Source organism: Geotrypetes seraphini, chromosome 3, assembly GCF_902459505.1.
Source record: "Geotrypetes seraphini chromosome 3, aGeoSer1.1, whole genome shotgun sequence".
NCBI classification, from domain to species: domain Eukaryota; kingdom Metazoa; phylum Chordata; class Amphibia; order Gymnophiona; family Dermophiidae; genus Geotrypetes; species Geotrypetes seraphini.
The window spans coordinates 287,843,004-287,915,092 of record NC_047086.1 but is presented as its reverse complement, the minus strand read 5'-3'; the positions used below and the strand labels follow the sequence as shown (position 1 = coordinate 287,915,092).

Below are 72,089 nucleotides of genomic sequence, written 5' to 3'. Positions count from 1 at the left end.
ACCAGCATATTTTTCTGCTCCAGCTAACAAGCATATTTGCATTAAGAGGGAGAACTTCCCCTGCCTCGTTTCCCAGCTGGAATACATGTTGTGCCCTTGAATATTATATCACAGTTGTATAAGACATAAGGTATAGCTTTAGTGCTCAGTAAGCCCAGCAATCTGCTATAAACAAGTTTTTATTTGTTTTTTTACATTTGTCTATTTCTGCTGGGCTAGAAAGCACAGTTACTTACCGTAACAGGTGTTATCCAGGGACAGCAGGCAGATATTCTCATTGATGGGTGACGGCACCGACGGAGCCCCGGTACGGACACTTTAGAGTGAATTGCACTCTAAGAACTTAGAAAGTTCTGGCTAGCCTGCACCGCGCATGCGCCAAGTGCCTTCCCGCTTGACATAGGCACGCAGTCCCTCAGTTAAGATAAGCCAGCTAAGAAGCCAACCCAGGGAAGTGGGTGGTTGTGAGAATATCTGCCTGCTGTCCCTGGATAACACCTGTTAAAGTAAGTAACTGTGCTCTATCCCAGAACAAGCAGGCAGCATATTCTCACCAAACTAACAGAGATGGGATAGTGGGAGTATTGGCCAAAGAAAATATAATGTGAAATACAAAATGGCTGAAGTGCCCATCCCGTATGGAGAAAAAAAATCCAGACAGTAGTGAGAAGGTATGAACTGAGGACCAAGTGGCAGCTTAGAGTTCCTCAAGGATGTAGTTAAAAGGAAAAACAACAAAAACTGCCAGAACTCGAACTCAGGGGACCGGGACATGATATCCCTGTGCCAGTCCGGTCTGAGTATAGCAGAACGAAAGGCAGGCAATCAGCCAGGTGAAAATCGTTCTCATTAATATAGGATACCCGAACTGGGTTAAATCAAAAGAAAAGTTAGGGAAAAAAAAAAAAATCGCTGTGGCTTTGACTGGTGAATTGAGGACAAAAAACCGATTACATTCCAAAGTATACAAAGCAAGAGCTTCCTTAGGAGAACGAGGTGCAGGAGAACACACAGACAAGAACTGACTGAGTGAGATGAACACTGTAGAAGAGAATTTGGACATGTACACAGAACCACCTTGTCATGATGAAAAAACTGTTAAGAATGAATCTGCTAGTAATGCCTGAAACTCACCGACCCTCCTGACAGAGGTGAGAGACATAAGAAAAAACCACTTTCCAGGTGAGAAACTCAAGTTGAGCTGATGCCATTGTTATAAATGGTAGTATCAACAAACAGGAAAGAACTACAGGAAGTGCTCAGATGACATGAGGAGACTGTAGAGATGGTTTCACAGGGGAAAAAAATTCCATTATAAACCTGGAAACCCAGTAGAAAAGGCTATAGCCCAAATGACAGAAGGTATGAGGTGTGGTTATACACATTAAAAAATCCCTGTTATGAATAGAAACCATCAGGATAAGCAGAAGTGGGTGATCCTTGACTGACAAAGGGGAAAAAATGCAATAGCATGGAAAAGATATAGACTCGAGACTAGAATCAAACAAAAGGAGAAATAAGGTAAGATAGATTCCACCGGCTAGGAAGGTGGAACATGCAGACAAAAAAAGACACCAGGAAAAAACCAAAACCACTTTTGATAGTAACATGGTTGAGTGGCTGGTGTCCTGGAGACATCCAGAAATAACAAACGGGCTGAGAAAGATGCAAATGAAATGGATGAAGCCCGAGGAAAAACCAATGGAGATTGGAATAAATCAAAAATTCCTGAGTCAGACTGAACCAAGTAGGAAAATTAGAATAAGAAAGGGCTCCCTAAAACTGAGTTTAAGAAGAAAGGAGAACCTATGTTGCCTGGGCCACCATGAAGGAAAGAGAAGCATGGTGGCTACTTCTCTCTCGAGCTTAGATAAAATGCTCAACAGGAGAAGAAGTGGAGGGAATGCATATAGAAACATGCCCGTCCAATCCAGGAGAAAAATAGCTGTTGGCAGACGAAGAAGGGAGTAAAGTCTGGAGCAAAAAACCTGGGGCAACTGGTGATTGTGAGGCGTTGCCCACAAGTGCACTGGAAGAGCGCCCCCTTGAGCAAAAATGGACTAGAGTTGTAAAATGGAAAGTCCATGCAGGAGATTCAAGAATCCTGCTGAGATTGTCTGCCAGGAAATTCAGCTCCCCATATATAGTAGCAAGAGCAGATAGCAAGTTGCCTCAAGTCCATAAAAATAGGGCCTCCTGACATAACAGGAGAGAGCCTTAGCCTTAGCTCAATTATATGTAGTGTATAACCACTGGATTGACTGTGCAATAGAGGAAGACTTGAGGACAGAGATGATGAAAAACCATGAGGGTCTAAAAACATCACTCAAAAAATTAGGAAATGGATGGTAAATTTCCGTTGCTTGAGAGTCGAAAGGCATTGAGGCTGCAGATTACCCATATGAACCCCCCATGCAGAAAAAGATGCACCAGGCATGATGTGCAAGGAGGGACAAATAAAAAAAAGGGAATCTCCGTAGAGAGTAGAGGAGAGCAGCCCCAATTGAAGCAACTGCAGATATACATGCTTTGAGAGATGAGCCCTGCCTGATACCACTGGAAAAGAAAAGACCACTGAGGAGTACAAAAAGGTAGTCCGACCCATGGGATAACAGAAAACGGAGAAGCCCTGTTGCTCAAAAGAACCATCATGTGTCCGGCAGGAAAGGATTGAAACAACTGCGGACCCAGACGAATGAGAGATTGAAAGCAATCTTAAAGAAGAAGCACTCTCACCAGAGTGGTTTCAAGAAGTACCCCAATGAAACACAGACATGAATTCAGGTATGTAAACTCAAAAACGAAAGAAAATGAGATCATTTGAGAAGGTGTCTGAACCATTTCCCAAGAAAAAAACAGCCGGGGAAAAATCAGATGTTTAAAAAAAGGAAAAAACTGAGAAGGCCCTGTAATCGAACAGATGTGGCCAGCACCATGAGACACCTCCTGAAGAATCTTGGAGCAAATGCAAGTCAAAAAGAAAAAACCTATACTAGGAAGAACAGCTGAGTAGAACTGAAAAGCACAGTTTGAAAGCCGTATGAATTGGAGCATATGGCGAATGTCTTGAAAACCAGAAAGAAGAGCCATGAGGTCTGAAGGAGAAACTAGTCCTGAAGAACTTTCTCAACTAGAAAAAAAAAAATAAAAGAGTTCTGAGATCCAGAACACCCCCCCCCCCCCCCGTCTCCTTGAAAATCAAATGAAAAAGGGATGAGAATTCTGCAAGAAAAATCAGCAGGAGAAAAAGGAAGGACTGCATAAGATCCCACATAGACTCTCAAGTTTCAAGTTTCTTAGGATTTTATATACCGCCTATCAAGGTTATCTAAGCGGTTTTTACAATCAGGTTCTCAAGCATTTTTCCTATCTGTCCCAGTGGGCTCACAATCTATCTAACGTACCTGGGGCTATGGAGGACTGAGTGATTTGCCCAGGGTCACAAGGAGCAGCGCGGGGTTTGAACCCACAACCCCAGGGTGCTGAGGCTGTAGATCCAACCACTGCGCCACATGCTCCTCTCAAGAGAAAACAGAATCTGAGCAGGGTGAAAACATTAAGTGGATAAAACCTGCCATATGAATAAAACTGAGGTGACCAGAGAAACTGACCTGGTCGTTTGTGCAGAGGAAACATGGCCCAGACAGTCCTGGGAACATCAAAAAATGTTCCCCAAATCAGACATATACAATAACCTGCCTTGGTGAGTGATGATTAAAACAGATATTCAATTGCAGACCAGATCAGGAAAAAAACAGATCTGCAAGAACAGGTACTGAAAACATAGGCACCGTATGTGAAAGTAAAGAAATTGAAAAGCGGCTACATGGAATGTGTGAACAAATGTATGCCAAGGAAAAGCATTCAGGTAGTATAGGAAGCTAATAAGCCCATTTGGGGCTAACCGGTCCCTAGCCTTGTCCACTCTGCCCAGAAAGACAGAGGCCTACACACTAGCCGGTAGAATGAACAGCACCAGGAAGGAAACAATGACACATGCTGACTGTTTCGAAAGGTGTGTCAAAAAGTTCCCGCAAATATCACAGAAGGGAAGCAAACAAACCTTGAGTAGATAACTACAAATCAAGGAAAAGAAAATCCTTAGGGAAGGAAATAACTGACTGTATAGAGTCAACTTCCAAAGGAATGCTTTTACAATGATGAAGAAGCACCCACTGCTTCAAAGAGAGATGGGTTGTAGTTCCAAAAGACACTGCTACCCTCTCAGAAAGTCAATCCCAATACAGTCAGGGAGTCGATGTCGAAGGCCGAATACAGCGTAATGACTGCAAAGCCTTCCCATACCAGAGCAATACCAACACCGGTAACTTTAATGACAACTGGCGATGCGTTATAGGAGTTGTCAAAAATAAAGGAGACTCCAGTGGAAAAGCTACCGGTATTAACAACTCAACTGGATCAGCACCAGAAGAGACGGTGTCGACATGGCTGATGACCCCAACGGGAAACGCAGTTGAACATGGCGATGTGGAGAAAGAAGGTCCGACATATCGACATGGGTGTCGATGTGGACTTCGGCATGGATCAGAGATGTCGATATCGACATGGGCGCCGAAATCAATCAGAAAAGTCGACACTAATCATAGACGTTGTCACCCTCATAGAGATTGACATCGACACAGGAGTCGACAGGTACAGTGAAAACATGCCAATACTGACCAAAGTCGTGGACATGAAAGAAACACTGCTGAAAAGAAAGCATCGGTACCAATGGATGCAGTACCGGTATCATCGTGCTACATTCCAGAGATGAAAATGCCAGTATCAAGGCACACATCACTAAAGGAGCAGAAAGAAAATGACACCGGCACCCTTGGTCCATGGACCAGTACCATTGGTGTCGCTCCGGAGTAGAAAGAAAAGAACACCAGTACCCTTGGACCATGACCAGTACCTTCGGTGCTGCTCCACGCTTCCAAGATGAACATGCCCATATCAAGGCAGCCATCGACATCGAAGCGGAGCCAAAAAGGGGGCTAAAAGAGGTCGACAGGACTGAACTCACTGCTACAGTGACCAAAAGCCCAAGGAAGAAATAGCACCAACTTACCCAGAGGAGGATCGGGCCTGCAAAGTCGGTGCGGACTGGAGGAGCAGTGCTGGGAGTACGCTGGGCACCTCACTGACACCAGCTGGTGCCGGATTCTTGTCGGCACCGACAGGAAACTACTGCTGAAGAATCCACATGAAAATGCGCTGAAGCAGAAAAAAGCAAGGGGGGAAAAAAACCGGCAAGGTCGATGTCCTGACAACACCAAAATCACAGAAGGATGTCTGTGAAGACAGGTTCCACAACAAAACAACCGCGTGGAAGAAAATTGAGCAGGAAAAACCTGCACGGAACAAGAGCCATGAAGTGGGGAGAAAACAAAATGGCAATCCATAAGGCCCCAAGCCAAACCAATAATGGTAAAGAAAAAAGGAATAAACTATAAAAGTTTAGAGTTTTTTTTTTTTACTAATGATAAACGAAAAGAAGAAACTGACTAAAAAGACCGAAAACCGCGAGAACAGAAGGCAGAGAAAAGAAAAAAACATTTTCAACAGACGTTGAAATGCGACTTCTTAGCTTCGCGGAAACTAAGAAACTGAGGGACCGTGCGCATGTGCGGTGCAGGCTAGCCAGAACTTTCTAAGTTATTAGAGTGCAATTCACTCTAAAGTGTCCATACTGGGGCTCCGTCGGTGCCATCACCCATCAGTGAGAATATGCTGCCTTCATGTCCTGGGATAAACCACCCACCTCCTGAGGCACTAAATTCTATTAGAAAATCAAGTCACGGGAACTGTTCACCAGGACTTCACTTTAGCAACTCTTATCATAGGCTGTCTGCAATAAAGTATTCAGGAACTGGTAGAACTTTTCTGACACCAGCCCCGAGTGCATGTGCAGACTGACTATAGACCTGGTCTATAATATACCTTGCTCCAAGATTACCCAGAACAGATAGCTGAAGAGCCCTCCTCTGTTTTCTGCTACTCCTACTAGTTAGGACTTATTATTTGGGTGTCACCAGTTGAGATACCTATAAAGCAGCTGTATCCACTTATGCTTATTCCTGACTTACCTGAGTACCTAGGTATGTGGATTACCATCTGCTGCTAAGAAAGGTAGATAAAGCAGTTTAACAGGTGTTATCAAGGGCCAACAGGTAGATATTCTTAGATGGGTGATGTTTTCCCCAGAGCCCAGGTATAGACAGTACAAAACTGAAATATCACTTTAAAAACAAAAGGTCATACTGCCCATACCACACATATGCAGGTGCCTTCCTGCTTGCCACCAGCTTGCAGGACCACAAGCTCAGTAACAAAGCTAAGAAGCCAACTAGGGAAGGACGACAGGTTATAAGAATATCTGCCCGCTGTTTCTATATAACATCTGTTACAGGTAAGTAACTATGCTTTATCCCAGGACAAGCAGGCAGCATAGTCTTACAGATAGGACTCCTTAGCTGCCAGGATCATGCCTCTGCAAGGAGAATTTTTATTATTACCATAAGCCTGGTGATACCAAAATGGTAAATATAGAATAAATTTAGAATAAATTTTAAATATAGAATAAATTTTGTAGAACTGTTTGGTCAAAATGGCTGTCCCTTCTAGAAAGATTTTTCAAACAGTAATGGGACATAAAGGTGTGGACTGAGGACCAAGTGGCTGCTTTACAGATATCCTTAATGGGAATGGAATGCACATGGGTTCTGAAGTTGCCATTGCTCACACCTTATGTGCGGTAACATGATCTCCTAGCATCAACACAGTTCCAGCATAGCAGAAAGAGATAGTTTGCTAGCCATGTAGAGATGGTTCTCTTGGAGACAGGAAATTTCAGCCTGTTAGGATCAAATGGCAGGATCAATCAAGTAGATGATCTGTGAGGTTTAGTTCTTTCTAGAAAATAAGCAAGAGCACATTTATAGTCTAAAGTATGGAGGGCAGCCTCAACACCTTTTGAAAGAGAACTGGAAGAATTATGGACTGGTTGAGTTAATGCTGAGACAACTTTTGGAAGGAATTTAGGATGAGTGCGAAAAACTACTTTGTTGTAGAATATTATAGGAGGATCTGCAACAAGTGCTTGGAGTTCGCTGACTCAGCATGCAGATGTGAAAGCAATGAGGTACACCACTTTCAGGTAAGATTTTTAAGAGATGAAGCCAAAAATCATTCAAATGGAGGTTTCATTAGTGTGGAAAGCAACATTGCAGTCCAAAGCCACAGGAGGAGGTTTGAGAGGTGGTCTGGTATGATAAAGTCCTTTCATGAATCTGGTCACTAGAGGATGTAGACATTGGTTTCTCATCTAGTGATGCCTAAAAAAACAGAAATTGAACTGATATGAACTCTATGTAGCTTTAAGGCCAGAGTTGGAGAGATGCAGAAGATAATCCAGTATGGATGAGAGAGAACAGTTTACTGGATCAAGCAAGTTATTACACCAAATGGTAAAATGAGTTCATTTGAAGCAGTAACATCACTGTGTGGAAGGCTTTCTGGAAGCTACAATGATGGCCGACACAGGTGCATATAGCGAAAAGGTAAACTACTGGCTGGGAGAGAGATACCATACTATGAGGGACAATAAATGCATATTGGGATGCAGACGAGCCCTTGTTCTGTGTAGTAATGTGGGAAAGATTTGAAGTGGGATGGATTCCTGTTTGCTGAAATGTAGAACTAGAAGGGACCAAGGCTTATGTGGCCACCGATGAGCTGTTAGTAATATGGTGACTGGCTCTTGGCAAAGTATGAGTAGAGATTTCTGATTAAAGGAACTGGAGTGAAAGCATATAGGAATGTTTCACCAGTTGAATAGAATAGCATCTGACTCCAAGCGATTGGAGTGTAGAGCCTGGAACAGTACAGATGAAGCTTGTGATTGTGGAGTGGAGCAAATAGGTCTATCTTTGGTGTCCCCCAATATGCAAAGATGCAGAGTCGCTGTGTTGAGTGGCTGGAGAAATCTGCTCAATTTGTCCGACCAGATATTATGTTTTCCTTCTAAGAAAACTGTAATCAGAAAAATATTGTGAGAACCAGTTTTGAATGGCAGTTTTGAATGGCTTCCTGGCATAGAGACCAAGAGCATGGCTACTTAAGTTGTCTGTGTGAATCAGTACTACTTGAGTGAGACGGTTCTGGGAAGTGCAAAGAGCATTGCGAGCTGTGTCTCTGCAGGACTCCAAGAGCCCTGAGTGTGGAATTCATCAAGGTGAACTCCCCATTCAACCAGAGAGGCACTAGTTGTTAATACTTTCTGGTGCAGTAAGGTCTGGAAGAGAAGTCCCCTAGAGAGATGAATTTGAGACATCCCTTGAGACATCCACCACTGAAGTGACTGTCATAGTTGTAAGGTCACCTTGATTTGTGAGATAGAAGACCTGTTGTCTGATGTCATTGAGATAAGTGTCCAGGAGACGGGCAAATGGAGTTACATCACCTGTTAAGGCCAAATGACCAAGCAGTCATAGCATTTGCCATGCAGAAATGTGACAAGAGGAGATCTCCTGGCAAAGTTGAAGTATCATATCTAGTCTTTGCTGAGGTAGTAAGGCCCAAGTTTGAGTTGTGTCTAAAAGGGCCCCAATGAACTCCAGTGCTTTGAGTGGGCTCTAGACGGGATTTCTGGTAACTGACTTTGAATCCCAGGAGCTTTGTTAGACAAAATGTTGCATTCAAGGCATGTTGAGCCAGTTGAGACATGGAGTCTGAACAACCAATTGTATAGGTAAGGGAACACCTGGAAACTGAGCGGAGAAGTACCGCAACCACTATTAAAAACTGTGTGAAAACTCTGGGTGCAGAGGCCAGTCCAAAGAAAAGCACCTTGTATTGGCAGTGTGTTCCAAGATAAAAGTGGATATATTTTCTGTGAGATGGTAGGATGGATATACAAGTGTACGCTTGAGATCTAGAGAGCAGAGCCATTTGTTTCTCTCCAACAGTGATAAAAGGGCTCCCCAGAGATCATACAAAATTTCTCCTTCACGCATTTGAGAGCTCAGAGGTCTAGTATTGGATAGATGCCTCTAGTTTATTTTGGTTTAAGGAAATACTTGGAGTAGAATCCTTGGCCTCTCTCCTGCAGAGGAATTTGTCCTATTGCACTGAATAGGAAGGAGTAGGGCTGAGAGCTCTTGGAGGGTCTTTTGTTGGAAAATGAAATGAGATTTGGAGGTCTGCTTTGCAAATAAAAGGCACAGCACCGACTCACAACCTGAAATACCCACTGATCTGATGTAATCAGGGTCCAACACTGATAACAGGTGTCTCTGTAGGAAGAGTCAGAGGTGATAACTGAGGTGACTAGGATCTCTAGAATGAAGTAAAAAAGACTGCTGTTTAGATTGAGTTGGTGCACATGACTTCTGCTGCCTTTGTCTTGGTCTTCTCCGAGACAGTGGTTGAGAAGCTGTAGGAGGTTGACAATATTTACATCTAGAATAATAAGATGTACACCTGGACATGTTGGAAAATCTGAATTGATGAGACTAGTCTTGCAGTCCTGCAGTCAGCAAGTATTCTGAATTTTTTAATAGCCTCCTCTATATAGTCTCCAAATAAATCATCTCCCATACAGGGCATATTGGAGAGACAGTCATGGATATTGGTATAAAGATCTGAAATTCTGAGCCAGGCCAGTCTGCGCATAGCAATAGATCCTGGAGAGGCTCGATAAGTAATGTCAAAAGCATAAAATGTGGCACATACCAAGGTCATGTTCAAGATGCTACACAGGGAGATGCTCAGATGGAATAGAGATATCTTCTGTATAAGAGACATCATGCACAGTAGAATGTCATAAAAATTGTAGTTTATAATTCTTGTTGGCAAGCAGAGTTTTGAAAACTTCTAAGGCCAAACTTATCTAAAGTACTGCCCTCTCTTCCAGGGGGTTAACTGGCATAATTCTTAAAATTGCTATTTCTCTTCAAGACAGATTCTACAATCAGAGATTGGTTCTGTAACTGTGGTGTGTCAAAGCCAGAAGACTAAATCTTGTAAAGATTGTCTAATTTCTTTGGGGCAACTGAAACACAAAGTGGAGATTCCCAATTTCTTAATAAGGTTTCCTTCATGAGCTCATGCAGGGAAAGTTTTAAATGTTTTTTTGGATAACTCCATATAGTTAGTTATTTATTGGAATACATATAATCTAGAGCAGGGGTGTCCAACCTGAGGCCCTGGTCAAGGGCGATGCAGTATTTTCCTCTGCTGCCCCCAGATGTTTACCATCTTGCTGGCTCCCTCCTCTGTCTTGCTGCAGCGTTTGCACATTTGTGCGGCCCCAGAAAATTTTTTTTTGGCCAATGCAGCCCAGGGAAGACAAAAGGTTGGACACCCCTGATCTAGAGCATCTTGAGCATTGCATTTGGCTCTGTGGTAGACTCCATTTTAATACACACTTGCACCATGTCTTTGATGAACTTTGTACAAATGTCTCTGGGGGCAGTTTGTGCTGGCAGAGTTGGAGATGAACCCAAAATTGCACCCTGAGAATCATCTACTGAGTGTAGAGAAGAGTCATTCTGCTCAATGTGGGTCCCCGAAGCCTGAAAACGTTGATGAGAGGGACTAGTATACATCACAGAACATCTAGAGCTTGCATCAAGAGCATCGAAAGTGATGAAATAGTGCACTTTTGAAGCAGTGCACTTGCATGCACATCTAATCAACGCATGTGTTAGGAGCAGATGATGTGCACTCAGGAGTCTAAAAATAAAGCCTTGCTAGAGTCAATGGGCAATGCTTGGACTGGGTCAAGGCCACAGGCATCAGTACCAATATCTGTACAGAGTGTGACTGTAGCACCGCTAAGCCATGTAGCAATAGCATGTAACAGCCATGTAACATGCATGTTACATGTAAAACCATGTAACATGCATGTTTATGCATTGATGGTGCTGATACGGTAGTTGGTGATGATGGCACAATGGGTGGTACTTGTACTGCAATAGATATATATGGCACAAAGGACTGTCCTGCAGCAGTGCTGTGGCAATTGCAGGGTTAAGCACCCACGTTTCAGCACTGATTTGAAGGGAGGTGTGGGGAAGCATTTGCAGCTTCTACCGGCAGCGCCGGAACTCGGGCCTGTCACCCTTGCCTAAGTGTTTCCCAGCACCTGCCTGCACTCAAATACAGCAGCAGGGCCGTCAACGAAGGGAGCACAAAACATGGCAGAAATTGAGAGCAGCTTCGAAGATTCCTCTTGCTTCTCGCCTCAGAGTCCAGGCTCCCAGTTGACAACGAAAAGGCAGAGCAAGGAGACCATGATCACTCTAAGTGAAAACCAAGTGTAAATTTTGGCCATTAGCAAGCAGGGTTGCCATGGAAACCCAGCTGGCAGAACAGAAATGATGCAGTCACAAAGGTCAGTGAAAGGGGAGCAGGAGCGACATGCACAGCCACTTGCAGCAGGAGCTTAGAGGGCAAGAGAGCTGCAGTTGGAGAGACCGAGGAAGGGAATGTTCAGAGAAAGAAGAGCTGAGACTGAAGGAAAAAAAAAAAAAAAAAAGGAAGAGACACCTACAGGGAAACACAGGATCAGGAGCATACAGAGAAAACAGGAGAGCTTAGAGGTTTGCAGGAATCAGGAACATATAGAGAAAGGAGAGCAGAGACCCCTGCAAGAAGAGAAAAGCAGAGACTGGGGATGAGAAAGAGAGCAGAGATGCTTGCAGGGAGAAAAAGCGAGGCAGTAATGTTACAGCTGGAGAGCGCAGAGTGAGGAAGAAAGCAGAGACAGCGCTGCACAGGGAAATGGAGGGGGAGGGACAGAAAGAAAAACAGACATATTCTAGCACCTGTTAATGTAACGGGCTTAACAACTAGTATATATACAGTACTTGTCTATAAGATAAGAAAATTTTTTTTTTTTTTGGGGGGGGGGGGGCGGGAGTTCCTCAGAAAACTAGTGGTCCTGGGAGCTGGCGGTAGCTGGGAAGGTACCTGCACAGTATAGATGATCTTAGACCTTTTGGCTTAATAATGATATTTCACTTTTGTACTGTCCTTACCTGGGCTCCATGGGAGACATCACCTACCTGTAAGAATATGCTGCCTGCTTGTCCTGGGGTAAGATTAACATTCCTTGGGGTGACTGAGTGAAAATTATTTGCTCAGCACATATGAGGAAGGCAAAAGAACCCTTAGTTGTGGTCCTCTCTAGCTTGTTTGGGACCTCAGCAGTTATCAGCATATTGCACAAAGCAATATAGCTTTTCACATAATCTTGAAGAAGTTCATTAGTAAAGAGTACCTTATATCCTATTTATGTGAGCAAGGCAGGTCACAAATCATAAAAGAAATCTTACCCGAAATGCACAGATTTTACCTGAAAAGTAGAAGTGTGGTCATATACCTTGAGGATAATGGTACATGAACAAGGGCTGGAGGGTTTAAACTGCTGACAATAATAACCTTTGACTGGAGAGGGCTATGAGGCTGAAGCTGGGCCCACAGGAGCCTTACCGGTGTTCTAAAGGCAGAGGCAGGCCTCGGATTTGCCTCAGATATTGGCGTCATGCTGGCTGGTGGATACAGTGTGCAGCATATCTGGCTGCTTCCTTTGGTTGCAGTTCCTGGAGTTGTCCTGAGGTTTCTGCCACTTGTCCCCAGTTCTGAAAATACTGGGGAGTGGTGGTTTACCTCTCCCAATGGTGCATAACCAGGGTCCAGGGTGGTAAAGAGGTCTTTATGCTGGGTTTTCCTTTTAAAAAAGCTGCTTTAAGTACTTTAGATGATATTCTTCTAAGAGGGTTTTTTTTCCCCAAGTTCTCTGTGAGGGTTCTTATTTTCAAGTTCTTTGTGAGGGTTCTTTTTTGTGTATGTGTGAGTAAGGAGAAAGCTGCAACCTGTCAGAAGCAGCTGAAGAAAAACTGAGCTGGAAAGTGGCAAAGCCACTGAAGGCAACCCTGCAGATGCCCAGTAAGCCAAAATCTTACTATTGCTAGAGGAGAGCACTACTTACAGGATCAAACTGAAGACTTCAGCAAGTGTGTCTGCATTAATCTGTTCATCTCTGACTAGCCTCTTTCACTTCACCTTTTAAATCATGCCAGCAGTCATTTGACCTTCCTTTCCACCTTTTCTAATTGTGGAATACAATTCCCAAATGGTATTTTGAACGCACCCGATACATTCATTTGACCTTTGCAACCACTCCATTTAGGGTTTAATTTTAGTCTGTTGCTTCATTTTACTGTAGTCTTTCTTTTTGAAAATTATATGGGAGCACAGTAAATTTCTAGTGTCCTTCCTCTAGTTAAGAGAAATTTGATCATGTTATGCTAACTTCTCTAATATGCCAAATCTTGTGTTTCACCAAGGACTAAGTAGGTCTAAAATAGCACACCCCTCTACTCATTTGTCAGTTCCTGAACCAGCTGGCTCCATGAAGCTTAGTTTGTCTAAGAACTTCATCTTCCTAAATTCATATTTTCTGGGCTCCAGAAATCATTTCTGAACTGGTTCCTTGTGACTGGTTAAGGAAGATTAAGTTCTTACTTCAGTAATTTTCTGTTAGAAGACATAGGATTCTGTACTGAAGCTGTTGTCCTCCTATAGTCTGAAATTTTGCAGCAGGGTGCCACTCATCTTTCAACTCCTCCCCTTCACCAGTGGACAGTAGCTCCCTCTTCAGTTAGTACCAAAGCAATCAAACACCACTGAAACAAAAGAGGAGGGGCATGGGCAACTTCTCCAATACAAACTACATTTCTGTTCTGCAAATTATTACAAAAGAATAATTAACAATAAATAATATGAACTCAGATTTGGGAGTATCTAGGAACCAACCTATGTGCAATTATCATTATCAGTTAAACCCCTCAAAGATTAAGAATAGTGTTATCCATACTCCTGTGGCTTCGGCTTTTCTTCTTTTTACTCATCCAAATGACAGAAGAAATCCATGACAGACACCAGCAACCGTTCGCAGAGAAACACCAGATTCTGTAAACCTGAGGAAAGGTTCTCTGCAGAAGAGCATTAATTCTGAGATTCACCTCGCTGAGAATGGCCACCAGAAATAAGCCTTAACTGTAAGGTCTACAACAGATATATTTTGCAAAGGCTCATATGGAGTCTGAGAAAGGCCCTTCAGAATGACATTAAGGTCCCATGACAGCAGGGCCGGATTAACGGATAGGCCCAAGAGGCATGTGCCTAGAGCCTGAAATTGTGAGGGGGGCCCACTCACTATCACCTTTCCAATTATTTTTTTAATGGCCATGACAGCACAATTGGGCCTCCCCCACCCCCACTCCAATGACAGTAAGTTCAGGCCCCCTCCCCCGATGACAGCAAGATTGGGCCCCATCATGGCATCGACATCAAGATCAGCCACAGCACCTGCAAGCGGTGCTCAGCCCAAAGTTCCCCTCTGAGGCAGCTTCCTGTTTCCGCCTGAGCAGTTCGCACCAGAGGGGAAACGGGCTGAGCACCGCTTTCAGGTGCTGTGGCTGATCTTGCTACCCGCTGGCATTCTTTGCTGCGTCTATGGGATGTATGCGGGAACCTATGCAGCAGGTGAGCGCTGTGGGAGGGGTGGTTCTGGGATGCGTGAAGAGGGAGTTCCAGTGGTGGGGTGTTTGCTGCAGGTGTTGGGCACAGTGGGGAAGGAAGAAGAGTAGTAGCTGGTGGCGCCAAGGGTACTACAAACTGCAGTTCCTCTAAGAAGTCCGTAGAGGAGGTGCAGGGCCTGGATGCAGTGGGGAAGGAGCTGGAGAGGAGTGCGGGCTGCAAGCACCCCGAGTAGCTGAAGGGGAGAAGTGGAGAAGCAGAGGTCGGAAACCCTTAGAAGAACAGAAGGTGGTGGGGAGGGTTACAGGCCGCAAACCCTCCGAAGAATAATGAATAGTGGTGACCCGCTCGAAGATGAGGGGAAGGGAGGGAGAAGGGCCTGGGGTGGAGGTTCAGAGTGAGGGAGAGAGAGAGAGACAGAGAGAAAGGGGCAGTTGGGCAGATGATGGAAGTGGAGAGAAGGGAGAGAGAGAAGAGGGCAGATGGATGTCGGTTGAGAGGGGAGAGCAGATGCTGAATGGAAGTGGAGAAAGAACACATACTGGATGGAAGGAGGGGAGTAAGAAAAAGGCTTATGCTGGATGGGGGGAAGAAGAGAGTTAGTGAGATATTGGAGGGGTGAAGGAAAGGGGTGGAAATCTGTGGGTAGGCACAGTGAAAAGAGAGAAACTGAGAACTGAATAGTAAGAGAATTGAATTTAGATAGAAGAAGAAAATAGAGAAGAGGGAGATGCCAGAGCATGGGGGGAAAGGGGAAAGGAGACAGAAATATCAGATCAGAGTGGAGGAAATGAGAGAGGGAAATGGAAAACTTAAGGGCTTCCTTTTTAAAGAAGCAAACTTAAGGGCTTCCTTTTTAAAGACGCTTTTAGTGATTAACTGAATTCTTTTCGTTTTTAATATTTTATATTAAATTTCTTCCCCTTTTCCCAATGTTATTTTACCTTAATTGTTTCTTTTATATTTAATTGTATTTCTCCCTATAACTTTCCCTTTATTTGATCATGTATGTTAAACAGTCTTGTTAGATATGTTTAGTCATGTTATTTTATGTTATGTATTTTTACAATATTTTAATATGTTTAATATTAATTAGTCATGTATGTTTCCCCTAACTTTGTAATTTTTAGCTGTACATCGCTTAGAATCTGGAATAGGCGATTAATCAAATCTTATAATAAACTTGGAAAGAAATGCCAGGGTAACAGAGGGAAGAAGATGGATGCCAGACCAAGGGGGCAGGAGGAGAAATGGAAAGATGGAAGGGGGTTGGGCAGACAGTTTCTGGAAGGGGCAGACAGTGGATGGAAGGAAGGAAGAAAATGACAAGATGAGGAAAGCAGAAACTGGGAGACAAAGGTTAAGTGCCATCAACGCGTGCTCGAGTCCTAGTCCATTGTTAGATGAATATTGGAGAAGAGCAAAGAACACCAAAACCCTAGTCTATACCTTTGCTTCATTAACTACAGCAAAGGTATTGACTGTGTGGATTACAATAAACTATGGAGAACTCTAGTGCAAATGGGAATACCCAAACACATAATTCAGCTGATAGAGAGCCTATATGAAAATCAAGACAAAGACAAGAAAAAAAAATTCTATTTTTTAATTTTTTTGTTATAGGATAAAGTAGTAGTATAGCTGTGTTGATAAATGTTTATAAACAGAAAATGGAAATACGATGAGCGTTTTATTGGACTAATTTTAATATATTTTTGACTAACTTTTTGAGGACAAATTCTCCTTCCTCAGGTCAGGACAGGATACTGTAACAGCAGTATACTTTACTGACCTAAAGAAAGAGGGTTTGACCTCTGAAACCTAATTTAAAAATGTATTAGTCCAATAAAATGATATCTTATTTTCCATTTTTTGTTTTATTTGTTAATTTGTAAAGTGATTTGAATCTCCTGATCTTTTGTTCCATGTTGGATTCTTTGGTGGACCGCTTGCCTTGTTGTTTTGTTACAGATTAGCATACATGGAATGGAATGTACCAGAGGAGTTACAGATTTAGTTGTTTATACATATGGGTTAAAGTTGGATGACAGAGTGAGGCAGTTGAGACGAGTTGCAAACTTGGTTATTAATATAGACTTGTGTTTTGGATAGTATTACTGCTTTACAATGCATTTGAACACTTATATACGTATGGAAAGGGTTCAAAGTTAAAGTCCTGGGCAAATAGGTGGGAAGGGAAGGAAGGGGGGATTTGTTCAGAGATGTTTGGGGCTTGCATAGAACTAAAACTGTACATTGGCACTGGCATGAAAATCTTTGTTGTTTGTTTTGAATTTTATAATAAAAGAAAAAAAAGAAATGTGAGTGGAAATAAAGAAGTAAATAATAAAACAGGTAAATAAATGGGGGTGGGATGTGGGCAGGGCACGGGTGTGGGCAGAGCAGAGCTGGGGGGCCCAGTGTACTTGTGTGCCTAGGGGCCCTTGAAGAATTAATCCTGCCCTGCATGACAGGAAAGGCCGATACAATGGAGGACACAATCTGAGCGCCCCCCTCAACCATCGAGTGATGTCTGGATGAGACACCAGTGACTACTTACCTCCTCAAGCCCGAAAGCATGAGAGGCCTGCCACCTGTACTTTGAGAGATTCAACTGCTAAGTTTTTTTCAAGTCCGGTTTGCAAATTGGTGCCTGACAAAACTCTACCTGCTCCTTAGCACACCAGAGCTGGAAAGCCTTCCAGGTTTTAGCGTTAAGCCACGAACATTGAAGGCATTTTTGCTCTAAGAAGAATTACAATGACTACCTATGAGTAATTCATATGAGTATGGGCCAAGCACTCAAGAGCCATGCCGTTAGATCAAAGCACTCTGGATTCTCTGTGGGAACAGGGCCCTGAGTCCTGGATGAATCAGCAGCTTGAGACACCTGCCTCTATGCAGTCGCGCCAGATCTGCATACCAAGGCCGACGAGGCTAGTCCAGAGCAACTAGTATTATCAGTCCCTGGTGGCTCACAACTCTGTGGATGATCCGGCCCACCACAGCCTATGGTGGGAACACAGAGTAGCTTCTCTGTAGGCCAGGGCTAAACCAGGGCATCCAGCCCTGCACTTCCCTGTTCAACTGACATCCATTTTCACATTCTTGCCTGATGTCATGAGATCCATCTCTAGTCTTCCCCAGCACTGACGAGGCTTGATGTTCTTCTGGGACCGGGACCACTCCCCTGGATCCAGAGTATGCCTGCTTGGACAATCTCTATTCCCGTCACATGGGCTGCTGAGAGTGCCTGTGAGCAGCATCCACCCACTTGAACATCTGTGACTCGAAGAGTAATAGGGAGCTTCTGGTCCCTCCCTATAAGCTACTGTGGTGACATTGTTGGAGAATACTTTGACCGCTTTGCCTGTCAGGAAAGTCTCCAGTGCTTTCAACACCAAATGAATAGCTCTCAGTTCCAGATGATTTAAGGACCACTTGCTTTCTGATGGCATCCACTGGCCGTGGAGCAGGTAACCATAGCAGTAAGGCTCCCAAGCTGCTCAGGCTAGCATTGGTTGTATCACCCATGTGGTGATTCTGAGGGGCATACCCTTCGACAAGGCATCCTCCTGGAGCCACCAATGTTAAGTTGTCCCTTGTCCTCCCAAGACCAAGAAAGCTGCATCTGTAGAGAATGCTGCTGGGGGGGGGGGGGGACACCTGGAGAGAAGGGAATCCTGGAACGGATGAATATGCACTCTCACCCAGGGGACGACCTTTAGGGTGACCAACATCAAGCCTAATACCCAGGCTGTGGGGGCTTAGCAACGCTAAGCCCTCTGTGATCTGCTTCCTGAGCTTGTGTGGCTCAGGAATGAAGATGCAACCTCTTGCTGTGTTGAAGCAGACTCCCAGATATTCCAAGTACTGAGCCAGCTGTAGGTGACTCTTTCTTAAATTAACTATCCAACCGAGTCTCTGGAGGAGATCCACCACCTGCTGTACTGCATGCACACTTTCATGCCTTGAGGAAGCTCTGATGAGCCAATCATCCAGGTATGAGTGAACCTGAAAACTCATCCTATGAAGGTGAGAAGGTGCCATGGCCAATCCAAAAGGTAGCACCACAAACTGGAAGTGCCTCTGGAGAACATGGAAGCTCAGATATCTTCTGTGATCTGGAAAAATGGGAATGTCAAGATATGCCTTCATTAAATCCAGTGAGGCCAGGAAATCCCAAGGAACCTCCACACAATCACTAACCGGACCGTCTCCACGTGGAAGCATGGTACTCTCAGTGCCTCGTTTACTGACTTTAGTCCAGGATAGGCCTCCAATCTTCTGTGCTTTTCTTGGGCACTATGAAGTATCTGCCAGAGCCCGATTTGTCACTGGGAACTAATTCTACGGCATTAATGTCCAAGAGTATTATTTATTCAATTTTCTATACTGTCCTCCCGGGAAAGCTAAGAATGGTTTACATGAGATTATTCAGGTACTAAAGCATTTTCCCTGTCTGTCCTGGTGGGCTCACAATCTATCTAATATACCTGGGGCAATGGGGGGATTAAGGGCTAGATTCACTAAGCAAACCGATCGTGTACCGCTCAGTTTACGCTCACTTTCCTATTACGGCTCGATTCACTAACCTTCCTCTAGACCCCATCCACACCCTATCCGATCTACGCATGCAAATGAGTAAAAAGGCATGTAAATTTCTTAAGGCATCAATTCATGAAACCATTTCGTCCAAACCGACTGGCCTTTCCGTTCCAAAAAGTTACAACTGCTGAGGACCAGTCGCTTTACATCCTCACCGACTATTCCTGCCTTGCAACTGCCGCGTGCATGTTAAGAGCCCCATTAAAAATATATCTCTACCCTGCAAAAAATCCAAAATATATCTAAACTTTAAATATATGTAAACTTTCATGTACATAAGTGTTACAAAAAGTTTTTTGGAATGTGCATAGCGAGAGTGGGAGTGAATCTCTGATTTAAAAATCAAAAATAACTTTTAAGGGCCAGCTATCCCTCCTCCCTTCCTTCCAGCTAGATTGTCGCGTGCATCTGACATCACAGGGTCGCCTTTTGTTGCTTCGTGCTTCATGGCAGAAAGAGCCACACAGCCTCCTGGGATTCGTAGACTGTATATAACAGCATGTGATCCCAGCGCATTCAACTGCTTTTAACTGTTGTGCCTTATAGCAACTTAACAGTTCTTTTCCTGAGAGAAATGGACGGCGCTTGTCGGCTACGCTATCTGCTTCTTTTGGAACATGAGTATGCCGAGGAGAGGTTGGTAAAAACTAGTTCTTATATTGCATTTTTTACAATGCTTTGCGGTAGGCGCATTCGTAGCCCGCCAATGACGTCCATGATTAAACCCCACCCCATTTCTATGTAGTGAAGTCCTAAAGAGCTAGCGCATGCGGTCCAGATCTTGAAGTGTAATCGGGCCCTACGTGAGCAACCTCCGATGGCAAGGAAGACGCAGACCTCTCTCCGAGCTCAACCTCACATGGTCTGCATACCAAGGTCTTCTGGGCCAGTCTGGAGCCACAAGGATCACCGGACCCCTTTGAGAGGACACCCGGCGCAGCACTCGCCCAATCATGGGTCGGGGGGAAAGACGTACAGATGTTCCCCTTCGGGCCAAGGTTGAAACAGAGCATTGAGTCCTTCGCTGCTGACCTCCTGTCTGCAGCTGAAGAATCTGCCTGCCTTCCTGTTCTTTGATGATGCCATCAGATTGAAGGTGGGACAATCCCAGCGGTGCACTATGGCCTCGAACACCAGCCCAGACAGGGACCATTCTCCCTGGTCCAGAGTCTGACAACTGAGAAAGGCTGCCTGAACGTTGTCTACCCTGGCCACATGAGCCACAAAGCCAAGAGATGACGCTCTGCCCAAGCAAGGAGCATCCGCGCTTCCAAGCCCAGCAAGGGACTCCTCGTACCCCCTTGACGGTTGACATAGGCAACAGCTGTCACATTGTCTGAGAACACAACAGCCTTCCGGTGGAGACTTCCTTGAAATCTTATCAGAGCTAACCAGATCGCTCACAGCTCCAGTCGATTGATCGACCATCTGCTCTCCCTTGCTGTCCAGCGGCCCTGGACTGGGACAGACATGCAAACTGCTCTCATCCGGAGAGACTCGCATCCGTAGTCAGGGTCACTCAGTCCAAGACCTGCAGAGGGAGCCCTTTGTTCAGAGTGACTGGGTTCAACCACATCATTCTGCTGCGCCACTGCCAACCAAGGCAGCTGCACCCCCAGCACATATCTTTCGGGATTCCACATCAGAAGGGATAACTGAAGAGGACGGAGGTGAGGTCTCGCCCATGGAATCACATCTATGGTCGCCACTGTGAGACCCAACACCTGCAGGTACTGCCAGGCCATCAGTGCTGGGACTGCTAACATGTCCTGAATTTGATTTTTCTAGATTCTGGAAGAAATACCTGGTTCAGTCCCATGTGGAACCAAGTCCTGGGTCGGCTCGAGTTGACTCTTCTTCAGATTGATCACCCATCTGAGATTTTCCAGCAGCCACCACTTGGCAAACCACTAAGTGGCTCTGCACCCTTGAGGGAGCTCTGATCAGCCAGTCGTTGACGAACGGGTGAACGAGCACACCCAGTGATTGCAGATGAGCAGCCACCACCACCGCCATGACCTTGGTGAAAGATTTGGGTGCTGATGCCAAACCGAAAGGAAGCGCCGCAAACTGGAAATGCCTCCCAAGAACATGAAACCTCAGGAACCTCCGATGATCTGGAAATATCAGGATGTGGAGGTGTGCTTCCGTGAGATCCAAGGAAACCCCAAACTCCCCAGGCGCCACTGCTGCTATTACAGAACACACTTTTTCCATCCGGAAATGTGGAACGTGCAGGAATGCGTTCACTGCTTTCAGGTCCAGAATTGGTCTGCAATCTTCAGAGTCTTTCTTTGGCACGATGAAGTAAATCAAGTATCTCCCGGAGCCCAAGTCGTCCCTTGGGACCAGCTCCATGGCTGCCAGATCCAGTAACCGGCGCACCTTGCTGGCCTTGTACGGATTTTCCTCGGGAGAGGACAGGAAGTCTGCTGGCAGCTGAAAGAACTGTAGTCGAAGGCCGTCCCCGAGTACCTCTAGGACCCACTGGTCCAAGTTTATCTTGAGCCATTTTGGAAGGAAGGCCGAAAGCCGCCCCTCGATTTGGGGGGGGGGGGCAGGCCTCATCAGAGACCTGGCATCATAATTTTCTCTTGAGTGGGATAGAAGGTTGAAAGTTGGAAGACTGTTGGTGCGCTGCATCTCCAAAGTGACGCCTGGAGGACGCTCCAAAACGCTGTCCCGCCACAGTGGGTGTGGTGTATTGTGTAGCTCTCTGGAAGTGATGAAAATTTGGCCATCCTGTCCCCCTGGTTGGGCGAGGTCTAGAGCCAGGAAGCACCTTAGGCTTATGGTCTTGCACACTTGTCATAAGGTCATCCAAACCCTGGCCAAACAAGAGTGAACCTTTGAAAGGCAACTTGCTCAGCGTAGCCTTAGATGAAGAATCACCCAACCACTGGCGAATCCATAACATTCTCCTTCTAGAAACCGAATAAGCTCCCAGCTTAGCAAAAGCTTTCAAGATGCCTGGGACACAAAGGAAGTGGCTGCTGCAGCTCGCACTCCTGCCACAGTGGAATAAAAAAGATGTTTCATGACAAAATCCACTCTTCTGTCCTGGACATCCTTCAGGACAACCCCTCCATCCGAGGGCAAAGAGGTACGTTTAGTGATCTGAGCCACTGCAGAATCCACCTTCGGCAGGACTAAGTGCTTGGAAAATTTCAATGTCATGGGATACAATTTAGCCATGGCCCTAGAGCACTTCAGGAGACCCTCCGGGGCCTCACAAACCTCCACGAGAATTTCCGCCAAGTCCGCATGATCCGAAAATGCAGCAGAAAGTGAGCGCTTAGAAGTCATGACGGAACACTCTGCTTGAACTGCTGAGTCTGAATCACGTTTCCATGTCCGCAGTGACTCAGATAAGATCAGGAAGGCGGCTGGACTTAAAGAGCCTGTGCATCGTCTGATCCTCTCCCAGATCATGGAAATCAGTGTTCTAAGAATCCCCGAGATCCGCTAAGCTAGCCACATCAGCGGACCTTGCTGAAGAGCCATGTGACAGCAACGGCAAATAAATTGACGCAGGCACTGAGGCAATGGTGGGGAGCTGTTGCTTACTTTCAGGTGGATCAGCAAGGGAGCAAATGGACATGCTGAAATCCAAAGGCTGAACAGACTGCTGCACCGGAGTCTGAAAGGGAGATACAGGCATAGCTCTCTTTCTCATGAAAACCTGATACATCATATCCACAAATTCCGGCGGAAAATAGTCCCCGGCGGCTAGAGAGGGACTCCGATTTGGTATGTTTAGAAGACTTATGAGACTTTTCCCCGGAACTGCGCTTGCGTTTCACGGAAGCGCCCTCCTCACCCAAATTTGGCATCCCGGATGCCTGAATCATGTCTCCGGCAGAATCGGAGGAAAGCAGGGCCTCTCAGAGGATAGTGCAGGATCCACGCTCCTCGCGGGTCATGTGATATAAGGCTGTGAATCCGTCAGCCATCTGCCACATTTACGGCATGAACCACGCTATCCTGTCCTGAGGTGACCATCTTTGAAGTGTGGAGCATAAACGAAGCTTCTAAGTCCAAAAAATATACTTTAAAATACTTTGAAGATAGCCCAAGATGGCCGCTGTGGGTGCCGATTCTGCATTAAAAACGCCTGGGAAAAAAGCAGGAAAACACGAAAAACATCAATTTTACAGGTGGGGGGGGGGGGGGGGGGGGGGAGGAAGGGAGACCAGGGCATGCAGGGAAACCACCCAAAACCCAGATTTCAGCACCCCCCAAAATTGGTAAACTCTGTGACTCACAGACACCTGTGCTGCAATGAAAGTCTATGGCAGTCTGCAAAACATAGTACAAGTAAAGATATCAGTACCTCAGGAGCTGATTAAACTGGATTTTTCAGGTCTTCTGACCGCCTCACCTTACCTGTCACCTCAGATCACAACCACCAGGACCCCTCAGGGAAATTAGGGAAGACACGCGGTCTGGTTCTGAACCTGGCGTACCTCCACGGAACTGCAGCAGCTTGCGCTCTACCCCTTTGTGGACGAACCAGGGGAGAAATGGCTCCCAATCCCGGAAACCCAATCTGCAGGCTGTCTAGAAGGCTTACTGCAGTTTAGGCTCACAGAGCACCCTTCAGAAGCAGATAAAATTTAAAATGTCTGTGATCTCCTGCCGAAGGATTACTCCCACAGAGTTGATTTGCAGCACTTGGGCAAACCCGTGAAACAAATCAAATAAAGACTAGGAATTGAAAACAAATCACGAGCAAAAGAAACCGATTTTACCCATGTAGTGAGACTGCAGGAACAAACTGAGCATGACAGGAAGCTCCCAGGCAGGTAGCCTGAAGGGGAGGAAACAAATTAGCCCTACAGCTAAGGCTACAAAGGATGCAATTTACCCACGAGTTCAGCCTCCGGAGGGATTGTTCATGAATTTGCTATTGTTCTCTGTCTATTTCTTGAGATGCTGTATATAATTGCAAAACTTCAGTAAAATGTTAAACCAAAAACAAGGATCTCCTCCTCTGCCGGCAGTCAAGCCTTCTGTCCTGGCGTGGAGAGGCCTAGCGCAGAGGATGGCGTGCTCAAGGCGGCTTCCCAACAAAACACATGTGGTTGCATACACACTAGCGGCAGCCGCGAGACATGCTGCGTGGGATGGGTGCCAGTTCTGCTGCAAGTTCCAACCCCAGTAAAAGCAGTAAATCAATATTACTCAAACACCCAGTGTGACTGAGGAACCTACTCACTGTGGGTAGCTGAGAGTGCAGATGCTCTCTTCACTGTAGTTAACCGAGACTGCTGGTGTTCTTTTGAAATACCTCCCATCCTAGCACTCCTTTTGAGTTTAATCAGTTAGGGGTTTGTTTTGTTTTTTAAGTGAGGAGGGAAATAAGAACATAAGAATAGCCTTACTGGGTCAGACCAATGGTCCATCAAGCCCAGTAGCCCGTTCTCACGGTGGCCAATCCAGGTCATTAGTACCTGGCCAAAACCCAAGGTGTAGCAATATTCCATGCTACCAATCCAGATGAGTGCAGAACTACCGGATAAATGGGGGTCCAGGGGATGGGAAGGAAAGGGCACCTCCAGCTATACCTATAGGCACCCTAATCCCCATGCTCAATGGAGACGGGAAAGCTGCAACAGGAGCCAAGCTAGGATGGATTGAGCAACCGCTGCCATTCCATACAAAAGATGAAACCAGGAGAAGAGACCATCCAGCCGCCTGCAAAGATAGAGAATATTGAAGTACAGTGAGCAAACCATAGCATATATGGCAGAGCTCAACTTTGTGTTCTCTATCTCCGCCTGGTCATAACCCACTCATCTACATTCAACTGCAGCTGATGACAAGGAATATAAAACTAGGCATTAACATCACACCACCCTGTGCTTATCCCACATTCTCTTAAATTCCAACACCTTTTTTCTTCTTTGCCACCTTTGATTTGTTGTCTCAAGCGGTCACAACTTCTAAAATCAAACCTTTATGTAACTTCAATACAAATGAAGATCTTTCAATTATCAAAGTTCTTTTTTAAAAATAAAATAGTTTGCTAAACTTTTATTGCGTGCAATAATTTACCATTTGTCTTATTTTAACCTCAGTCAGCTGTCCATGTTTCTTTGCCAAACTTCCCTCCAAGTTGCATATGTTCCTTCTTCAGTCTGCTCACCCCAACCAATCTCAGTCTTTCCTTCTCATCCTCTCCTATCAACTATGACTTGAACCCTCCTACACAAAATTCAAATCCTTTCTCAAATATTGCTTTTTACCAAGATCTTTGGTATGGCAACGTGAACACTCTCTCTCATCTGTCCCCAATTCTCTCCTTCCTTGACTATCTTCCTTCCCTTCTGATATTGTTTTTCTTTCTAAATTTGACTACCTAGAAGCTATCTCCAGCCTTTCATGGTATATCAAGTCATGCATACTGACAGGTTGCTCCCCCACACCACCAAATGCTCCCTTCTTTGTGACCTTCATCTATAGTTAGGTGCCTGAAATGTTTTCTATACCACTCTGCATGCCTTCAATGATGCTGGCCATTAGGCTGGGGAAAAGGACAGTAACAGGAGAAATGGTAGCTGAAAACACAAACTGCAACCGTTACAGAGTCAAAAAGGATGACTGCAGAGGAACCACTGGCAGCCAGAAGCTTGCTAATTAGCGGTGGCCAATGTTTTCCATACAAGAAGCAAATTCTGAAGATGCCATATCATGTACAACTGTAGATTCTGGTAATCAAGCTACTGAAAGATTTCTTTCAAAACAATATAGGATACATCTCCATATCCCTCCTACCACCAGCCAGTCTAAGGATGTGATATTCCACCTGTGGCTCTTGAACAGCAAAAAGCTTTTAAATTCAGTTCACTGTTAAAAGTAACCAGTAATAAAAAATATATCTATATATCTCAAGTAGAAGTAAATAAACTGGCCTGAGTAAAAGGGTAAATAAACTGGCCTGAGTAAAAGGGTAAATACAGTAGCCTCGTCTTTCAAAAATCTCAAAGTAGATGGTAGAAAATACATGCTGCCTGAAATAACTTGGCTTTTTGGAAATCGATTTGGGGCCAAATAAATTGTTTGTTGGAAAATCCTGTGGCTCTATCCTATGATACTATATTATTTGGAATGTCAATGAGGAAGAAAAGTCAAATTTCTGCAAAGAATAATAAGCTATTCCTTATTATGACAGGAGTTGCCATTCAGCAGATTACATTTAATTGGAAAAATTGGAATAGATTAAATTATAGTTTTTGGTGGAATTCATTATGTCATGTACAAGATGGAAAGAATGTTAGCCTTGCAGAAAGGTAATTTTAATAACTTTCAGGAGGTTTGGAGGCCATTAATAGAATATTGTAATGAGCAGTTATTGGATTATCATTTTTCCCTAATAGGTATAATTGCAAAATATGGGGGGGGGGGGAAATTTCTGATTTGATATTAAATGATTAGATTAATAGGACAGAATATATAATATGATATATGTACTAGATATTAATTAGTAGGGTTGGGAGGGAGGGTTTAAATATTATGATTTAAGTTAAATTGATAGAGAATCAAGTGATATTGTATAAGTTCAAATTTTATTTTATGATACACTTGTTGTAAGATGTAAAATGAATAAAGAATTAAAAAAAAAAAAGAAGAAATAACTTGCTAACAAAAATGAACCTGACAACCTAGCATTCTATCCTAATTGATGGAGGAAGGGGGAAGGACAAGACCATCTTTATGTAAGAATACTGTATGCTGTTAGTTGTTTGGGAGGACAGAACTATAAACAGCTTAAGGTAAGAAAATATAACAATGTTGATGCAGAGCGGTGCCTGAAATACAGTTTTGTTTGCTCTGCTACCTAAGACTAAGGATAAATCATTAAAGCTTCTTGGTCAGTAATAGTTCTGATAGTCTACAAACTTTATTGAACAATTTAGGGAATTCCATATTGCAATAGTTTTATGCTGGGACCACATTCCCATAGCAAGAAATTGTATTAACCACTTAAGCAACAGGAGCTCCAGACCATCAGCATATTAAGCTTTTTTATCTGACAATACTACAAGACCTAAAAATGCAGTTTAATATACTTAAAAAAGCATTCTCTTACAGCGTGCTTAGAACCTTGAAGCAGACTTGGATGGGATACAAGGAGCTATGAAAAAGTTTAACGGGAAGTGAAAAAAGAAAAAAATAAGGCTTCAAAAGGTATTAAGTTTGAATTTCAAATCTACATTTTAAATATTAAAGTATCAGACTCAGGATGGTGCATGTCTTCTGCTCACATCTGAAGTATGCAATCCAAATTACCCAAACATAACCGGAACATCTTTTAATTTTAAAAGCACTCTTGTTTTCCTTCCGAGCAGTTATCCTGGCTTCTAATTAGAAAAGTCATTTAGACTACACTTCTCCCCCCAGTGACTTTATACACTGCCATTTCCAGATAGTGCTGCTTGGATATTACACACTGCTTGTTATAATTTTCACCTTTATATTAAATGTTTATCTATTGCAGGATTAAACGTGCTGCAACTTTTATTCACACTGAGGAGAATGTGACATTTGTGCTATTCCTGGATAATGAACCCTACTGAAGATAGCTTCACTTGATTAGTTATCCAGAGATGGCCAATGATAGATTAAATGTAAGATCTTAGAAGAAAACCACAAATGGGTCTGACTTTTAGGATATCCAGAATGATTATTTGTTGGAAGTAGCTTCATACAATGGTCCAAAAACAAGGCTAGCCTGCATTGATTGCTTACCCTGAAAACAAGCCCTTTTTAAAGCCTTTGAGTACAAAAACTGAAAACCTCAAAACTAGCAATCCTGAACTGAGTATTGAAAGCGTCATGCGTGAGAATAGATATTACTAAGAATTTTGTTCCTGGAATTAAAAACAATTCCAGATCCAGCAGTGTATAAGACTGCCATTACATATAAGCTGTATGGCCCTTAAAATTCTGATACAGCCATGGAAATGTAAACAAGTAATTTTCATGATTCCTACATTCTAGGATTTTTTTTTTGGGGGGGGCAGGCAGGTGGCCTTCATTAAGTTGTTAAAAAAAAAAAAAATCTGTTCCCATCATCATTCACTAGAAAACATCTGTTCCCATTGTTTACTGTTTTGTTGTTTGTTTTTCTAAATTAATTTTGTTTTTATTTGCTCTATTCAAAACACTTCTGGAGTATTATGCACCAGTATTCAAGATCTGAAAATCAGAATTTGTTGTTCCTTTTTAAGCAAGTTGGTAGATAAAGGCAAATTGGAATGCAAACAGGGAAATTCCATTTTATGCAGTTACCAATGGGAGGTGAATGAGTAAAGGAAATAAGAGGACAAAATGAAAGAATTTAAGATCATCCACTGATTTCATAAATTTCCAACTTTCTTCTTATGCTTGCTATAGGCTTCATGGCTTTCAGTTTAGGAAAGTTTGCCTCACATGCTCACATGAAACTCACAGCATGTACAAAGTGACTTGTTAAGTTGTATTTTCTACAGTATACTTCACAACAATTTTCTGCTCTCTTCCTTAAGTATGAGTTATTATGAACAGGGGAAAAAGTGGCTCACTGGTATCTAAAAAGAAAAATGTCAACCTATCTGCCAGAGTAGACAGACCTTTCAGATGGTAAAAGAAAGATGACCCTACTTAAGTATCACATTTACTATTCCTTTTAAAAGGAAAGGGTAGGTGGGAATCACTCAAATTCCAGAAAATCTTGTACCATATCTATTTTAATTCCTGTGAAAGTTTTTTAAGCTTTTCACAAGATACAGAAATCAAGATAAAGAAGCCAGGACAACTACAATGGAAAGAAATATGGCTTTTTTCAGATAGGTAACAGCTAAATCAACTTAAATGCCCAATCTAAGAGCCAAAAGTATCAAATGTACATGTCTGCATTTGTCAAACTTTATACATCAACATATTTCTCACTGCTGAAGTTTGTGCAGTCCAATAAACTAAGATTTTAACAGTAGTAACTTTCAGACAGGTTACAGATTCCCTTCCTTTCATCTTAACTTTGAGGGATTTTGCATCATGCTAAGAATCCCAGAACGCAGAATAAAATGAAATGTTTATTGCCACTGAAGGTCTAAGCTTAATCTCCACTCACCTCCTCCTAAAATCAGCAGGCAAAGGAGATATCTATTCAAGAACAGACATGATTTAAAAAAAATACTAGATAAGAAATGGGTCACTCACAATATTAGTTTGCAAAGATGGTAGAGCACACTAGGTATATGCTATTTTCTTTTAGAGGGAATGGGGATTACATACACACACAGAGCTAACTTCATATAGATCCCATTAAACAACTGGATTTACAACAATTTTTTTCCCCTAATAAGAAACAGGCCAAGTCAGCCTTTTTCTTTTCAGAATCAAATGCATAACAAATGGAGAGAATTATGGTGTTGCAACCTTCACAAGTTTCAGTATCCACAGATTAACCCAACCAAGATGCTATATTTTTGAAGACCCCTTTTATGTGGCTCTAGAAAGATCAATTTACATCTCCACTCCTATCCTAGAATTCTGAAAGCCCCCCTCCCCCCACTTGTTATTGCCAGGCTCTGCTAGGCTCCCAAGAACTATGTAGGAAGGATAGTGGGATCATGCAAGCAATACAAACTCCAGAAATTCTAAGATATCCACGATCATTCCAGAGCTGACTGCCAACATGATTACCATTATTGTTAACAGGGACTATTTTGTATTGTGAACTTGAGGGGAGTAAAATCCCTTAATAAAAAGGACACCAAATACAAAGCAATATCATTTACTTTTAGTTATGGTAAGAAAGGGGAAAAGAGAAAGATCACATTTTACAGATAAAAGGTAGAACCCTGAAATACTGACATTCTCTTATCGTTCATGATGCCGAGGTTCTCTTACGATTTCATTTTAAAACTGCAATTAAAAATGTACAAAAAAAAGAAAACTCAAAATCAACCCACAGTATCTAAAACAAATGAAACAAAACCAGAAATGGGGGTGGGGGAACCTGCAGGCACTTCCTCTTGTGGAATGTTTTAAAAAGTTAGCCTACTAAAGAAAACAGTCGACTTCTTGTGAAGGTTTTGAAGAGAAATATGTATCAGTTCATTTATATTTGAGTATTTCAGTAATAGCCTTGGTGATACTGCTGGTTCCATGGCTTCTGACCCCAAAATTGCTGTGAATGAAAAACAAAAAAGGAGAAAAAATCAGATTAAAATTCTGGATAAATTTAACCTCAATTTTCTGGAAGAAAAAGCATCACCTAACCCATGGTCAAATGAAACTTGCTCCTCCTGCTAAATAAACATTAATACCACCTTGTTAAGAAATACAAAGCTAGTTATGAATAAGCTTCTCATTAGAAAATGCAATGATACTTATGTAATGTAATGTAATGTAATTTATTTCTTATATACCGCTACATCCGTTAGGTTCTAAGCGGTTTACAGAAAATATACATTAAGATTAGAAATAAGAAAGGTACTTGAAAAATTCCCTTACTGTCCCGAAGGCTCACAATCTAACTAAAGTACCTGGAGGGTAATAGAGAAGTGAAAAGTAGAGTTAGAGGAAAAATAAAAATAAAATAAACATTTTAACAAGACAGCATTGATCTAAATACTTTGGAAGGTAGAAGAGAGGAGAGAAAGGAATAGAAGCATGATGAAGTGATGAAGTGGAGCAAGTAAGTTTAGGAGGAGCGATTGACGTTTCCAGAAAGGGCTTCTTCAGGGAAGAGACTTGGCCGACAGTCCCAGGATGCCTATGTCTCCTCCCCTGAGATGTTCTCCCATCCATGCATTCCCTCCCAGACACACTGCCTGTGCCCCAGCCGTTCCAAGGATGCTGCCCCAGATGAGGCCCACGGTGAATGCAGGATTCTCTCCTCTGCGGGAAAGCCGCCCGGAGCCGACAGTCGATCTTCTTAGTGGATTGCAGGGGGGGGAGAGTTCACACTCTTGGTAGTATCGGGTCTGTGTGCTCTCGGTGGTTGTGGCTGGTCTCGTTGCTGCTTAGGTGTAAAAGCAGTTGATCTCCACTGCTGCTGATATTTAAAAGCAGGCAGATTGATCTCTCCAATGGACTGCAGGGGGAGGAGTTCACACTCCTGGCAGGATCGGGTCTGTGGGCTCTTGGTGGTTGCGGTAGGTCTCGCTGCTGCTTGTATGTAAAAGCAGTTGTTTTTCTACTGCTGCTGATATTTAAAGCAGGTAGATTGATCTCTTAAACGGGATATAGGGGGAGGAGCTCACATGCCTGGCTGGATCGGGGCAAGGGCTCCTATTATAGGCAGCTGGTCTTGCTGCTACTTAGGTGTTAAAGCAGTTGATCTTCCTAGCGGAGTTCTCCAAGGACAACAGGCATATATTCTCATGTGTGTGACGTTATCCATGGAACCTGGTATGGATATTGCCAAGTGCACTTTAACCAGTGCCCATACCGTGACTTCCTGCCCGACGCCAGCTCATAGGACAATGAGTTCAGTAACAAAGCTAAGAAGCCAACATCTGCTTCAGTCAAACTGAGGGGTTTTTGAGGCAGAATTTAAAGTTAGAAAAAAAGATCAATTTTAAAATCCAAGATGGCCACCATCATGAATTCACACCATAAAAATGGCAAAAATAACAAACATCTGAAAATTTTTTTAAAAAAATAGTGATTTGGGGTCTTGGGAGAATTACAGATTTTAAAACGTCTTCCAAGCCACCCTGAAGTTCCCATAGGAAACAATGGCGTTACTCACAGACTCTGTAATGCCTTCTGCTCATCAGCAGCTGAATGAATAAAAGGCTTTTCTGCCTCAGAACAGCTCTAAATGCCCAGGAATGGAGATCTTCAGACTGCCAGCTGGCCAGAGACCGACCTCAACCTCCACACCCACAGATCCTCTGCCATGCGGTCGAGTGGTAAAGGCAACCTGTGCCCTGAAACCCGAGTGGGTTTCTATCCAGACGCACTCAGCTTGCGCAAGAAACCTGTGACTGTGGGGTCACCGGCCTGTAAACTCCATGGGAGGGACCCCAGGTATTTCCAGAAGGTGGCACACAGCAGGCTGGCTTCACAGTGCCACCAGAGTTTCTCTGTGAAGCTGCAGTCTGGCTCCGCAGGACTGCGCCTTTTTTTCTGACAGCAGACCATTGAGGAGGGGTTTCAAGGCACTGAAGTCACCGAGAACAAAGTGAACTTTAAGCAAAAAAATAAGGAACAGAAGCAGAGTAACAGTAAAAGACTTCTGCCCAGACTGCTTGCAGAAGTTGAAACTGTTTCTACCACTAGAGGGTGTGCAGCATGTGCTCTGAAAAGATGTGAATTTTGCAAAACACAGACTGCAGGTTGGGATTGAACACTAGAATATGGAATCCAGAAGGGACGTAACAGAACTATGTTTGACATTCCCCACTCAGAGAAAATCGGATGCAAGACTTATGTGAAAGACCATTGCGAGGTTGGAAAGTCTATTTAACCTGTCTGCCATTCTGATTTCCCACCAAATAAAACTTCTTTGAGAAGCATCCTGTGAGCAGTGGCCCAATTCCAAATTTCGACTGCCTCCATACAAAGGGAATAAAAGCAAGTGCCTCCTTGTTTAAATAAAACATGACAACCTGGTTGTCTGTATGGACAAGTACTAAGACGAGGTGCTGAAAGGTTCTCAGCCTAACTACAAAGAGAATGATGTGGAGCCATAGATAGATGCTGCACCATGCAAGTTCAAAACAAGATGACCATCCAGAAAGACTTTTGGACTACTGCAACATCCTCTACCTGCCGTGCCCTGCAAACATGATAAAACAATTACAGACAACACAAAACACAGCCCTCAGACTGATCTATTCACTAAGCAAATATGACCACATCACCACCACATACCTAGACTTATACTGGCTACCTATACAAGCGTGAATACTATTCAAATTCTACTGACTATTATTCAAAGTAATGAATGGCACTGCCCACACATCTAATCAATTGCCTAAACCGGAACAAATCAACCAGACAAATGAGAACTTAGACCCCATTTACCCACCCCCCAATCAAAGGTACAAAGCACAAGAAGATGTATGAGAACCTACTAGCAACACAAGCAGCAAAACTTGATCACCTCCTCTCCAACATGCTGACAATGACCAACTTCAAATCATTTCGAATAAAACCCTGCTATTCAAAAAATTTATCAAGAAATCATAACACATCTCCATGACTATCCCTACTCTTGTAAATTTCCCATCAAAGTCTCAGCCATGTAAACAGCACCCTAATTTGTAATTTTCCTGGAAATGTCCAGTTACCTTCTTTTGTAATCCACCTAGAACTGCAAGGTATTGGCAGAATAGAAGTAACTAATGTAATTAATCTTACAAGTTATTCCACATATTCACCCCTAAGTTCAACACACCTGGCACATTGTGTCTGAAGTTTCTGTAACCCTTCTAAAAAACATTCCGATATCTGATAAAATCGCCTCTGAATCACTCGCAAACTGTCACCCTTTCAAATTCTTTTTAAGGTTTGGAAACGGAAAAATAGAGCAAGATCTAGTGAGTAGATGCATTGTCTTGCAAAAAGAACTCCTTTCAAGTTCCCCCTCTTCTTTTTTTCTTTCAATGCCTCATTTAATCAGCACAGCAAGTTACAGTAACTGATTGGCTTCTTGTAAGATATTTATTAAATTTTCTATACCGTTCTCCCCAGGGAGCTCAGAATGGTTTACATGAATTTATTCATGTACTCAAACATTTTTCCCTGTCTATCCCGGTGGGTTCACAATCTATGTAATGTACATGGGGCAATGGGGGTATTAAGTGATTTGCCCATTGTCTTAAGGAGTAGTATGGATTTGAATCCACCACCTCTGGGTGCCAAGGCTGTAGCTTTAACCACTACACCACCTTCCTGGGTCTTGAATTTCTTTGGCCTTGGAGAACTTGAGTGCTGCCACTGTATGGACTGTTTTGTCTCAGATCATAGTGGTATAATGCTTCAACAACAGTAACTTGCTGTTCCAAAAGTTTGACACCAGCTCACTGAAAATGCTGCAAATCAACTTCGAAGTATCCACTCGACCTCATTTCTCATCTCACTTGGCTGACAGCTTCTGCATACACAGCTGATCATGGATTATACACCCACCAGGTTCCCTGGATATCTGTAGTCTCAGCAATTGTTTTAGCTGATATTTGCCGATCTACCAAAATCAGGTCACGGACGTAGTCAACAATTTTAGGAGTTGAAACTCTTGAGGCCTCCCAACCTTGCTGCATCTTCGGTATCAAAATCTCCACACTGAAAGTTTGCACACCAACTTCTTCACTGTGGAGTATGATGGGCATTTGCCATTCAATGTTTACATCATACATTCATGGATTTCCTTTGGAGTTTTCTTCTACAGGAAAAGGAACTTCATGACGACTCAGAGTTCCACACTTGAAAAATTCCACACTTTTTTGTTGACATGGTTCAATCAATGATCTGAAACAATGTCAAAACATAGCATTAATGATTCTACAAATTGGCACTCTGCAAAATAAAACACCTTTTTCAGCTACAGTGGCAAAATAACGCTCAGAATTTAGGAAGTTGGTTGAGCTGAGAACTTTTCAGCACCCCCTTGTATTTCCTGAAGGAGGTAGTCCTGGAATGTTTTGAAAACATTCCTTATTGCTCATAACTCTAGGAGATTGATATGGAGGGTCAGTCCATGGTGAGACCACACTCCCCAAGTATAGAGACTGTCTAGATGAGCTCCGTAACCCAGTATCAAAAGTGTCCATGGTCATAAGTTTTTGGAGGGAAAGTGGCTGGAATGGGAGACCAGATTGTGGGCTACTATTCACCATTGGAGAGAGTGCTGGAGATCTGGGATAAGTTGTACTGGAGTAGATAGGGATCCCGTGGCTTGGGACCAGTGGGCTGATAAGGTCTGTTGCAGAATCCTCAACTGAAGATGTGCGAATGGGGTCTTGCCATATGAAAAAGGCGGCATAACATCTGGCGGGCAGAAGTGCTCTTGAAGATAAAGACTGACACAGGCAAATGAGATTCTTGACCCTCTGCTCTGAACTGTGTTCAAGAGTGCTCCTAGTAAGAACACACATGAAACTCTATGAGTGAAAGGCTGCTGCAGCTACACTAGGCATTTCATAAAGACATAAGGAGTAAACGCTCATCCAAAGGGCAAAGCCTTGTATTGGAAGTGCCTGAGACTTATGAAGAAGTAGACACTTCTTGTGAGCAGGTAGAATGGATATGCGAGTGTAAGCTTCTTTGAGATCTAGAAAGTAAAGTCAATCTCCTTTTTCTCCTCAGAAAGTTGTTGTTTTTTTTTTTTAGCTATGCATTTCTAGTTTACTGATGTACTATATGCAACAAAATATTTTTATATTATTCCAAAATACTGTATAATGAATGAGAGAGAACTCAGAGGTATTAAACCAGCATATTAAACCATTTCTAAATTATGCATGTCGGGATAATTGAATAAATGTATTACACATACTGTAGAGAAGGCTGTTTTACATGCAAAAAAGGGCTTTTAAAAACATGTGCCTTCATTTGCACATAAAAAGTATGTGAACAGAAAGTGCATACCTTTCTTTTATGCAGTCTACAGAAGGATGTTGCTGTGTTGATTTTGGTTGGCGTAAAAGAGGAGTTGTGATGTTGAATGAGGCAACCATTGGGAGAGGAGACACCAGAGATCGTTCCTGCCCCCCTTAACTAGACCCCAGGTGATCAAGTTCAGTCCAGGTCCGGCGCTGTGGCGGGAATGTCTATGCTGAGCATGGAGCTCAGCTCGTAGGCTCAACATGTAGGCAATGAGCTCAGCATTATGCACAAAGAGTCCCCTCCCCCGGATGATGCGTGCATACGTGGCTCAGCTCACTGCCTATGTGCTCAGCATAGACGTTCCCGCTGCGGCACCGGACTGAATTTGAAATTAGGTAGGCTCCCCATGGGAGCCCCGTAGACTGGGGGATCCCCACGGGACCCGGGGGATTCCCGCGATCCCCGGTCCCATGCAGACCTCTAATTTAGAGGGGATGGAGGGAAGGTAAGTGTATGCAGTGGCTATGGGAGCTTGTGTCAGTCATGCTGCCAAGAGAGAGAAGCTGCGCTGCAGCTTTGCTGTCAGGTGAGAGCAGCTTGGTCCTAGTGTCCGCATCACTGCTGGTTGAAAAGTTTCTCCCATTTTTAGAAAGTGTCCCTCGTCAGTTCTATTTTTTTTTTAACATTTATTTTCTCTGAAGGAAGGGGTTGATTGAAGATCATCTATGTGCTTATTTTTTAATCAGGCAGAGGTTTAAAAAATCTTTGAAACCCTATCTATATTAATTTTTTTTTTAAATTAATATGAAATAATTGTTTGAATGAGAGAGAGGGGAGAGCTGCGACCAGTTAGAATCAGCTAAGAAAAAACTGACAGGCTAGGGAAGGAGGTGGGAGTCTCTGCACATACTCAGTAAGCCAAACGCTTACTATTGTTAGGAGAGAGCACAGACACATAAGATCAGTCTAGGAGTTCACCATCAGGTGTACCTCCATCTCCTCTTTTTGTTTCAAGAGAACTAAGGTAAAATTATGGTCATACCTGTTAATTTTCTTTCCTTTAGAAGCAGCAGATGAATCCAGAGACTAGTGGGTATAGCTCACATCGACCAGCAGGTGGAGATAGAGAACTGATTAACAGTTGGCCTTAAAGGCTGGTGTTCCTTTAGTTAATTCAGTTATGCACTTTGCCCAAGCATCCCGAAAGGACAATGAGCAGCCACAAACTCCATTCCAGTAACAAATTTGTCTTTCTCTTCTGAATCCCATTGATATTTTCTCTCTTTTTTTATTTTAATTGAATTGATACATATTTTTTTTTTTTTTTTTTTTTTCAGTCATGAAAGAATACACTTACCAACTATAGCCCCGGCTACCCTAACGACCTAACCACCCTACACCCAGTCCGTGCATATGGGGAGGGGCTCTGGATTCATCTGCTGCTTCTAAAGGAAAGAAAATTAACAGGTATGACCATAATTTTACCTTCCATAGCAAAGCAGCAGATGAATCCAGAGACTAGTGGGATGTAGCAAAGCAAACTCAAACTGGGTGGGACGCCAATGCCGCCTCTGCCAGCACTGCTGCGCCAAAACTCGCCTCTGAACGGGCCGCTACATCTAACCGATAATGCTTTGAAAAAGTATTCCCTGACGACCAAGTGGCCGCCCGGCAAATCTCCTCTAATGACATCCCCCCGGACTCCGCCCAAGATGTAGCCAAAGCCCGAGTGGAATGAGCATGAAGATGCTCCGGTACTTTCTTCCCTGACAACACATACGCCGAAGCAATAGCGTCCTTGACCCAACGCGCAATGGACGCTTTAGACGCCGCCATCCCTTTGTTTTTACCCGCGAACGCGACAAAGAGATGGTCCGACCGGCGAAAATCATTCGTCACCTCCAAATAATGGAGAAGCATACGGCGCACATCCAGTAGCCGTACCGCCAAAAAACGCTTCCCCCAATCATCCTTCCTGAAGGATGGCAGGAACAAACTCTGGTTCACATGAAATGACGAAACAACCTTAGGCAGGAAGGACGGCACCGTCCGCACCGTCACCCCAGTCTCCGAGAAACGCAAAAAGGGTTCCCTGCAAGAAAGCGCTTGCAGCTCCGATACTCGCCTTGCTGAAGCCATCGCTACCAAAAAAACTGTCTTTAGAGTGACATCTTTCAACGTGGCCGCTGACAGGGGCTCAAACGGTGCCCCCTGCAATTTCCCAAGGACGAGCTTAAGGTTCCAAGTTGGACAAATTCGCTTAACCGGCGGCCTGATATGTTGAACCCCCTTGAGGAAACGCACCACGTCCGGCTGTGATGCGAGAGCCGAGCGAGCCACCCGGCCCCTGTAACAGGCAATGGCCGATACTTGAACCTTTAAAGAGTTATATGCTAACCCTTTCTCTACGCCCTCCTGCAGGAACGCAAGAATAGCCGGCAGAGAAGCATGGAAAGGCGCAATTCCGTGTCTTCCGCACCAAGTCTCAAAGACTCTCCAGACCCTCGCATAGGAGGCTGACGTTGAAATCCTCTTAGCCTTAAGCAGGGTCGAAATCACCCGTTCTGAATAGCCCTTCTTTTTCAGCCTTGCCCTCTCAATAGCCAGGCCGTAAGACCAAAGCGGCCCGGATCTTCCATTAATATTGGACCCTGAGTTAGCAAGTCCGGAGTAACCTGGAACGCTACCTGCTCGCCGACCGACAGCCGCATCAGATCTGCGTACCACGGCCGCCGTGGCCAATCCGGAGCCACCAGGATTACTCTGCCTCGAAATCGAGAGATGCGTTGCAACACCCGCCCTATCATGGGCCAAGGTGGGAAGACATAAAGAAGGGAATTCGGAGGCCACGGGAGAGCTAATGCGTCCACCCCCTCCGATCCCTGATCCTTATGTCGGCTGAAGAACCGAGGCACCTTCGCATTGCGGGAAGAGGCCATGAGATCCATCTCTGGCAACCCCCAACGACGGACTAACAGGCCGAATGCTCGAGCCGACAACTCCCATTCTCCCGGATCGAGAAGAGTTCTGCTGAGGAAGTCTGCCTGCACGTTTTCGTGCCCTGCAATGTGCGCCGCCGACAGAAGCGGAACATGCAGCTCTGCCCATTGAAACAAATGTCTTGCCTCTTCGGCTAACTGCGGGCTCCGGGTCCCCCCCTGCCGATTGACATACGCGACCGCCGTGACACTGTCCGAAAAGATCCTGGTCGGTCTGTCGTGAACTAGTGCCTGAAGCGCCCGCAGCGCTAACCGGATCGCTCTTAACTCCAGCAAGTTTATGGGCCATTGAGCCTCCTGGGAAGACCAAATTCCCTGCACCGACGTCTGCATGCACTGGGCTCCCCAGCCCTGCAGGCTGGCATCCGTTGTCACTACCACCCAATCTGGTGTGGCCAACGGCATGCCCCTCCAAAGATGCAAGTCCTGGAGCCACCAGCGCATGCTGTGAGCCGCTCGAGGACTCCACTGGAGACGCACATTGTAGTTCAGAGAAGCTGGAGACCAGCGAGAGAGCAGAGACTGCTGTAAGGGCCTCATGTGGCACCGGGCCCAGGGAACTACCTCCAGAGTCGCCACCATGGAGCCCAGCACCTGTACATAATTCCAAACCCGAGGTCTGGGTGACCCGAGAAGGAGGCGAATTTGAGCCTGCAATTTCTCCCCCCGATCTCGGGGTAGAAACACCTTCCCCAGAGCCGTATCGAACCGTACCCCCAGATGCACCAAAGACTGCGATGGGGCCACAACACTCTTGGGAAAGTTGACAATCCACCCCAAAGACTGAAGGAGAGAGATCACTCTCTGCGTCACCGCCCAACTCTCCTGCCGGGATGAGGCACGTATCAACCAATCGTCCAAGTAAGGGTGTACCCGAATCCCTTCTTTGCGTAGAAAAGCGGCTACTACCACCATGACCTTGGAAAAAGTGCGGGGGGCCGTCGCCAGGCCAAAGGGCATAGCCCGAAACTGGAAATGTTGGCCCAGAATCGCAAACCGCAGATACCGCTGGTGCGGAGGCCATATCGGAATATGGAGGTACGCCTCCTTGAGATCGAGAGACGTGAGAAACTCGCCTGGTCTTACCGCCGCAATCACCGAGCGCACCGTTTCCATTCGGAAATGGCGCACGCTGAGGAATCTGTTGACCCCTTTGAGATCCAGCACTGGTCTGAAGGACCCCCCCTTCTTTGGAACAATGAAGTACAGGGAATAAATACCGCGGCCTACCTCTTCCGGGGGCACTGGTACCACCGCCCCCAGCTCGAGCAGCCCCTGCAGTGTCCTGCGGACCTCGGCTCCCTTGGCCGCACCACGGCACGGGGACACCAAGAAAGAATCTACGACGGGAGCGGCGAATTCTAATTTGTACCCTTCGCGAACAATGTCTAATACCCATTGGTCTGACGTGACTTTGGCCCACTCCGCCCGGAATGCCGAAAGCCGACCCCCTAAGGGCAGGGCGGAGGGAGCCAAGCCCCCGTCATTGTGGAGGGCGACTGGCTGGGGTACGGACTGACTGCCCTGAAGAGGGTCTCGCCGTCCGAAAGGAACTTCTCTGCTGAAACCGAGGTCTCGAAGCAGAAAACGGGCCAGATGCAGACCTGGAAAAAGGTTTACCAGCCCTGGCCCGCCTAACATCCCGGAACCGCGGCCTAGACGATGCGGCCCTTACCGGGGGCCTAGCCCTGTCCTCCGGCAAACGCTGCGTTTTGGTATCCCCAAAATCCTTTACCAGTTTATCCAACTCTGCTCCAAACAATAACCCCCCTTTAAATGGGAGTCTCACCAGTCGGAGCTTGGATGCTGCATCGGCCGCCCAATGACGGAGCCACAAGGACCTGCGGGAAACCACAGACAGAGACATCTGTTTCGCAGACGCCCTAATAATATCATACAAGGAGTCCGCCAGATAAGCCAAGCCGGACTCCAAATCAGCCAGTTCCGAAGGGATAGAACCTCCAGACTCCAGCAAATTATCGGTCATCCCTTGTGACCACTGCAGACAAGCTCGCGCCGCGTAAGAACTGCATATTGCGGCCTGTAAGGTAACAGCAGCCACTTCAAAGGACATCTTTAGGGATGCCTCAACCTTTCTATCCTGTGCATCCTTAAGTGTCACGCCCCCTTCTACCGGCAAGGTAGTTCTTTTAGTCACCGCTGCCACCAGAGCGTCCACCTTAGGCAATCTAAACCTGTCCAGTTCGGTCGGAACGACCGGATATAAGAGCCTCATGGCCCTTGCCACCCGCAAACTGGCCTCCGGCGCCTCCCATTGCGCCGAGATCAGCTCCTGCATGGCCTCATGGACCGGAAAGGCCTTAGGCGGCCTACGGGTACCTGCCATCAAGGGGTTACCGGACCCCGTGGCATCTTCCTGAGCAATGTTCAAACTCTGCAAAGCTTTTGTAATAAAAGAAGAAAGCTCCTCTCTATGGAACAACCGGATAGCCGTAGGGTCATCCCCCTCCCTACCCGGGATACTCTCCGAGTCCCAATCCAAGAGCTCCCCTTCCTCCAAAGACTCCGGCAAGGAAAAAGGAGATCTAGGCAAAATATCCACTGCCTCCGCAGCCACTAGCCTGCGCTTCTTAGCCCCCTGCGACTGCCCCGGGGATCCTGTTGCCCCTGCCGTGGGTCTAGCCTCTGTCCCCTCCCCCCCCTTAGAGGTAGAGGGAACTGCAAGGGACCGCCCGGCCCCCAGCCCCGGCTGGGTAGGCTGCGAGCGCTGTAATTGAAATGCCTGATGGAGCAACATTACAAATTCGGGCGAAAATGCACCCCAGCTAAGAGGGACTCCCCCGCCCTGCTCCGAGCCGAGGGGAGGGGCCGCGCCGGCCTCCAGCGCTTTCGCCTGTTCCCCCGCCGCCTCACTCTTGTCCTCCATGGCCGAGTCTTGCAGCACCCCTGCATCGGCTCCGAGCGGCGGGGACATTGCGCAAGACTCCCGCACCCGGGACATGGCCGCCTCGCAAGCCGCCAAAAACGGGTCGTCTGCCTGTGCTTCCAAGCACCCGGCAGAACAAAGACCCGACCGTGTTCGGCGCTCCCCACAGCGCGAACACCGCTGACTAACTTCTGTAGCCATCCCCCCTCGGCCTGCCAAACAGCTCCGACGCGGTTTTTTTTTTTTTTTTTTTTTTTACACACGCGGCGAACGCCGCCGAAAGACGACTCCGCCCCCCAAGACGCCCGGCACCCGGGAAACGCGACCACAATCGAGAAAGGCAAGGAAAACACTCACCCGGTCCGCCGCTTACTCCCGAAGCCAGGCAATCGTTGGTAAGTGTACTGGAAGCCGAGTTAACCACTGCCCGGCTCAGTACTAGCAGGAAGGCTCCATTTTTTTTTTTTTTTTTTTTTTTATACTGGAATGAAGAAGCCAGCCAATATCCTGCACCTGGAAAGGAACCCCTCTATCCAACGGAGGGGAGGGTGGAGCAGGGACCTGGGAGGGCCCAGGTGTACCTCCCAAAGCCGGCACCAATCAGCCAGGCACCCCCACCTACTGAAGAGAACTAGTCTCAACAGAGGAATCCTAACAGAACACCACTTTAATCTATCCTGCAGCAGGCAGAGACCAGGAGCTAGAAGTATAGCTCCAACCCTGCTGGGAGATAGAGCAAAACTGAATTAACTAAAGGAACACCAGCCTTTAAGGCCAACTGTTAATCAGTTCTCTATCTCCACCTGCTGGTCGATGTGAGCTATACCCACTAGTCTCTGGATTCATCTGCTGCTTTGCTATGGAAGTACATGTACAGTATGCTGGCTCAAAAACTTGGTTAATTCAAAACAGTAGCTTCTCATGCAGGCTCCACTGTCCTCTGAGAATATCAACAAAAAAGGAAATGCTCCTGGCACCCCCTCTCTAAATTAGAGGTTTTTCCACTGCACCTCTCTTTACACCTGAGGCACTGCTATAATTCAGCACTCTTTAAAGCAATGCATAAAACCATAAACATTAAGCACATCTTCCCATTCACTGCACCTAATAAGATGACTAATGTCATATCTAAACCTCCATTCGAAGCAATAAATACTTACACCCTGCTGCTGCCACTGGCTGTAGCCCTGAGAGTGATTTTTGTAGCCACGATTATTTCCCCTTCCTCTGAAATTCTGCAGAAAATAGATCACAGTAAGATTTTAGGTTGGGTTTTTTTTTTGGGGGGGAAGGGATAGGAATCCAGAGATTTTGTACACCCATGTCTACATAGTAACATAGTAGATGACGGCAGATAAAGACCCGAATGGTCCATCCAGTCTGCCCAACCTGATTCAATTTAAAATTGTTTTTATTTTTTCTTCTTAGCTATTTCTGGGCAAGAATCCAAAGCTTTACCCGGTACTGTGCTTGGGTTCCACTGCCGAAATCTGCAGAAAAAGTCCTATACCCTGCAGTCCTTTCACAAGGAATTACAATACAGCTGTATGAACAAGAGTACCCAATCTAATGTTACTGGTAATCTTATTCATATAGGCCCTTTGATGCTTTGCAGTTGCATGCATGATAGGGTACTCAAACAGCACAGTTACTTACCGTAACAGGTGTTATCCAGGGACAGCAGGCAGATATTCTTGACTGATGGGTGAAGGCACCGACGGAGCCCTGGTACGGACAATTTTAGAGTGATTGCACTCTAAGAACTTAGAAAGTTCTAGCTAGGCCGCACCGTGCGTGCGCGAGTGTCCTCCCGCCCGACGAAGGTGTGCGGTCCCCAGTTAAGATAAGCCAGCTAAGAAGCCAACCCGGGGAGGTGGGAGGGACACAAGAATATCTGCCTGCTGTCCCTGGATAACACCTGTTACGGTAAGTAACTGTGCTTTATCCCAGGACAAGCAGGCAGCATATTCTTGACTGATGGGTGACCTCCAAGCTAACAAAAAGAGGGATGGAGGGAAGGTTGGCCATTAGGAAAACAAATTTTGTAAAACAGACTGGCCGAAGTGTCCATCCCATCTGGAGAATGCATCCAGACAATAGTGAGATGTAAAAGTATGAACTGAGGACCAAGTAGCAGCCTTGCAGATTTCCTCAATGGGAGTGGATCGGAGGTAAGCTACAGACGCTGCCATAGCTCTAACCTTGTGGCCCGTGACAGAACCTTCCAGTATCAGGCCCGACTGAGCATAACAGAATGAAACGCAAGCCGCAAGCCAATTGGATAAAGTGCGTTTAGATACAGGATGACCCAGCTTGTTAGGATCAAATGACAAAAAAAGCTGAGGAGATGATCTGTGAGGTTTAGTGCACTCGAGCTAGTAAGCCAGAGCACGTTTACAGTCCAAGGTATGCAAAGCCTGTTCACCTGGGTGAGAATGAGGCTTCGGGAAAAAAACAGGTAGGACAATGGACTGGTTAAGATGAAAGTCAGACACAACCTTAGGGAGAAACTTTGGGTGTGTACGCAGAACTACCTTATCGTGGTGAAAAACAGTGAAAGGTGGATCAGCCACTAGTGCATGTAACTCACTGACCCTCCTGGCAGAGGTGAGCGCTATAAGGAAGACCACTTTCCAAGTGAGAAATTTGAAATGTGCTGTAGCCAGAGGTTCAAAAGGCGGCTTCATTAAAGCGGAAAGAACCAGATTGAGATCCCAGATAACAGGAGGGGCTTTAAGAGGTGGCTTCACATTGAAAAGGCCTCTCATGAACCTGGAAATCAAAGGATGAGCAGAGAGGGGTTTTCCATGAATTGGCTCATGAAAAGCAGCAATGGCACTGAGATGAACTCTGATAGAAGTAGATTTGAGACCAGAGTCTGACAGGGAAAGAAGATAGTCCAACACGAGTCCCACTGCTAGAGACGTGGGATTATGGTGATGTAAGAGGCACCAGGAAGAAAACCGAGACCACTTCTGTTGGTAACAATAAAGGGTGGACGGTTTCCTGGAAGCATCAATGATAGAATGGACAGGCTGAGAAAGGAGTGAGTGAGCCGAAGTTAGCCCGAAAGATACCAAGCTGTCAGATGCAGAGACGGTAAGTTGGGATGCAATAGGGACTGTTGATGCTGAGTAAGCAGAGTAGGAAACAGTGGAAGAATTATGGTTTCCCTGGAACTGAGTTGAAGTAGAAGGGAGAACCAATGTTACCGTGGAGCGATGAGAATCATGGTGGCTTGTTCCCTCCTGAGCTTGAACAATGTCCGCAGCATGAGAGGTAGAGGGGGAAATGCATATAGGAAGAGATTGGTCCAATCCAGGAGAAATGCATCGGGTGCCAGACGGTGAGGGGAGTAGAGTCTGGAGCAAAACAGGGGCAGTTGATGATTGTGAGGAGCTGCAAAAAGGTCCACTTGAGGAGTGCCCCGTTGAGTGAAAATGGACTGGAGAGTCAAGGGGTCGAGAGTCCATTCGTGAGGTTGGAGAATTCTGCTGAGATTGTCTGCTAAGGAATTCTGCTCTCCTTGAATGTAGACAGCCTTCAGGAATAATTGATGAGCTGTCGCCCAAGACCAAATCCGTTGGGCTTCCTGACACAACAGGCGAGAGCCCGTCCCTCCCTGTTTGTTGATGTAGTACAATGCAACTTGATTGTCTGTGCAAATGAGTAGTACTTGAGGAAAGAGAAGATGCTGAAAAGCCTTGAGGGCATAAAACATTGCTCGGAGTTCCAGGAAATTGATGTGGTGTTTCTTTTCCTGGGCAGTCCAAAACCCCTTAGTTTGGAATTCGTTCAAGTGAGCTCCCCAGGCATAAGGGGATGCGTCTGTGGTGATCACGATATGATGAGGAGGTAAATGGAACAGAAGACCTCTGGATAGATTTGAAGATGTCAACCACCAAAGAAGCGACTGTCGAAGAGACGATGTCACAGATATGTGTTGTGAGCAAGGATCCGTCGCTTGGGACCACTGGGTCGCTAGGGTCCATTGAGGAGTGCGCAGGTGGAGACGTGCAAAGGGTGTGACATGCACTGTCGAAGCCATGTGCCCCAAGAGCACCATCATGTGATTTGCTGAGATGGTAATCTGATGAAATACCTGCCGACAGAGATGAAGGATGGTCTGAAGGCGGTTGGATGGAAGAAACGCCCTCATCAGAACAGTGTCCAGAATGGCTCCAATGAATTGAAGTCGCTGGGTTGGAATGAGGTGCGACTTGGGTAGATTGATTTCGAAACCTAACAGTTGAAGGAAGTGAATGGTCTGGTTGGTGGCAAGCAGAACCGCCTGAGGGGAATGAGCCTTGATCAGCCAGTCGTCCAGATAAGGGAAGACTTGAAAATTGTGAGAGCGTAGATAGGCTGCTACCACAATCAGACACTTGGTGAATACCCTGGGAGAGAAGGCCAGACCGAAGGGTAGCACCTTGTACTGATAATGATGTTGATTGATGAGAAAACGTAGATATTGCCTGGACGTCAGATGGATAAGAATATGTGTGTAGGTCTCTTTGAGATCGAGGGAGCATAGCCAGTCGCCCTGAGTGAGAAGAGGGTAGAGGGTGGCAAGAAAGAGCATTTTGAACTTCTCCTTGACCAAACATTTGTTGAGATCTCTGAGATCTAATATAGGTCTGAGGTCTCCGGTCTTTTTGGGGACTAGAAAGTACCTGGAGTAAAATCCCTGACCTCGCTGATCTGGAGGAACTTCTTCGATGGCATTGAGAAGAAGGAGGGATTGAACCTCTTGAGCGAGAAGGAGGGACTGAGACTTGTTGGAAGCAGACTCTTTTGGCAGGCCTAACGGCGGAGGAGTCTGAAAGTTGAGGGAGTAACCGTGGGCGATGATAGAGAGCACCCACTGATCGGTGGTGATTACCTCCCATCGAGTCAGAAAAATGTTTAGTCGACCTCCTATAGGCTGTGGAAGAGGACATGAGGGAGGAAGACTGGCAATGCTCTGGAGAAAAGAGTCAAAAGGGCTGAGTTGGTTTAGGCTGGGCAACAGGTTTCATTGCAGGTGGCTGTTGTTGCCGAGCCTGTTGTTGCTGTTGTTGCCGTTGTCTCCGAGGCTAAGGAGGATGAGGCTGAATTGGTCGAGCAGAGAACCAGCGCTGGTATGAAGTTTCTGCCTAAATGGAAGAGGAGGAGGAGGTTTCTTTTTATTTTTCAATAAGGTATCCCACCTCGTCTCATGAGCCGAAAGTTTCTGGGTGGTGGTGATTTTCCAAACAGCTCATCACCCAGGCAGGGAGCATTGGCAAGGCGGTCCTGGTGGTTCACATCAAGGTCTGAGATGCGAAGCCATGCCAATTGTCTCATCGCTACAGACATAGCAGTGGCTCGGGATGTCAGTTCAAAAGTGTCATAGATGGAACGGACCATAAACTTCCTGAGCTGCAAGAGACTGGCAGTGCATTGCTGAAAAGCAGAAAGCTTGCGGTCAGGAATATATTTTTGAAAAGTGGCCATCTGTTGGATAAGATGTTTCAGGTAAAAGGAGAAGTGGAATGCATAGTTACCTGAACGGTTGGCCAACATAGCATTTTGGTAAAGTCGTTTACCAAATTTGTCCATAGCCTTGCCCTCTCTGCCAGGAGGGACAGAAGCATACACACTTGAGCCTGCAGATTTTTTCAGGGTTGATTCCACTAGCAAAGATTCATGTGGAAGCTGAGGTTTGTCAAACCCTGGAATAGGTATCACCTTGTAAAGTGATTCCAATTTTCTTGGAGCTCCTGGGATGGTGAGAGGAGTCTCCAGATTTTTATAAAAAGTTTCCCTTAAGATATCGTGAAGGGGTAATTTTAAAAATTCCTTGGGAGGTTGGTCAAAGTCCAAAGCATCTAAGAATGCTTTGGACTTCTTAGAATCAGACTCCAAGGGGAGAGAAAGGGTTGCTGACATTTCCCTAAGAAATTGAGTGAAGGAAGAATGCTCTGGCTTACTAGCAGGATCCTGCACTGATGGGTCATCCTCATCCGATGAAAAATCCTCCTCGGTACCGAGGGGATCCTCGGAGTCATCCCACAAATCAGGGTCACGTACCGATGGAAGACGGCCCTGAGATAGAGGAGTAGAGGATTCGGTATGCTTGGTCTTGCGTACCGATTTACCAGAACGCATCGACACCGTACCCGGTGACTGTAAAGCGGTACGGGTGTCGGAGAGCGGTACCAGATCAGAGACAGCATGAGCAGCTCGACGAAGAGACTTTGGCTCTGCCGATAAAAGAGGCATAGATATAGAAGAGGCAGATTTAAGCCGTGCCGATAGCGTCGATGCTGACAGAATAGGCTGGTCGACGATCAGTACCGTAGGCTCAGTAGGTACCGACACCGGAAGGTTCGGGGTCAGGAGAGCCGGAAGCAGGTGTTGCAATTGCTCCTTAAGCTGGACCTGGAGAATGGATGCTATGCGCTCATCCAGAGACGGTCCCGATGGCACCGGTACCGCTTTTTTCTTGCTCGGTACCTACGGTGCCGCTCTAAGCTCAGGCGAAGTCGATGCCGATGAAGAGGCAGTCACTTCTATGGGAGTGGAGCGTTTGCGGGGCTGGCGCGCAGTCTGCAGGACTTGGCTCACTGCATGCTCGACTGGCGGGCCAAGAACAGTAGGGGATGCTTCTTAGCCGGCTTACCTGTGGGGTGCGACACCGAAGTTGCATCTTGCGGTGTCGAAACCACCGGTGTCGACTTGGAGAAAGTTGCCGATGCCGGGGTCGATGCCGGTGGAACTTCCATAGCGGCACCGAAAAGAATCTGCTGTTGGATTTGGCGATTCTTCAAAGTTCTCTTTTGAAGAGAACTACAGCGGGTGCACGTTTCAGCCCTATGGTCCGGACCCAAACACTGAAGGCACCACTTGTGCGGGTCGGATAAGGAAATAGGGCGTGCACACCGCTGACACTTTTTAAAACCCGGTGAAGGGGGCATGAAGGGAAAAACGGCAGTAGCAAAATCGAAGCTCGAGGCTTCGATGGTGTCAACAGGCCCCGCTGGGGCCGATCGAAAAAAGTCGAAAAAATAGACTTTTTTTTTTTTTTTTTTTACAAGTAAAGGAAAGAAAAAAATAATGTGAAGAATTTCACGAGGAAAAATAACGCGCGAGCGGGAAGGCGACGAAAAAAGAAAATTTTCCAACAGCCGTTGGAAACGCGCGTCTTCTTAGTTCCGCGGAAACTAAGAAACTGGGGACCGCGCGCCTTCGTCGGGCGGGAGGGCACTCGCGCATGCGCGGTGCGGCCTAGCTAGAACTTTCTAAGTTCTTAGAGTGCAATCACTTTAAAATTGTCCGTACCGGGGCTCCGTCGGTGCCGTCACCCATCAGTCAAGAATATCTGCCTGCTTGTCCTGGGATAATGAGGCTTACACATATATATACACTAGTGCTGCCTGATTAGGGAAAATTTTTTCAATTCAGCCTTTTGGATCAATTTTTTGACTGATTTTCCCACTCAATCATGCGGTTCCCCCCCCCCCCCCCCCAACATCCTGGTAAGTTTATTTTGTAATCCTTTCACCCACCCCACCCCCCTTTGCTCTCTCCAACCCCACACTGTCACTGTGGTGTAAACAGTCTTTTCTTCTCTGTTGGGTCCTAGCTCATGCTTGCTGTCTAAAACCAGCTCTGGCAGGATACACATTTCAAATCACACATATTGTAATCACAAAACAGAAAATATTTTTCTACCTTCCACTGCCATAGCCAACATTTCTCTTTCTTTCCCACTGTCTACCATATCTTTCTCTCCCTGCCTTGTGCCCTGGGTCAAATTTCTCTATTTTCTTGCAAGCAGCATCTATCCCTTCCTCCCCTCCATTATCATGTGCAACATAGAAACATAGAGTATGACGGCAGAAAAGGGCCGACGGCCCAACAAGTCTGCCCACTCAAGAACCCTCCCTCCTCGAGAATCCATCTTTTAAGCATTCCTCTGGAGTGACCCCACTAGACAGTCCCATCGTCCCTTGAAGTCGAGTGTAGTACTGGCCTCAATTACCTGACGTGGAAGACCATTCTTCGATCAATTACCCATCTCTCCCTGCCCTCCACCCTATGTCCAACATTTCTCCCTTTTCTTCATGCATGTCTCCTTCCCCTCCACTAGATGCAGGATTTCTCTTTCTCACCCCTTTTTACCCTCTTTGTTACATCTCTCCCTTCCTCTCCTCCGCTCCATGTCCAAAAGCTTTTCTCCCCTTCCCCTGTGCAGCAGCTACCCACTACCCCCCGTGTGAAATCTGATATATCTCCGGGCCTCCCAAAGCAGCAGTGGGAAGTCTAGCAGAAGCAGTGCTGTGAATAGGCAGCTTGCTGCCTGTCCCACTAGTGCTTCCCTCTGCCACGTCATCAGTAACATGGCAGAGGGAAGGCCCTGGCAGGGCAGGTCGCAAGCTTTCTGTTCAGAGTGCTGCCTCTGTCAACCGGCCACCCTCTGCTTTAGGAGGCCCAGAGGTATGTCAGGTCTCACTCTTTGTGTGTCACTGAATCGGCAAACAAATTAAGAGAAAGGGAGAGAGTGAATGTGTGTGCTTGCTTGGTGGGGGGGGGGGGGGAAGAGAATTTTTTTAAAAATCAGACTATTGATATATTATATAAAGTCTAGGTGAGCAAAGTTCAAATTCTGTTGCAGACTTACTTCTACCAAGTCAAAATTGGTACAGGATATACAGGCAAGCTTTGAAGCAGTCTGGATTTGCTTTTAACTGGTTAAAAATAATCTGCATATAGGGCTTACTAATTTTAGAATACCCTATATACTTGTATATAAACTGACCTGTATATAAACCGAAATAACCCTTTTTCTCACCAAAAAGGAGAAAAAAAGGGCCAACTTAAATATATAAACCTGAGGGTGTTTGTGTGAGGGTTATCAAGTGCCCTGCCAGACTCTGCACCCTCTCCTCCCTTCCATCCTTGCCAGGCTGTGTCCCTTGTAACCCCCCCCCCTTCCCCAATGCCTTGCATGCCTCTACCATACCTGCCATAAGCCCTGGTGGTGCAGCTGGGACAGGAGATCCCTCCCGCCTACCCCATTAGTAAAAAGCATACCTTTAAAATCCCTGGTGGTCCAGGATCCCTTCCACCTCCTGTCCTGGCTGACTAAACTCTCACATCCCTCCTGCCTCCCTGATTAGTAAAAAGTGTACCTTTAAAATCCCTGGTGGTCCAGCAGTGAACCAGGGCAGGAGTGCTCTTCCTAAGCTCCTACCCCATGCAGAGCTGCTATCTGAACGGTTGCTGTGACTTCTTGCTGTAACCTTGCGAGACCGTGGGAACTCACGGCAGCCATTTAGATAGTGGCTCTGCATGGGGCAGGAGCGTAGGAAGATTAAAATCCCTGGTGGTCCAGCAATGCACCAGGGCAGGAGTAAAAGGTTTTTACTAATTGGGGAGGTATGGTACGATCCAAACAAGCTCAACCACAGAACAGCATATCAATGAAAGGCTCCGGCTAAAAGTAAAATTGGAGTGTAATTCCAAACTCTAATGGTCTATAATAGAAGTTAGTGAAGGGCTTACTGGTCTACCCAATTCATAAAGCCATACAGCCTACTAGACCGCCCATCCAAACTCATACGTAGAACCCACCTGTTTAGCTACCCTACCCTAAGGACCTGCCGTTACAAAAGATATCTAAATAGAACTCTTGCCTTCCAAGCAGGTCATCACAATAACTGGCTGGCCCACATCATCTCACGCTCTTCATCCTACTTAAACTTCAGGAAACTACTAAAAACTAATCTTATCCCAGGACAAGCAGGCAGCATATTCTTAACGCATGGGTGACGTCACCGACGGAGCCCCGGTACGGACCTTTTTAACTAGAAAGTTCTAGTTGGCCGCACCGCGCATGCGCGAGTGCCTTCCCGCCCGACGGAGGAGAGCGTGGTCCCCAGTTTCTTCGTTTCCGCGGAGTAAAGAAGACGCATGTGCTTTCAACGGCCGTTGAAAAGCTAGTTTCTGCCTTCCCGCTCGCGTAATTTTTTGTTTTTCTTCTAATTTTTCTTTTCGGACTCCCTATTTTTACTTGCAAAAAAAAAAAAACAAAAAAAACTCGTCCAGTTTTCTTTATTTTTTCAGGCTGGCCCCGGCGGGGCCTGTTGCCACCATACAGGCCTCCGGATTCGATTTTGCGGAGGCCGTGTTTCCCTTCATGCCCCCTCAACCGGGCTTTAAGAAGTGCCAGCGGTGTGCACGACCGATCTCTCTCACCAACCCGCACAATTGGTGCCTGCAGTGCCTGGGTCCAGAGCATCGGGCTGACTCTTGCACTCGCTGTGCTACGCTTAAAAAGCGCACATTAAAAAACAGGCAGATCCAGCAAAATCTTTTATTCGGTACCGGATCTGCCATGGAACCTGCTGCGACGTCGACGGCACCACAAAAGTCGGCACCCACGACGTCGACACCACCTGACCCTTCTTCGGGGTCGTTGGGCCCAGGTAAGCCGGCTAAGAAGCCTTCCACTTCCCTTGAGCGCCCTCCTGCCACGGTTGCGACACCGGCCCTCCCGGCACCGCACCGACCCCGCAAACGCTCCGCTCCGATATCGGTGAGTGCCTCATCATCGGCCTCCTCATCGCCGGAGCGTAGAGCGGCACCTATGGTACCGAAGAAGAAAAAAGCGGTACCGGTGCCCCCCCTGGATGACCGCATCGCGGCCATACTCCAAAACCAATTACAGGAGCAGCTCCAGCAACAACTCCAACAACTGTTGCCGGCATTGCTGGCACCGCACCTTCCGGTACGGGACCGGTCCGAGCCTCGCACTGTCCCATCAGTGTCGACCCCCTCGGTACCGATTAATACCTCCATGCCGGTGCTCTTGGCTGAAACACCTACAGTGCATACCCGTACTGCTGCCGACCCTTCCCGGTCCCAGGAACGACATCGGTCTTCCTCTCCCGGTACCGCCTCGGTGCGCTCAGGCAAATCTCTCTCAAAGATCCGCCATGCCGAGCCTTCCACACCGATATTCAAACGTGCACACCCTGACGTTAGAGACCCAGACTTGTGGGAAGACTCCCTGCACGGTACCGAAGAGGACGCTTCGTCAACCGACGAAGAACCCTCCATGACCGATACCGCCTCAAAACCAGAACAATCCTCTTTTTCTAAATTCCTTAGGGAGATGGCAGCAGCTCTTTCCATCCCCTTAGAGTCCGACTCTAAAAAGTCTCAGGCTTTCCTCGATGCCCTAGACTTTGAGCAACCTCCCAAGGAATTTCTAAAGTTGCCTGTCCACGACATCTTACGGGAAACTTTCTATAAAAACTGGGAGACTCCCCTCACTGTTCCCGGGGCCCCTCGCAAATTGGATAGCTTGTACCGGGTTATTCCAATCCCAGGGTTTGACAAACCTCAATTGCCCCACGAATCCCTCCTGGTGGAATCTACTTTGAAAAAGTCTCAGGGTTCCAGTGTATATGCCTCCACCCCTCCTGGCAGAGGGAAAAACCATGGATAAATTTGGTAAGCGCCTTTTCCAAAATGCCATGCTAGCCAATAGAGCCAACAACTACACCTTCCATTTCTCCTTCTATATGAAGCATGTGGTGCAACAGCTCTCCTCCTTACAGAAATACCTTCCTGAACGTAAGGTCCCTCTTTTCCAGCAACATATTTCCAGCCTCCTCCAACTCAGGAAATTCATGGTTCGCTCCATCTACGACTCATTTGAGCTGACCTCTCGCGCATCTGCCATGGCGGTGGCCATGCGACGTTTGGCATGGCTGAGAGTCTCTGACCTGGACATTAACCACCAGGACCGCCTGGCTAACGCACCTTGTCTGGGTGATGAACTCTTCGGAGAGTCCCTGGACTCAACAACCCAGAAACTCTCAGCACATGAGACCAGGTGGGACACTCTGATTAAACCTAAAAAGAAGACTCCACCTGCTCGCACCTACAGACAGCAGTCTTCATAACAGCGCAGGTTCTCGGCCAGACCTCTCAACCCGCCTCAACAGCAGCCTCGCCGACCTCGTCAACAGCATCAATCTCAGGCTCGCTCACAGTCTCACCAACCTGCCAAGCCTCTCCCTCCGTCAAAACCATCTCAGCCCTTTTGACTTTTTCCTCCAGGGCATAGCCAGTCTCCCACCATCATTGCCTCTTCCTCAGCCTATCGGAGGTCGCCTCCAAATCTTCCTCAGCCGTTGGGAGGTCATCACATCAGACCAATGGGTCCTCAACATCATTCGCCACAGCTACTCTCTCAACTTCCAGACTCTTCCACCAGACAATCCTCCCTTAGAGTCTGCTTCTCACTCCTCCCAAACCCCCCTCCTCCTGAGGGAGGTCCACTCCCTCCTTCTTCTCAATGCCATCGAAGAGGTGCCTCCGGACCAAAGGGGTCAGGGATTCTACTCCCGCTACTTCCTGGTTCCCAAGAAGACAGGAGACCTTCGTCCCATCCTCAATCTCAGGGACCTCAACAAGTGTCTGGTCAAGGAGAAGTTCAGAATGCTCTCCCTTGCCACGCTTTACCCTCTTCTCTCTCAACACGACTGGCTATGTTCCCTGGACCTCAAAGAGGCCTACACTCACATCCTAATCAATCCGACTTCACGTCGCTTCCTACGGTTTCAGATTCAGCACCGTCACTATCAGTACAAAGTGCTACCTTTTGGCCTCGCTTCATCGCCCAGGGTGTTCACCAAGTGCCTTATTGTGGTGGCGGCCTTCCTCAGGTCTCACAACCTCCAGGTGTTCCCCTACTTGGACGATTGGTTGGTGAAAGCACCTACGTCTCCACTTGTGCTACAAGCCACTCATCACACCATCTCTTTCCTCCATCTCCTGGGGTTCGAGATCAACTACCCCAAGTCGCATCTGCTTCCCACACAGCGACTTCAGTTCATTGGAGCAGTTCTCGACACCACACTAATGAGGGCGTTTCTCCCCTCCGACCGTCAACGGACCCTGCTCCACCTCTGTCGTCAGGTGCTCCTTCATCACTCCATTCCTGCCTGACAGATGATGGTCCTCCTGGGCCACATGGCCTCAACGGTCCATGTGCTTCCTCTGGCGCGACTCCACCTCAGGACACCTCAATGGACTCTTGCCAACCAATGGTCACAGACCACGGATCTTCTTTCTCATCCCATCTCTGTGACATCGTCTCTTCAGCAATCTCTTCAATGGTGGTTGAACTCCTCAAATCTTTCCAGGGGTCTACTCTTTCATCTACCCCCTCACTCCATGATCTTAACCACTGATGCCTCCCCCTATGCGTGGGGAGCTCACCTGGGAGATCTACGCACCCAGGGACTCTGGACCCCTCAGGAGCGTCAACATCACATCAATTTCCTGGAACTCAGAGCCATGTTCTATGCTCTCAAGGCCTTCCAGCACCTTCTCTGCCCTCAGGTCCTTCTCCTGTGCACAGACAATCAAGTCGCCATGTACTACATAAACAAGCAAGGCGGCACCGGATCTCGCCTCCTTTGTCAGGAGGCTCTCAGCATCTGGACCTGGGCCACGGCCCGCAATCTCTTCCTCAAGGCTGTCTATATCCAGGGCGAACAGAACTCCCTGGCCGACAATCTCAGCCGCATCCTTCAACCTCACGAGTGGACTCTGGACCCTTCAACACTCCACTCCATCTTTGCTCGCTGGGGCACTCCGCAGGTGGACCTCTTTGCAGCGCCTCACAACCATCAGTTACCCCAGTTCTGTTCCAGACTCTTCTCTCCTCATCGTCTGACCCCAGATGCATTCCTGCTCGACTGGACGGATCGGTTCCTCTATGCCTTTCCTCCACTACCTCTGATGTTGCGGACGTTATCCAAACTCCGCAGGGACAGGGCCACCATGATTCTCATCGCTCCTCGGTGGCCTCGCCAACACTGGTTCTCCCTCCTGATTCAGCTCAGCTCCAGGGAGCCCATTCCTCTTCCTGTATTTCCTACTCTACTTACGCAGCAACGTCAGTCTCTACTGCATCCCAATCTGTCTTCGCTCCACCTGACAGCTTGGTTTCTCTCGGGCTGACCTCTCCAGAGAATCTGTCTCAGCCTGTCCGTCGCATTTTGGATGCCTCCAGGAAACCGGCCACCCTCCAATGTTACCATCAGAAGTGGACCAGGTTCTCCTCTTGGTGTCTACTGCATCATCACGATCCCACCTCATTAGCGGTGGAAACTGTACTGGACTATTTGCTCTCTCTGTCCGACGCTGGCCTCAAGTCTACCTCAATCAGAGTCCACCTCAGTGCCATCACTGCGTTTCATGAGCCTATCCTCGGAAAACCTCTCACGGCTCATCCACTGGTTTCCCGGTTCATGAGAGGCCTCTTCAATGTCAAACCACCTCTGAAGCCTCCTCCTGAATGTGGTTTTATCAGCCCTCATGAAACCCCCTTTTGAGCCTCTTCCCACAACTTCGCTCAAACTTCTCACATGGAAGGTGCTTTTCCTCATTGCCATCACCTCTGCCAGGAGGGTTAGTGAGATGCATGCACTGGTCGCCGATCCACCGTTCACTGTTTTTCACCATGACAAGGTGGTTCTGCGTACCCATCCTAAATTCCTTCCCAAGGTGGTCTCGGCTTTTCACCTCAACCAGTCCATTGTGTTGCCTGTCTTTTTCCCTAAACCCCATTCTCATCCTGGGGAACAGGCGTTGCACACGCTGGATTGTAAGCGTGCCCTTGCATACTACCTTGACCGTACCAGGGCTCACCGCTCATCCTAACCGTCTAGGTCGTCCTGTCTCTAAACGGACGCTTTCCAACTGGCTTGCTGCCTGTATTGCGTTCTGTTATGCTCGGGCTGGTCTCTCACTGGAAGGTGCTGTCACGGCCCACAGGGTCAGAGCTATGGCTGCTTCTGTGGCTTTCCTCCGTTCCACGCCCATCGAGGAAATCTGCAAGGCTGCCACTTGGTCCTCAGTTCACACGTTCACTACTCACTACTGTCTGGATGCCTTCTCCAGACGGGATGGACACTTCGGCCAATCTGTGTTACAAAATTTATTTTCCTAATGGCCAACCATCCCTCCTCCCTCTCTGTTAGCTTGGAGGTCACCCATGCGTTAAGAATATGCTGCCTGCTTGTCCTGGGATAAAGCACAGTTACTTACCGTAACAGGTGTTATCCAGGGACAGCAGGCAGATATTCTTACGTCCCACCCTCCTCCCCGGGTTGGCTTCTTAGCTGGCTTATCTTAACTGGGGACCACGCTCTCCTCCGTCGGGCGGGAAGGCACTCGCGCATGCGCGGTGCAGCCAACTAGAACTTTCTAGTTAAAAAGGTCCGTACCGGGGCTCCGTCGGTGACGTCACCCATGCGTTAAGAATATCTGCCTGCTGTCCCTGGATAACACCTGTTACGGTAAGTAACTGTGCTTTTTCACCCGATTCATACCCTAAGACCCTATGCCCACCCTGGCCCTCTATCTCTCTATGTCCTTTACGCAGATTGTCTTGACCTTCTTCACTGTACCATTTCACTGCCATAATTGTACCCATCTTTCTTTCTGTTTGTACCATTTTTTCTCTCAGTTGTACCATTTTTTTCTCTACCACCTAATTTTATCTGATTGTAACATTGTACCATTTTCGCTGATTGTCCAGCCCTTCTTCGTTGTAAACCGGGTCGAACTACTATGGCTTTTGCGGTATATAAGAAATAAAATTATTATTATTATTACTAGGTAAACAACAAACCCTTTCTAACTCCTGGCTATTTCTTCTCCCCATGCATTGTCTACTTTAGAAATGATCAAGTTCTGTTGGCCTACCTATCACATTTACTGGTCTATTAGTTTGTGGAAAAGCTTTTCCTACTGTGTCATACCAAATGATACTTGAGACCATATATTAATGGCATTTACCTGGTTATAGTTCCCCCTGGTGGGCAAGCCACCTCGACTGTAATTTCCTCGGTTGGCATAGCCACCCCTGCTTGGATAAACAGGACCACGAGGATATGGATAGCCAATTGCACCACCACCAGATCCACCTCCTCGCTGTGGCATGTTTCCCCGCCTGTTGTATCCACCACGGTTCCCTGGAACTGAAGAGAGATGATTAATCAGATTACAGTTCATCTATGCCAATTATTTCATTTCTAGCATTCAAAGATATTTTGGAATAAAGTGGAATATTAAAAAAATAATTAAAAGCAGCAGGAGATCCAAGATAGCATTCTTCAGAAAAGGACGCAAAACCAGAAGCTCCTCTGACAGGGCAAAATGCTGCTGAATTGAGCCTGTACCTCGAGTAGGATGGGAAAAAGGAGAGGCACAGTTTGGGAGTCTCCCCTAACTTTGGTTGCAGCACCTGGGATGAAGCCAGCCATGTTTGATCGTTTTCAAGCTCCTGTCAGACAAACCACTTAGTTGTGCCTGGAATGGAAGCTTTGGGCAGTTTAGATGGGAGTGTTTTGTGCCCCATGGAATGGGTGGCTCCCCTGTAGCCAGATGGTGGCTTTGTTGCTGAGCAGTGCACTGCTGAAGGGCCCTAGTGGAGACAAGATTTGGAGTGCAAGGGGGCAGCCAGTAACTGTATCAGGCTTGACTCTCAATGAAGACTTACCTTTGCAGGCAATTGTCAGGGTCTGAGTCAGGAAACTAAGTAACCTGTGGAGTGTTAAGAACCAGGCTACTCCTGAATTAAGAGCTTGGGTAATGAGACCAGCCGCAGTGATGGAGCCACTTTGGGAAGCTATCCTTTTTATTGGGAAGCATTCCTTTTTATTGGCAATGGTAAAACAGACTACTAGTAATACTGTGACCATTTTTGATGTTGCTCTTCTTCAAGCTCAGATATCTGGTCAAGTTTTCTCACAATTGGATTCCTTGAAAGCTAAAATGCAGTCTGTGGAAAGTTTGGAAGTAGCTGCCAAAGATAAGAACTATACCCATCAATGACTGGAGTATCTGGAAAATCAATTTTGCATGTCGCGACCCATTGAAGCAAAGCCTTAGGAGGGGCAGAATTGTCAGTGGGATAGGGGAGGAAGAGAGGATACTGCACACAGAAGGGAGAGAGGATATATTGTGCATGGGGTGGAGAGGAAGGCAGAGATACAACAAAAATTGGTCAGTGAGGGAAAGTTTCAAGTTTATTAAAAGTTTGATATAAACGCAATGTCAAATATTTCAATGCGTGTAACAATAAAAATTTTGAGGGGACAAAGTAAAACAATTTATACAGGTAAACATACAATCTATGTACACAATTAATTAGCGATACATAAGGGAAAAAGGGTGAACTACAATTTTAAAGAAAGTAGAAGAACATTTAAGGAAAAAACAACATCAGGAGGGTAATTGAAAATGTTTTACAAATAAGGCTAGGCCTAAAAAGTGAAAGGGAGAGGTTGTGATCTATATATAGATCTGGTTAAATTTAGAGCCCGAGATTGTTGATGAAAGAATTATCCTGTCTGTGACCAAATGCATCTTTGAATAGGTAGTTTTTTAATATGCTTTTAAATTTTTCTAAAGAAGTTTCACCATGTAGATAAATTGGTAACTTGTTCCAAAGCTGGGGTGCTATGATTGAAAAAATTGTAACTCTTCTGGTGCCTATTATTTTCAAAGAAGGGATAGTCAGCAAATGCTGTTCTGTTGATCTTAGAGATCTGGCTGAAGAATATGGTATCAAATAACGATGTAGAAATAATGGTGTGTTGGTTTGTTGGATTTTGAAGGTTATTAGTGCAATTTTATAGATTATTCTGTGTGAAATTGGTAGCCAGTGTGCTTTTCGTAGAAGAGGAGTGACATGATAGTATTTTTTGGAGTTTGCAATAATTTTTATTGCTGTATTTTGTATAATTTGTAACCTTCTTATTTCTTTCTGAGTTATGCCGTGGTACAATGTATTGCAGTAGTCCAGCCTGGAAATAGCCAAAGAATGAGTTAGAACATTAAGAGCTTTTGGTTCTAAGACTTTGGATAAGGATCTAATGAGACGTAGTTTATAAAAACAGTTTTTAACTACAGATCTAATCTGATCATGGAAAGATAATTCTTGGTCCAATAATACTCCCAGTATTTTTGTCGTCGTCACTTTTTGCACATGGGAAAGAAGTGTTCAACATGGGATGGAGGAGAGATGCAACAAAGAAGTTGAGAGGGGTAAGAAAGGGAGCAATCTTGCATATGACGTGAAGGGGAGGAAGAGATGCATGGAGAAGATGGGAGAGAAATGTTTGATCCAGGGCAGAAGGCAAGGGAGAGGGAGAGATGGTGGACAGTGGGAAAGAAACAAATGTTGGTTATGGCTGTGAAAGAGAGAGAATGCTACATGGGGAAGGGAGAAGAGAGATATTAGACCCAGGGCGCAAGGGAGGGAGGGAGAGAGATGTTGCACATTGGAATGAATGAAAGGGAGGGAGGCATACACAGGAGGGGGAAAAAGAGGGAGATATTGAATCCAGGAGCAGAAGGGAGTAGAGAGATGCCCGACAATGTAAGGCTACCTGGGAAGGGTGGGGAGGTAAGGAAGAGGAAGCAGATGTTGGACTATAAGGGTGGAGAAAGAAATATGTTGAGAATGGTAGAACTGAGGGAGAGGACAGAAGGGGGTGGCAAAGAAACAGATGAGAGGACAAGTTATTAGAGAGGGTAGAAATATGGTCACAAAGTACAGTCATGTGAAAAAATTAGGATACCCCATGAAATATTCAGTTCTTTCTTAAGAAATGTTCACATATTGATGTCAAATCTTTTATTTATCTCTGGAAAAGAAAGTGATATAGTTGCAGGTAAACAACAAAAATTTTCCTTGATTTATTTATGAAACAAAAGATATCCACAAAAAATGTGTATTCTAACTGAGGAATAAATTTGGACACCCTACACCCTAATAGCTAGTGAAACTGGAAGGGGAGAAACTGGAAGGGGAGAAGTTTAGAACAAATGCCAGGAGGTTCTTCTTCACACAGAGGGTTGTGGACACATGGAAAACGCTCCCGGAGGAAGTGGTCAGGCAGAGTACACTACAGAGATTCAAAGAGGGATTGGATGGATTCCTGAAGGATAGGGGGATTGAGGGATACAGATAAAGGGAAGATAAGAGTATGGAAAGAGTATAGATGAAAACAAGGGGGCTAGGGCTAAATCAAGATAACATGAAAGGTCATGGACCTGATGGGCCGCCGCGGGTGCGGACTGCTGGGCGCGATGGACCTCTGGTCTGACCCAGTGGAGGCAAATTCTTATGTTCTTATGTTACCCCCTTTGGCTGAAATAACTGCAGTGAGACGCTTCCTGTAGCCATCTACCAGTCTTCGACATCGGTCTGAGGGAAGTTTGGCAGACTCCTCAATGCAGAATTCTTTCAGTTGTGAGATGTTTGAGGGGCTTCTTGCGTGTATAGCCCATTTCAAATCACCCCACAGCATCTCAATGGGATTAAATCAGGGCTTTGACTCGGCTACTGCAGGTATGTTTTGGGTCATTGTGTTGCAGGGTCCATTTCTGCTTCAGCTTTAATTTTCTTATTCAAGTACCCTCTGATACATTGTAGAACTTATGGTGGATTCTATGATGGTGAGCTGGCCAAGTCCTGCTGCAGCAAAGCATCCCCAAACCAAGACACTTCCACCTCCATGCTTCACAGTTGGTATGAGGTTGTTCTCCTGGAATGTTGCATTTGGTGTATGCCAAACATGTCCTCTTTTCTGATGTCCAAATAATTCAATTTTAGACTCATCTGTTCATAGAACACTATTCCCGAAGTCCTGGTAATTTTCTTCGTTCTCTCTGGTAAACTTCAGTCTGGCCTTGATGTTTTTCTTAGAGAACAAAGGTTCCTCCTTGAACACCTCCCATGCAAGTTAAATTTGTGCAGTCTCTTTCTGATTGTAGAGGCATGCACTTTCACATCAACAGTAGCAAGAGCCTGCTGTAGGTCCCGTGATGACATTTTAGGGTTTATGGAAACTTCTTTTAGCATCTTGTAGTCTGCTCTGGGGGGTTAACTTTCTTGTACGGCCAGAGCTGGGAATGTTGGCAGTTGTTTGGGAAGTCCTACACTTGCTAATGTCAAATTGTTTCGCGATCTTTTTAAATCCCTTACCAGACTTAAAAGCTGCTACAATCTTCTTTCTGAAGGTCTCAGACAGCTCTTTTGATCTCACCATGGTGTTCACTCTTATCACAGCAGTCATGAGCCCATCAAACTAAATGTCTGAGGTTTAAGTAGGGCAAACCTCCTTCAAAATGCTGAGTAACGATATTCTAATCATGTGCACCTGATGTGATATACCTGTGTATTTAAGCTACTTTATTTGGGAGGATATGTGGGGGTGTCCTAATTTATTCCTCAGTTAGAATACATATTTTTGTGGATATCTTTTATTTCATGAGTAAATCAAGGAAAAGTTTCATTGTTTAACTGCAATTACATCACTTTCTTTTCCAGAAATAAATTAAAAAAAAAAAAAAAGATTTGACATTGATATGTGAACATTTAAGAAAGAACTGAGTATTTCATGGGGTGTCCTAATTTTTTCATATGTCTATACGTTGAAGATGAAAGAGAATGGCTGAGGAAGGAATAAGATGGGGAATGGGAGAGAAGTTGGAAATCTGATAGGTAGCTGAAAAGTGAGAGGAGAAGGGTAAGAAAGAGGCAAAAAAAGAGTTAAAAAGGAATTACCGTGTTTCCCCGAAAATAAGCCCTAGCATGATTTTCAGGGTAGGTCTTAATATAAGCCCTACCCACAAAAATAAGCCCAAGTCACCGGTGGCAGCAGCACTCCACCCGCGACCCTTTCATCTCACCAACCCATCAGAACCCCAACCACGAGACCGAAATACAGTACCTTATAACAAACCGCATTGTCGGCAGCACAGGCTCCATCGTGGCTTTCTCACATCATCAGCAACACAGCAGAGGAATGCCCGGGCGTGAGAAAGCCACGATGGGGCCTGTGCTGCCGATGATGCGGTTTGTTATAAGGTACTGTATTTCGGTTTTGCGGTTGGGGTTTGGATGGGTGGGAGAGATGAAAGGGTCAGCAAGGAGAGGGGGTGTGTGGCGGGGGGATGGGAAGGATTATAAAATGCTCCATGGGGGGATGGGAGGAATAGAAGCTGCAAGGGTTCTGCTGCACAGGGGGATGGGAGGGAGGGGAGAGAGATAGAAAGATTCTGCACAAGGGGTTGGGTGAGAGGGAAGGAAAGATGCTGCACATGTGGGGAAGAGAAAGGAAAACAGGAAGAATTGGAGTGGGGGAGAAGAAGGGAAAGATAATCATTGTACAGGACATGAAAAAAATAAGACCTTCCCAAAAATAAGACCTAGTGCCTTAATTTTGGGAAGGTAATTAGTCCCAATTTCCAACAGGTTGAAAATAAACTTATCCACCACTCAGAAGAATTAGAAAAATTAAAATTGGATATGACTTCTTCTAATAGTTTACTTGAAAAGACTCAGCAGGATATGGTTTCAATAAAACAACTCCAGGAAGCTATAATTAAAGACAACTTGAATCTTAGAAGAAAAGTAGAGTTATTAGAAAATCAGGAACGTAGTAATAATTTGAGATTGATAAACTTTCCAAGAATAACTATGGTAACACCTAGAGATATATGCTCAGGAGATATTTATTAGAAATTTTGGAAGTTCCGGAAGGTAATCTTTCACCATTTGATCAAGTTTATTATCTCCCTAGCAAAATTCCGCACCAACAGCAACCTGAGCCTACTGAAGGACAAGTAATGAATATTACAGAGATTCTGGAGAAGTCAGATAAGGAAGTGATAACACCTGCAACATTAGTAGCCACTTTGGCTTTCTTTTGATAAATCTTGGTTATTGAGACTATTTCTTAAGAATAAACAAAAGGAATTTCTTGGCTGTAAAATTCAAATGTTCCCTGATGTTACAAGGACGTGACTTCCTTCTTTTGAAGCCGGGGATCATCTCATTGGGGGCTACATTTTATTTGAGACATCCTTGTAAGTGCATTGTCCGTTATCACTCAACTAAATATGAATTCTTTGAGCCCCAACATTTGACTATATTTTCTGGCAATGTCCCATCTGGACAAGGAGAAAACTCAAGTTTAAGCTCTAAAAGAGAATAGTAACTTCCTTACCGATCTATAGGAACAGCATTACTTTTTTGATTGTTTCTTTATGTTCTCACAATTAATTCTTGGATCTAATGAGGACTTGAGCTAATTTTACCATAATAGTTTTTCTTGTATTGCTTAACATTGTTAAGTATGGATTTATACGATTGTAATATGCTTTGGTTAAATTTGCTTTCTGTACAAGTTTACTTGATATAATATTGAAATCAATAAAAATACTTAAATATTAAAAAAAAAAGACCTAGTGCCTTTTTTGGGCCCAAAATTAATACAAGACAGTGCCTTATTTTCGGGGAAACACGGTATCAATATGACAGAGGCAGGCATAGTGAGGGAATAGAAAACATAAGGAAGTAAGAGTTGTCATACTGGGACAGACTACAGGTCCATCAAAGACCAGTATCCTGTTTCCAACAGTGGCCAATCCAGGTCACAAGTACCTGGCAAGATCTCAAGAAGTAAAACAGATTTTATGCTGCTTATCCTAGGAATAAGTAGATTTCCCCAAGCCATCTCTAATGACCTATAGACTTGTTTTAGGAAATTATCCAAACCTTTTTTAAACCCTGCTAAGCTACCTGCTTTCACCACATTCTCTGGCAACAAAATTTCAGAATTGAATTACATGTACAGTGAAGAAATATTTTATCTGATTTGTTTTAAATCTACTACTTAGTAGCTTCATCGCATGACCCCCCAAGTCCTTGCACTTTTGGAAAGAGTAAATAAGTAATTTACATCCACTCTTTCCAGAATTAGGGAAAGGGATTGAGACTTGTGTACCACTTTTTTGTAGTTTTACAGCCACACTCAAAAGTGGTTTGCCAACAGGTACTTCAAGCATTTTCCTTATTTGTCCTGGTAGGCTCACAATCTACCTAATGAACCTGGGGCAGTCGATTAGAGAATGACATGGGGACAAATTTTTCCCCTTCCCCGCAGGAACTCATTTTCCCGTCGAGTTCTCTTTCCTGTCCGTGCCCCATTCCTGCAAACTTTGTTCTCATCTGCACAAGCCTCAAAAGTGTTCGAGGCTTATGTGGTTAAGGCAGAGCTTACAGGAATGGGACAGAGACAGCGACAAAACTCGTAGGGACGGGGAAATTGAGTTCCTGCAGGGACAAATTAGTCCCCGTGTCACTCTCTACAGTGGATGATCAAGGAGCAGGGTGGGGTTTGAACCCACTATTTCAGGGTACTGAGACTTTAGCTCTAATTACTATGTCACAAGACAGATAGGAAAGAAGGAAACTGGAACAACCATTATAGAAAAATAAAACATACAGATAAAGGTTGAAAAAAAGTATTTTGAGTGTTTTAGATGAAATATGGATAGTTAGCAAAAAATATTGTTTAAATTTTAACAGAGTAAGCTTGCAGAATTTGCTAATTGTGTGCAGAATTTTGAATTTTTTTTGTGCAGAATTCCACCGGTAGTTCTTTTACCCTATTTATCAACAGTTTGCATCCAACTTACTGATGCTTATGTTGCTTCTTGTTTCCTTTATTTGGATTCTTTTTCAATTTTTTTTTTTTTGGAAAGAATTCTCCAAAACATCCTGTAAGAAAAAAAGCAAAGATACTTACCTGCAGCAAGTGTTCTCCGAGGACAGCAGGCATATATTCTCATGTGGGTGTCCATCCACGGAACCCAATACGGATTCTACCAAGTGCACTGTCACTTTAAATTTAAGTCAGTGCCTGTACCAGTGTCTTCTCACCTGACGACAAATTTTGGGACTTACAATTCAGTAACAAAACTAAGATGCCAATTAGGGCAGGTTGCAAAAATACACTGTCTGTTCACATTATTCAAGCATTTCCAATGTATGTATCCATGGTTACCATCTATTGTGACCAACATTCCTCATTTGTGCTGCTGTGCTTGCGTAGTCGCGGATGTGCTTTCATTTTCACTTTGCGTCTGGTGTTCACTTCCAGATATGGCCTTCAAGTGTCCAGAGAGTGAATTACAAGTACCTATAGTGCTGTCCCGTACAAGAACCTAACCCTATTTTCTCAATAGGACCCACTGTTCACTTTCCACTTTTTGAGGCACAATACATACTGCTGGAACCTAAGTTCTATTTTCCCATAGACTCAAATTTACATTATTTGTGATTTTGCGGTTTGTGAACATTTTTGAGAACCATACTACCGCGAATATGAGAATGGACTGTGTGCCTGCTGTCCCCAGAGAACACTTGCTACAGGTAAGTATCTTTCTTTCTCCAAGGACAAGCAAGCATATTTTCACATGTGGAACTCCCAAGCTGCCAGAATCATGACTCTGGACAAGGATAATGGACATATCAACATGATGCTGTGAAACCCAAATGGGACTGGAGAGAAAGTTGGTGCTCAGGAAGTAAAAAAGATTTTGTGGAGCTATTTATTCAAAATGACAGTTTCTCCTGGAGTTTTGTTCAAAACAGCAATGAGAGTTGACTGTATGGATTAAGAACTAAGCAGCTGCTTTGCAGATGTCCTCAATAGACGTGAAGCCTTAATGAACTACAGAGGTAACAATAGCTTGGACATTGTGGGCTGTTATAGGGCTCTGCAATGTCAACCCAGCCTGAATATATATGGAGATAAAGTCTGCCAGCTAAGTAGAGATGGTTCCCTTGGTAACAGGAACTCCAGTTTCTTAGGGTCCAGTGTTACACAGCTGGGAGGATCCTCTAGGAAGCAAGTGTGGTCCATGTAGTTTGCAGTCCAAGGTGTGAAGAGCTGCTTCACCTGGATGGGAATGTAGTTTTGGAAAGAAAATAGAAAGAACTATGGACTGGTTGAGGTGACATTCTGATGCAACTTTGGGTAGGAATTCTGGATGAGTTCATAGCAGTACTCTATCATGGTTAAATCTTGTATAGGGCGGGGAGGTGTCACATGACACACTGGGGGAGCTCTCCCGACGTTTCAACCCAAATTTATTGCTTTCTAAGTTCCACACCGAGAATTTTTGCCCATTTTTCACTTTAGTCAGTAATATTTATAGCTACTGGGTATGCCTCCTTGGCAAGGCCCAAAAAAACTTAAGCTCGCTGATCTTCCAAACAAAACGGCAAGACCTACCAAACAAACCACCAAGCTACAATGCTTGTCGCAGCAGGAAAGGGTAGATTCTCCAGAACAAACTCCTTCTCTGGATATCGCTGCTAACTCACCTCCAGTGACAGTTTCCTGAAGAACCGGCCAAATCATTGGAAAATGTGCTGGAGGTTATTCAGGAGGAGAATGCCCGCCTGGAGGCCCAACTGGCTAGCATACAGAGTTTGGTACCCATTCAGAACAGCAAGAAATGGCTGGTCAGGTGTTGGCAGCAGAACGAATTGCAACCACAGAGGATGACATAGTGGCGATCTGGAGGGACACAAAACATGACATAGCTATTAATGCCTTGATGCAAAAAAATAAATGATTTGGAAAACAGGAGTCACCAATCTAATATTAGGCAGTATGGTGTTCCCTTTAGGTGTCTCCATCTTGTGTCTCTTGGCTCCGTGGCTTCCACCCTCCTATGCTTAGGTAAGCCACTGTTCCAGGGCTCTGGAAGAGATTTTTCTCCTGGCAGACAGGCCCTTCAATATCTCTGCAGCCCTAGAGACCTGAGGGAAGGCTAAGCCCAAAGCTCCCACTCCTTCACACGCTGCGCAGCACATGGTGCAAGGGCACACTTTTGGCATCCATTCAGCACATATTAGACATAAATTAGGGATAAAAGAGCCTGAAGACTCCATCCCTGCAAGTCTTTAGGCAAAACGAGGAGTTTTGAAGGTTCTGGAGAACTTTGGAAAAAAAAAAATTATCAGGAAATCCAAGATGGCCAACAACATCTTGGCACCAAAAACTCCCAGCTTAGTTGAAAAACTCAGAAAAAAAGGATTGTAGAGGACCTTAAAGAAAAGAGTAGAAACCTTTAAAACTAGCTTTTTAAGAACACCCCCTCGATTTCTTTCATAGGCTTTAACAGTGTTATCCACTGTGACCTGTGCTGTGGATGTGCTGCAGCCTGACTAAGCTCCTAAAGTAGCTGGATCTGGGAGAAGAAACCACTGCCTCAATGGAACTGTCCTCCAAAAACCGGAAATCTCCAGGCTGCCAATCAAAGTCTCTCACTGATCTTCATCTCTCGTGGACTCGCATATATGAAAGGGGGGGGATGGGAACGTGAAATGCAGCCAGCACCCTGCAGAGCTGAACCTTACACGGATGATTGACATCTACTGGGCCCTGCGACCCAGTAGGTAAGCAAAGCTACTAGGGGATTGAACCCTGAGCTCCACACGGGTTACTGCTGGCTTACTAACAGCTGCAGACCTTAATCTGCTTCTCCTCCATGTAGGCAAAGTTTTCCTCCTGATCTAGGGAGCTCTGAGCACCGAAAGCTGCCAAAAACAATGTGAAAATAAATAAACAGCAGATCAGAAAGACTTCTTCTGGCTTTCATACAGAAGGAAAAACTGAAGGGGTCAGCAGAGCCCTCTGGTGAAGGGGGAGGAGTTGAAAAGTTGGAGTGGATTCCTTCTGCATGGCTCACGAGCATGGTGACAAACCAAAAGAAAGGCAAGGGAGGCGTCTTTTCAGCCAATCATAGTCTTTATTTGAAATAGATGGTCCCAACAAAGATCCTAGTTTCAGTGTGTAAACCGACGCCTTCCTCAGGGACACTGGTCTGAGAATGTCAAACCAAATACAGTGGGAACACTGTGAAAACACTTAATGTGAATAAGCGTTTCCCAAATACACGGAGAACAACATGGTGAGAATACCCTACAGTCCAGAATGGCACACCTATTGCACTAGAAATATTATATATACTAGTCTTTAAGCCCGTTACATTAACGGGTGCTAGAATATATGTATGTCTGTCTTTCTTTCTGTCTCACTCCCTGCCCTTGTGTCTTTCTTCTTTTATTTCTGTCTCCCTCCATCCTATTATTTGTCTTTCTTTCTATTTGTCTCTCTTTCTGCCCCCTATGCAGCATTTATCTCCCCTTGTCCACTTTCCTGTACAGTAGCCATATCAGCATTCCCTCCCCCTCCATTTCCTTGTGCATCAGCATTTCCCCCCTCCCTACTTCCCTGTGCAGCATTTTCCTCCCTCGGGCTAGAATATATGTGTGTGTGTCTGTCTTTATTTCTTTCTCTCTCTGTCTCCTTAGCCACTTTTTCCTGTCCATTCTCCCTTCTTTTTACCTCCCCTGTGTCCATGACCACCCCTTCACTGCTCCCCTTATCCAGCAGCAGCCCTTCTCCCTTTGTTTTACCTCCCCCCTGTCCATCAGTACCTCTTCCTTCTCCCCCTGTCCAACAATAGGCATCCCTTCCTTTTTCCCCCTGTCCATCATCACCTCTTCCTGCTCCCTCTGTCCAGCAGTAGGCCTCCCTTCATTTCCCCCCCCCGTCCATCAGCATCTCTTCCTGCTCCCCCTGTCCAGCAGTAGGCCTCCCTTTATTTTTTTCCCCCTGTCCATCAGCATCTCTTCCTGCTCCCCCTGTCCAGCAGTAGGCCTCCCTTAATTTTTTCCCCCTGTCCATCAGCACCTCTTCCTGCTCCCCCTGTCCAGCAATAGGCCTCCCTTCATTTCCCCCCCTGTCCATCAGCAGGTCTCCCTTAATTTCCCCCCCTGTCCATCTGCACCTCTTCCTGCTCCCCCTGTCCAACAATAGGCCTCCCTTCCTTTTCCCCCCCGTCCATCATCATCTCTTCCTGCTCCCCCTGTGCAGAGTTTTTTAATTACTCGGATAGAGTCCTTGCGCCCCCCCCCTTCCTTTCCCTTGTAAGTCGGCGATTCAAGAAGCCTGTGCAGCAGTCTTCACACGCTGCTTCGGGTCCTTCTACTGCGCTTATTTGCTCTGTCGCGTCTCTGATGACACCATCAGAGACGTGGCAGAGCAAATCAGGGCAGTAGAAGGGCCTGAAGCAGCGTGTGAAGACTGCTGCACAGGCTGCTTGAATCGCCGGGTAGGTATTCGGGTCAGCGGCAAGGGAAGGGGGGTGAGCGGCAAAGAACTCCTCTGGTCTGTTGCGGAGGGCGGCCCGGCTCGATTTATTAATTCGTTGGGGGGGGAAATGCGCTGTGTTGGGGGGGAAGGGTAGGCAGATGCGGGGACCGTCCAGTTCGAGAGAGGAGCCGGGGGTGAGAAAGGCCGCCGCAGCTATGGAAATTTTTTTTTTATTTGAAAGCCGCCGCCGGGGCCGCGCATGCGCAATTGTTTTTTTCGCGACAGCTCAGGGAACACGTTTTTTTTAGTGCGCATGCGCGGCTTACCATTTTATTATATTAGATTGGTATTAGATCCCTAGTATGTGTCACATTAGGATAAAAACTTATATTGATAAATCTTGCACTGTAGCTTTGTCAAATTTATCTTGTAAACTGTATACTATGTATATTGGCTAACAAGGGGTCTAGTATGCGTCAAATTAGGATATTGATGACTTCCGGTGACGTCATCAGCAGGATGGCAGCCTGAATCCCGAGCTCCCAGCCACCCTGACTAATTGATAATGTGCGATATTGCCCCACATAAAGTAGGCACAAAAGATACGCTAGAGGTTAGTTATACCAAAGGGATGACCAGCAAAAAACTATGGCCGGATTTGAAAGCATTTTGCCTTCCAAGCACCCCAGGTGGAAAATGTGTCCCTGCGCCAATCAGCAGGAGATGCGAAAGTGGTGGAAAATGCAGACCCTATTGATGGGAGGGGGTGTCAAGACTGGCCTCGCGTATGGAGCTTCGTGAATGGATTAATGAACCAAAATCTGCAATGCAAACGATGCATCATGATCTGCATGCTGATTTTGATGGTGTGCGCAAAACAGTGGAGGATATGGGCAAATGGCTGAACAACTTTGAAGAAAAAGTGAATGACCAAATCGGGGACTTAACTGAGCTGCAGAAAAGGTGCAAATGATTGGAGACCAAGCATGATGATCTCCTAGCAAAGCTAGAGGACGGTGAAAACTGGGCATGCCGCAACAACTTGCAGGTGTGGGGGCCTCCGGAATCGCAAGATGGCCTCTTGCCAGCAGAGCTAATGCAGGCAATATGTGAGCAGTCTCTGAGCTTAGCAAATTCGGATTCGGACTACCACATGAAACCCCGTGGAGGTCAAGAGACCTAATCGCCTGCTTTCTGCTTTTCCCCATCAGAGAGCATCTTGGCAGTGGCGAGGAAAGTCGGTTCCATTCAGTGGGATGGGGCTAAGATGGAGATTTTCACAGACGTGTCTGCCATTACTTTATGTAAGCAGCGGGAATTCAAACCAGTCACCAAATGTCTTATTTTTAGTACCACTGGCACTATCCCTTTGGATTATCCTTTGCAATGAATACTACAACTCAAAGTTACTGCCCTGCAGGAGGCTCAAGGCCATGAACACTATGTTCTTAAATACCCTTATGTGAATTTAGCCTCTAACAAGAAGGGTAATAAAACAAATGGAGTGGGATCTTTTTTGAACGATCGCTCCAACCTAAGGTGCAGGAGGTCATTAGGGTCAAGTCAGGTAGATACCTACTGATGAAAGTGGAGTTGGAGGGCTACCTTTAGATCCTGGCCAATAATTTTCAAGCTTGTCCCAGTCAGAGCATGTCCTATCACCTTTTTACAAAATGGTGTTGATACCTGACATTAGAAAAAGGTGTTCACAATTTTTGTGGCCTTTTAAGGCCCTCACTTGCTAGCTAAACAATCTTTAATGGACAGGAGTCAAGACAGTAGATGGATGGCTGAAGGCCTCTCAGAATTCTGGCTTCAGCTGGCCTCTGTGATCTCTCAGGCCCTCTGTTTTTGGTTTAAGGGAGTCCCATATGTTTGTGTAATAAGGCAAGTTTGTGTGCTCCTGATTGATAAGAGGAAACTAGATGAAGTTGCCTGTAAATCCTGGTGCAGACTTAGTTTTAGTGGCAAGAAAATCATTGCAGTTGAATTTTGAATGGACAGGCTAGTTCAGAGGGGCTGGCTCTGACTGGGACAAGTTTGAAAATTATTGGCCAGAATCTAATTCTATTTCTAGTGCAATAGATGTGTCATTCTGGACTGTAGGGTATTCTCAACATGCTCGTGAGCCATGCAGAACATACAGACCATGGTGGAGGTTACAGTAAGTAATTTAAAATGATGAACAGATACTTGGTTGAACTGGCAGCCTGTTCAAGACAGAGAAGCTTTGTTTTCTGGTTGCTAAGGCTTGGCAGTGCATTTATCATGCATTTCCTCAATTTAGCCTGTCCTCATCTAGGCAAGATTTATGCCTCTCTCTCTCCATTTCCATCCTTCACGCATAGGGTCTGAAGTTCTGGAAAGAACCAAGGCAAGCGTGAGTGAGTTATTAAGAGGAAGGCTACTATAATGGTATGTGGTCTTCATCATAAGGCGTATGGGGACAGAAAGGAAAGGGGATATATGATAGACACT

General features: G+C 45.6%; 1 protein-coding gene across 1 annotated transcript; it reads right to left on the bottom strand.

The window, feature by feature from the left end:
* Window positions 1-29,922: 29,922 nt before the first annotated feature.
* Window positions 29,923-57,669, bottom strand: LOC117357403 (heterogeneous nuclear ribonucleoprotein U-like). The gene is made up of 3 exons (XM_033937924.1): window positions 57,439-57,669; window positions 42,753-42,827; window positions 29,923-30,334 (listed from the first exon to the last, which is right to left on the bottom strand). Exons 1-3 carry the CDS (start codon window positions 57,652-57,654, stop codon window positions 30,281-30,283), a joined length of 345 nt encoding a protein of 114 aa, XP_033793815.1. The 5' UTR covers window positions 57,655-57,669; the 3' UTR covers window positions 29,923-30,280.
* Window positions 57,670-72,089: the final 14,420 nt, after the last annotated feature.

Bases quoted from the DNA above. Each gene is read 5' to 3' on its own strand.
- LOC117357403 (XM_033937924.1), bottom strand. From the start codon at position 57,654: ATGAACTGTAATCTGATTAATCATCTCTCTTCAGTTCCAGGGAACCGT. The intron at 42,828-57,438 runs GTAAATGCCATT...TATTTTCTGCAG, and splicing joins CCAGGGGGAACTATAACCAG to AATTTCAGAGGAAGGGGAAA. The intron at 30,335-42,752 runs GTAAGTATTTAT...TTTCATTCACAG, and splicing joins GCCAGTGGCAGCAGCAGGGT to CAATTTTGGGGTCAGAAGCC.